The sequence below is a fragment of the Phoenix dactylifera genome, chromosome 18, assembly GCF_051530095.1.
Source record: "Phoenix dactylifera cultivar Ajwa chromosome 18, Ajwa_hap1_PhDact_Kaust_v1.1, whole genome shotgun sequence".
Lineage (NCBI taxonomy): Eukaryota > Viridiplantae > Streptophyta > Magnoliopsida > Arecales > Arecaceae > Phoenix > Phoenix dactylifera.
The window spans coordinates 14,119,480-14,190,827 of NC_143207.1; the positions used below are offsets into that span (position 1 = coordinate 14,119,480).

General features: G+C 39.2%; 5 protein-coding genes across 8 annotated transcripts; 2 read left to right on the plus strand and 3 right to left on the minus strand.

Moving 5' to 3' along the window:
• The first annotated feature begins 1,252 nt into the window (after positions 1-1,252).
• Positions 1,253-7,033, plus strand: LOC103717353 (protein TIFY 6b). Its single transcript, XM_008805693.6, has 7 exons — positions 1,253-1,612; positions 2,537-2,733; positions 2,832-3,115; positions 3,195-3,285; positions 3,387-3,744; positions 4,547-4,604; positions 6,663-7,033. Exons 1-7 carry the CDS (start codon positions 1,528-1,530, stop codon positions 6,751-6,753), a joined length of 1,164 nt encoding a protein of 387 aa, XP_008803915.4. The 5' UTR covers positions 1,253-1,527; the 3' UTR covers positions 6,754-7,033.
• Positions 7,034-9,658: 2,625 nt separating this feature from the next.
• Positions 9,659-25,653, plus strand: TDX (tetraticopeptide domain-containing thioredoxin). 3 transcript variants are annotated; one of them, XM_008805691.6, is made up of 10 exons: positions 9,659-9,968; positions 10,061-10,082; positions 18,662-18,784; positions 18,863-18,950; positions 19,036-19,116; positions 19,218-19,282; positions 19,366-19,506; positions 19,570-19,683; positions 20,876-20,915; positions 24,987-25,653. In XM_008805691.6, the coding sequence occupies exons 1-10, from the start codon at positions 9,859-9,861 to the stop codon at positions 25,319-25,321; spliced, it is 1,119 nt and encodes a 372-aa protein (XP_008803913.4). In that variant the 5' UTR covers positions 9,659-9,858; the 3' UTR covers positions 25,322-25,653. The 3 variants fall into 3 exon arrangements, with proteins under 3 accessions (XP_008803913.4, XP_088570519.2, XP_017700728.4); XM_017845239.5 differs by having other exon boundaries at positions 9,735-9,968; positions 20,873-20,915; XM_088714393.2 differs by lacking the exon at positions 18,662-18,784 and having other exon boundaries at positions 9,732-9,968; positions 20,873-20,915.
• A 652-nt stretch (positions 25,654-26,305) lies between these two features.
• LOC103717357 (ABC transporter G family member STR-like) lies at positions 26,306-30,629 on the minus strand. Its single transcript, XM_039117700.3, has 4 exons — positions 29,912-30,629; positions 29,635-29,814; positions 28,964-29,232; positions 26,306-28,040 (listed from the first exon to the last, which is right to left on the minus strand). The coding sequence occupies exons 1-4, from the start codon at positions 30,287-30,289 to the stop codon at positions 26,441-26,443; spliced, it is 2,427 nt and encodes an 808-aa protein (XP_038973628.3). The 5' UTR covers positions 30,290-30,629; the 3' UTR covers positions 26,306-26,440.
• Positions 30,630-31,314: 685 nt separating this feature from the next.
• ARLA1A (ADP-ribosylation factor-like A1A) lies at positions 31,315-38,606 on the minus strand. 2 transcript variants are annotated; one of them, XM_039117699.3, is made up of 6 exons: positions 38,423-38,606; positions 34,863-34,944; positions 34,742-34,774; positions 34,521-34,642; positions 31,834-31,995; positions 31,315-31,705 (listed from the first exon to the last, which is right to left on the minus strand). In XM_039117699.3, the coding sequence occupies exons 1-6, from the start codon at positions 38,458-38,460 to the stop codon at positions 31,588-31,590; spliced, it is 555 nt and encodes a 184-aa protein (XP_038973627.1). In that variant the 5' UTR covers positions 38,461-38,606; the 3' UTR covers positions 31,315-31,587. The 2 variants fall into 2 exon arrangements, with proteins under 2 accessions (XP_038973627.1, XP_088570378.1); XM_088714252.2 differs by having other exon boundaries at positions 34,863-35,957; positions 38,423-38,581.
• A 30,538-nt stretch (positions 38,607-69,144) lies between these two features.
• Positions 69,145-71,290, minus strand: LOC103717349 (transcription factor MYB20-like). Its single transcript, XM_008805688.5, has 3 exons — positions 70,743-71,290; positions 70,175-70,304; positions 69,145-70,025 (listed from the first exon to the last, which is right to left on the minus strand). The coding sequence occupies exons 1-3, from the start codon at positions 70,873-70,875 to the stop codon at positions 69,413-69,415; spliced, it is 876 nt and encodes a 291-aa protein (XP_008803910.2). The 5' UTR covers positions 70,876-71,290; the 3' UTR covers positions 69,145-69,412.
• Positions 71,291-71,348: the final 58 nt, after the last annotated feature.

Here is a 71,348-nt window from a genome sequence, read left to right on the forward strand (position 1 = left end):
CTGCAAAAACATGCATCAAGTTGCTCCCACCCCCGAGCTTCCTCAAGATCAACTTCGACGGGTCGGTGCTGGATGGCGGTACGCGGGACGATGCAGGCTTTGTCATACGGGGCATGTACTCCCGGATAGTAGCAGCAGGTTGCTGCCAGTTGTTTGACATATCGGTTCTGGGAGCAAAGCTGCGAACTGCCTGAGTGGATCTTCGACATGCGTGGATGGTGTTGCAGGCCAGCTCGATTATTCTGGAGGGTGACTCGGCCACGGTCATCGGGTGGATTCAGAGGGGGTCGAGGGGTGAGAGCATATACCAACCCTTGATCCGCGACTTAGAGATGATGATGAGAGATGGAGGGCCATTCAGGCCAAGCATGTATTTAGGGAGGCCAATGGGGCGGCCGATTGGGTAGCTGCCTATGCGGCCCACCACTCAGGGTACGCCCTTTGGTCGGAGGAAGGAAGCTGCCATTGGTACTTCGCGAGTTGTTGTATTTTGACTTTATTGGATGTATTCGTACCGGTACTATATGAAGCATCCGTCTTAAGCAAAATAAAAATAAAAATAATAATAATAATAATAATAATAATAAAAAAGCGCAACAAGTTTGCAGGAAAGAATTGCATTTCTTTAAAGAAGAGTGACCTTCAAGCAAGCTACGGTGATGATGACATATCATGGAAAAGAGACTACGAGAATTTTCTGTGGTGAAAAATGCAACCAGCCGAAAGTCTCCTCCCATAAAAAATCAAGACCAAGTGGAGGAGAGCCTCGACAGCGACTAAAAAGTTTAGCACCTCACCACGTTTTTTAATGGCAGACATTGCAGAAGGTCGGCATCAACCAATTTCGTACCATAAAAGGCATCAACTCGTGATCCATTTAATCAAACTCACCATAATAGACTGATAAAAATCACTGCTCCGTAGTCGAACACGCGAACCCCATCGGACGGCTGTCAGGTTATCTCGATGGCGTAGCACTATAACATCCTTCCTCCGCGGGATACCACACGGGGCGGTCCTTTTACTTGCCAGATAATCGCCGAGGGGAACGCTTGATCGTAGCCGATCAGGACCCGCCCGGAGTCCTCGCCGTCGGCTTCAGGCCCCACGGCGAGGACGCGTGTCGCGCGGAGCTCCACTGATCGGGCGGGTTGGGGAATCTCGCGGGCCGAGCACGTGGATGGTGACCGGACCAGACGGTCTTCATGACCGGACGGCCCCGTTAATAGGCAGGTGGCGTCTCAGATCTCGTGCTCGTGGGACTTATAAATTTAGCGGCCAAGTAAGTGGCGTATTTTGGGAAAGCCGAAAAGCAAAAGAAAAAAAAATTAGTGGCTTTAGTTTCTGTCCAGCCGGGAGGAAGAAAAGAAAGCGTAGGGCAGAGCAGAACACAGAAGAGAGAGAGAGAGAGAGAGAGAGGGCTGGGATTGGACGCTCGTGAGGTATAGGTGTATTCTGGGAAGAGCTTCATCCAGGGCTAGGGGTTTTTCGGGAAGAGAATTAGGCCTTGTGCCAATTAGATCTGCGATGGAGAGGGACTTTCTGGGAATAAATGCCAAAGATTCCGGGCCGCCGCCGAAGGAGGACGGCAGGGGGAGCCGCCAGGACCCAGGTCCGATTTATTTATGTCTTCAACTTTGGATTTTTCCTGTAAATATATGAAAAATTGTCGTCTTGATTTAATTGTCTGGGGGATTCTTCGTGTCCAAGCTCCTGTTTGTTCCCCTCCAAGAAAGATGGGTCTTTGTGAAGTTTTTGGTGCAAGTTTCCGGTAGGTTTTGATTAAAGATTTGTGTTTTAATTATTTTCTGGTCACTTTTTCGTTATTGGAGTTGTGTAGCCTTTTGCTTTGGATTTGGTTTTTGGAATGCTTCTTTAGAAGTTATTATTGGAATCACAGAATTAGGATTTATTGTCTTGATTGCACTAATGTTTTTGTGAGTCTGCACGTATTTGGAGAGCTGGATTTTTGCGAGTGTTGCCAAAATACCCCAGATTAATTATTCTTGATTAGTAAGGAACAGTAAGAAAAGTGGTATTGATGGGTATGTAAAATTTCTTTCCATAAATAGCTATGCTTTGAAGTGGGCTTGCTATTCCTCTGCAATATTTAACGTGGATTTGGATTGTGTTCATTTTGCGAGCGAAGAAACATGGTTAGCTGACTAATATTTGCTGCAACTTTTGAGAACCTTCTTTTGATCATAAAGTAATTTTTATTTCTACCTTTTCTAGAGTTGGATTAGCATCATTTCTTGCGATTGAACGCAATCATGCCATACTTGGTCCATTGGGATCTATTTGATGTCTTTTGGTGCATTTAATTCGATAGATTTTAGTTAGCAGTGGAAACCTGAGACTCAGATTGTGAAGATTATATAGACTAGCCTTGGTAGAAGCTTTACATCAAATAATTGCGGATACAGTTGTTTACAACTTGAGTGTATAAATTTTCTCATTTTTCTAGATTAAAATTGATGGATGCATTAAATCTCATTTCCATGCTCCTTACATACCTACTATGTGGAATTTGCAGTCTACGTTGGAGGTTCTGCCCTGCAGTGGCCTTTCTTGAACGCGACCACTGCTACGCAGCAGTTTGTATCCTTCAAACAACATGAAGAGAGGCCAAGGAAGATTGCATTTGATCAGTTCTCTTCAGGATTTCAGCCAATATCTACTGTCGATGCCTTCAAGGCCAATCACAGATCCTTCCCTGCATTAGCACTACAGGTCTGCTTAATTGTCAAACTGATCATGGAACCATCGTATCACACTATTTGTTTTGATCAAGATATCCAACTAAAAACTTTTGTGATTTGGGCTGACAGAAACCCTTCGGTCTTGATGGACAAGGCGTCCACCAATACAGCATGCAAGTGTCCCAACCTCAACATTCGGGTTCCTTTGGTGCTTGTGCTCACCAATTGAACGAGCCTAGAATGTTGCCACATGTCTCTCATCACTCCTTACCAGTTACCAGGAGCAGTCCTTTCTTGAAGGTCCAAGGTGCATCAACTCTTGCTGTCACCTCTTTAAAGCAGCAGCCATTTGGAGGAGGGCTTGCAGCCAGTGCCCCTGGTGGGGATTCTGTGGTCGGAGCACTTGCTCCAAGGTAACATTTTGGTAAATTCTGTGCTTATTATTAGAAAGTTCTTCAATTGTTGACAAAAATCCGAAATGGAATTTTGTAGGAGTGTGACCAAGACAGCTTCCAAATTTGCACAGTTAACAATATTTTATGCAGGTGCTGTGAATGTATTTGATGATGTCCCATTGGACAAGGTAATGCATTACATTGTGAAATTGATGATTTTTATAAAAAAGTAAAATTGAAGATTTAATGTCTGTGAGGCTAGTTGTTTACAAAGTACTACGTTTTGTAGGCTCAAGCAGTTATGTTACTAGCAAGTAAGGGATCTAATGCGACTTCAAATGCTGTGAAGCCACGATGTGAACCACTTGCTCCAGCCCCAACAAAACTGGCAGGATCTGATGTTCTAAGCACAAATCAGAACCTGACCCCTACCTCGAGCCACGTGGCTTCACCTTGCTCAGGCCTTTCCAGCCCATTATCAGTTACTTCTCAAACAGTACCTAACTGTGGTGGTGGTTCTACCATCAATGATGATACTGCTGTGGTTAAGACTGTTGGTTCCTTGGCTCCCACAAGCCAGAATGAGCCTTCAAAAACTCTAACTGCTGCACTAGGCTCTAGTTCTGTTGCAACTGTCGCGCCAAGAGGTATTTATTGCTTAGAGCTGCATTAGTTGCAATTTTGATTCCTTCATAGTGATTTGGGGCGTGCACAATCATCAGAGTGAATTTTATCTATTTTTAAGCACGGATAATTGACTAGAGTAGTCATGCCTGTAGATTTTATGTATTGAAAACCGGTATACCTCTGATAAAACCCGATACATGCTAAATTCCTTCTATAAACATCAATTTATTTTTTTACCAAAAATGATAATGGATACAAGGATATGGGTCCGGATACTTGTCAAATATATCTGACATGCTATGGGGGATTGGAATGTTATGGGAAGGGCCAATTAGATTTGGTTTGACTAGATACCTGGATCAATAGTGTCAATGTAAATAAAACCCCCTCTGCCATTCATTACTGTATGTGCTTGAAGAAAGAGAGAGAGCCTATAAAAGTGAATGAGGAAAAGTTAGAACTGTAGAATTTCTAATGAACTTAAAAGTTACAATTGTTTGTCTTATGATGGTCGTATATGGTTTCTTGCTGCATGCGCACTGCATCTATATCCTATTTTTCTCTGAATTTGTTGCATTGGTGTATCCATATTGTGTCTTATCCATGACCATGCTTCAGAGTATGCAAGATCAAAGATTCGATAGGATATGCAGAAGCAGATCCTTGTATTCCATTTTTGCACCAAATTCACCATATTCAAACTTCTTGCTCTCCTGGGCATAGATTCTCATTGCTCTTTATTAATCATATTGGCTAATCAAAAGTAGTGTTTTCCTAGTACCAGGAGCTGCTTCTCAATAAATGGGTGATTTGTGTTTGCAGCTGTACCTCAGGCTCGGAGAGCATCATTGGCCCGGTTCTTGGAGAAGCGAAAGGAAAGGTAAAACTTTCATGCAAATTTCAAGTACGGTTTTTTGTGTATATATCCTCCTAAATATTAAAAATTGCATAAATATCCTTCCAAAATTGATATTTGCTTGTACACCCTTTATGGAGCACTTGTTTTGCATGTATACCTTTTTTTTTCTTTTTTCTTTTGTATGTGCCCACACCATCTAACGTCATTAAGAAATTAGCGGTTTAAAATTGAAAATAACTAAAATACTCTTAATAGGTAGACATGTAAAAAGAAATATTTATAAGAGTGTACATACAAATAGCAACTTTGGAAGAATATTTATGCAATTTCACATATTGAGGAGGATTTACATGCAAAAAAAAATTAATTTTATTTTTTGTCTATTTCAACTTGTTTTAACACCAGGATTTTAGTCTACTGCTTGCTCCTCAATATTTTTTGTAAAAATATTTCTCAAGAAAAAGATTGATTCGATAATTTGATAACAAAAAGATCTATGAAAGTTCTTTCACTATACATGGAATTATTCTACTTTATTCTTCTTCATTTATAACAACTACTATATCTTATTTTAGCGAAATATAGCTTGTAATATATATTGTTATAGATGCATATATGAGGCATATATTAGAATATAAAAAGGATTAGAATCTCTTAAAGGCACACGATAGATTGCAATGATCAAGCTTCTTTGCTACCGCTGTGCTCATGGATGGAAGAACAACATCAATCATTCCCATGCAAAATCATTGAAGGACTTTAGAACCCTTCAGACTTATTAAAACCTCTGCGGCCATGTGGTAGAAGGCCACCCCTTATGCTGTGTACCTTAAGCTACTTTTTTTGGAGCTTCAATTTTCTGGAAGAAAAAAGATATAGTGTATGGGACCTCCATCTTATCACAGTAATTTTAAACCAGCCACCTGCCTACACACGAGAAATCTTTCAGCTCTAAAAGATAAACATTACAAATATCATACACTAAAAGATAAATATTGCAAATCTCTTGCAATATTTTTCTTTAAATAATTCATAAGGCTAAAGGTAGGACTAACCATCTTCATGTAAAAAAGGATACAATAAAAGGAGAACTTCGGTGGCAATGAGAGGGACTCAGATTCTGGTGGCGAGAACTCCGACGAATGGATGAGGAAGAAGAATTGCCAATGGTGGAGAAGGGAGTTGATGGAATGGTTTTGATTTCGGACAGAGGAGTGAAAGAGAAAAATCGAGAGAGATCAAAAAATTTCTCGATGGAATGGTTTTGATTTCAGCAAGACCCATTAATCTGTTATCAACTTTAGGAGTAAAAAGATAATATCATAATTTGAATTAATTTTTAATTTAAATAAATATGATTTTGGCAAATCACGTTAGCTGAATCACTATGTCCAAAGTATTTATACAAAAATTTTGTTTGGTGAGGGCATGCATGTAAATATCAGTTTGGTAGGGTATTTATACAAATTCCAATATTTAGGAGGGTATTTATATAAAAAATTTAAGATTTTTTTTGCGTGTATACCCTCCTAAGTATGTGAAATTGCACGAATACCCTCCAAAATTGCTATTTGCATGTATACCCTTATAAATATTTCTTTTGCATGTTTAATCGTTAAGGGTATTTTCATTTTTTCAATTTTAAAGCGCTAATTTTTTAACGACGTTAGATGGTATGAGAATATATGTAAAACATAAGAAAAAAGAAGGGTATACATACAAAACAAGTGTTTTGGAGGGTATTTACTTGCTTTTGGTACTTGATTATATTTGAGGAGTTATATCAAACATCTCCAATAAGCTACTATAATTTTACGGCTTGTTTCAAGACATTTGAGAGCTTGCATTAGTTTGTGTTTGTGGTTTGTGCCTTTTCCTGTCTGAATATACATTGACTAGGAAATGTCCAGTTTCAGAAATGCAATGGATTTATTTGATGGCATTGTATATTTATTTAAACCTAATTTTCCTTTCATTTATTTGGTCAGGGAAGCTCATTCACATTTCCCATTTTCAATTTCAATTTTGTGTAAGTTCTTGAGCCATTCTTGTTGAACTCCTCCTTCCTTTTCCTTACAGGGTGACAAATGCTATACCTTACTCTTGCATCAAGAAATCCCAAGAAAATGCTTCTGGGTTGGAGTATGCTAATGTGTCCAGCAAATCCTGATCAGCCGATATTGCCTTTTCGAGCAACAGGGAGGACTCATGGTGTTTGGGCCAACAGAAGAACATCGCGGGTAATGGGGAGTCACCAAATACAAAATTAGTGATATGAGCTTATTTATATATTTCAACAAACCCTTCTTTCTGCAACTGTAGTATTTGCCATTCATTTGGGGTCCTGAGAACCAGGTAGGAGGTGGTGTTGTAATATATTTGGTTAGGTAAAGGTCTCTTCTATGTGAATATAATTGGAGTAGTTCAACGAGTAACGATATTTATTTTAATTTTTGCTCTCATATTGCAGCAACATTAGTGGTTATGGTTATAGCTCTTAAAATTATTTTCTATTTTTGTTCTTTTTTCTATTGTTAATGCTGCCAGTGGTATGATGAAATGCGAACAATGTCTGATTTACTTCTAACTTTGGTCAGAAAATCTCTTTGGGCTCTAGCTTTGCACCAATGGCACAAAGTAACATATTTTGAGCTACAAATGGATACTGTCCAAGTTTTTTCTCTGACCAAGAAGAAGAGGACACAGATAGATCATAGTTTTGAGTCATGTTCAAATCAAAGACCTCTCTTCAAATACGAAAAAAGAGGCTAACCTGGGGGATGCTACCGATAAAGTGTTAGGTTTCTTTCCTAGATTTTCATGTCCCTTGCTTTCATGATATCCATAGAGTAGCAGGGGAAACTAACAGATTTCTCTTGGTATTTCTGTTTTTCATAAAACAATTCCTGATTCCTGTGATATATGAGTTACTTCCCAGTAGTCTCATTTTCTTCTGGAAATTTTGAATCCATTGATTACTTCTCAACTCTACAGCAGGATGAATTTGTTTTAACTTCTCACTTCTGTTGAAACTACTAGCAAGTTGAGTTTCCATGTCCATGTGATGGTCCACAAACAAGAATGCAACATGATGCTTCTCATAATTGTCCAATCTTAGGCAAGCACCAATTTTAGGTAAAGAGTCATGAGGCTCAATCATTGGGGGAAAAGGAGGTATCAACAAGCAAAAGACATCCTAATGATTTATCATTCTTGTTTTAAATAAGCCATAGGAACAAAGCCTGTCATACATATGGTCCTGAAGAGACATACTTGAAGAAATTATTATTTTTGCCAGTTTAGAAGCAAACAAAATCTCTTAGTTTTCAGATTCTGCAACCTTGATGCTCATGGTTAAATTCCATCATCAGAACTGTGATTGGTAGTTCCCTTCCACACGGCCATAGCATATTGCAAGTTCCAAAGTTCTTTCTAATAAGAAACCTGTCTTCACTTTTAGACATTTCTTGTGAATGTGAATGTTAAATTTCTGAGCAGAAGTTTATGGTTTGAATCCGTGCATTTAGCCAAAAACCTTTCCTGTTTCTCCTTAAACATGAGCTGTACCTCATTATGTGCATCATTCCACCTCGATAATTAGTAGATTGGCTTTTGGAGAGCGGTGTTACAGCAAGCCTAGCTCATGCAGACTAAAAAATGCTGCGGCATGGGCTCTTTAGGGATAATCATGAGTAGATGGTGGTGTTTGTGATTTTAGTTAGATGTTTAGCCTGACAAAAATGCTAGAACTTAAAACAAAGTAGTTCATGAGGATCTATATAGACGTGTATTTAGTCCCATGTTGATTATGAATCAAAAAAATCTTGGGTATTTATGTAAGGCCAAGAAATCCTGGTGTCTTCTTCTAGGTCCACATCAAGAGGGAAATCTTAATGTTCTCCGTAGCTTTAGAGGATAGGAATTATTCCTCTAGGAGCTATTTGGATGCACCAATGGGTTAGGCATTCATAACCATTGCATAATGATGGAGATTGAGGGAAGCTTTACTCACCCTCACAAGCACAGAGCTCTTGCACAAGAATATCTTTGGGTGCCTAGGAAAATAGAGTGAAAAAAAAATGATGGGAATATAGTCTCTCTATGGCTCTCGGCCTCTCTTACAAAGAGACGCACGTAGCCGACTTGAAACAATTCCAACGAGCAATACCATTAAACCCAGAGTTATTGGATTCATTAAGGTTCAATAACGACTAATGAAATAAAACTGTAATTATTGGATTAATTAATAAATATTATTATTATTTTTTCTGTTACATTTCATGATACTGAAACACTTCGACACCCAATGGACTCTTAGAGCAGACAAATACTTGGAACTCAAAAATCATAAGAAAGCATTCAATCTGAGGAAATACTTTAGGATAATTTATTTTTAGTAAATAAGACCACTAAACTTAATATAATGATGCAACTCCTTTCCTAGTTCCTTTCTTTTGAATTTTTTCACAAGAAAATTTCAATTCTTATTACTATGTTTCAAACGTATTGCTTTAGTGCATTTAGCATTTATAAACAATCTTAAACCATATGCAGCAAAAATCTAACCAAGATTTGATCGCAGATTTAGATTAAGTCAGATTCTAACTTACCTAGGTTTATTTCATTTATCTTATTTTTCTAATCAAAATAATTATTAGTATTAAAAAATCTATTATAAATATAAATAAAAATATGCATTCTATAATAAAAATAACATATTTTTATAAGATTAATCATTTATAGGGTTAATATTAATATTTTTATAGAATACATTAATAATTAATATATTGGTAAATATATTAATATTTTATTATAATATATTTTATATGATTAATAAATATATGATAAGGGCTACTAAAAGTAGAATATGTGATAAAATTATGAAGCTATTATGGGAATTAGTATATTGACTTACAGATTCATGAGAATTAAAAACACATAAAAATTCCATATAAAATATATCAGGAGTATTTATGATATTATATAGTCGTTGATCTTAGATCTTTGCATTATACTAAATAAGTTATTTATAAATATCTAGAGATTTTTAATCACGGAATCATGGCCTATCAAACACATTGATCTTAGATAATTAGGATCAAACCATTCCAAGCATCCGGATCACCGTGCTGATCTTGTTGGGGTTACCAAACGCCGCCACAGGAGTACTGAACACGAAACAAAGCATATATTCCAGCCGACTTTATTATTTCTTTTAGAGGTCGGTCGCGGTGGAGGCCGGTGGTCGGCGTGGAGGGAGTGAGAGGAGGGCGCCATGGACGCAGAAAAGGTAACGCAGCTGAAGGCCGTCGTCAATTACTGCAAGTCTAACCCTTCCTCCCTCCACGATCCCTCCCTGTCCTTCTTCAAGGACTATCTTCAAAGGTAATCCCTCTCCCCTCATTCTCTTGATCTTCTTTCTTCTCCTCTAAAGTGTTTGATGAGTTTGATCTGATGTTTAGTTTTATTTCTTTCAGCCTTGGCGCGGGAATTCCTCCGGTCGGTGATTCTTTTCTCTTATCTTTGTTTCCTCTTTGTACCTCCTTGTTTTGCGATATTTGTTTCTTTCGTCCCTCTCTCTTTGTTTGATGTTAGTTATGGAAGAGAATAAAGCAGTGACAGGATATTTGAATTGTTTCTTGGGAGTAAGTTTTTGGGCACCATATCTTCTTCCCTTTTCTGTGTGGTTGTTATAGTCAAGGAGTACCTTTTTTTTCCACTCCTTCTATCTCTTTGATCAATTATACGTTCATGTATATTATGTATAAAAATAAATAAATAAAATAAAAAGAATCAAGAGAAGTAAAAGGTAAGAAAGTTTTGTAATGTAATTTTGAAATATTATAACAAAATAAAAGGAAGGTCCAATCAAAGTATATAAGTACAAAAGATGTATGATACAATTTCTGTCTTCTCGTACTTAGTATTATGCATTTAAGAAATGTAATAGTAAAATTAATTAGGTAATTGCGCTGTTACTTTGTTTCCTGATGAGTTTTTGTAATTGATAAAGGATAGTCTTATAAGGACAGAGATGGAGAGAATATATGACAATTTATTAAATAAATTGTGAAGAGAAATAATTTAAGAAACAAATTGTTGATGGGTGAAGATGAATATGCACAGGGATTGGAGTTCATATAGAGCGAAAGGGGTGGGTGTATATGATTGGAAAGTTTGTAAGATAGGATAGGTGAGGAGAAGGGGAGAGGATGAGCACAGGAGGGAAATTGCAAACTGAGCAGGAGGGAGATAGTAGTAGTAGAGAAAGACGGATAAAGAGATGTAGGAGAGTTATATATGTGTGTGTGTGTGTCTATATATATATATATATATATTGGTGGGGGGTGGGGGGGTAGGGGCTGGTTGAGGAGAGAGGTCTACAGACAGAGGGGGAGAGGAGAGAGAGAGAGAGAGAGAGAGAGAGAGAGAGAGAGAGATAGGTAGATTGGAGGTTTACCATGGAAATGGATGTAATGGGGAGATCATATATTGGTTTTGTTTTTTATCATATTCACACTGACATGTTATTGTTAGATAATATCTTTATATATTTTTTTTGACAAAATGCATTCTAGGAAATAAAATTGACAGTCTGAAAACTTAAGTCATACTATTGGATATAGTATAGATATAGAAAGGTATTGCATTTAGTTCGAAGATAAGTGCTCCTAATAGAAAGGAACTGGAATATATGACCTAAAGAAATTGGTCATGAAATACATAATTGAAAAGTACATATGTGAAAAACTTTTGCTAGATGTATGTTGATGTGGATTGTCAATATGGTGTAGTGACTGTAGTCTACCTTATGCAACATGAAAATCAATATGTAGCAGTTAAAACCATAGATTCCAAAATTTTAATTAGCATATGCATCAGATATTTAAAAGACATATAACATTAAAAATGTATAATTACCACCTAGCATAATTTATAGGCCAAATGTACAAGTTGATAATGATAAAGATTAAAAGAATCCCCATTAGGTGTGCACATATAACTGGATATTTGGCACATGTGTTGCATGTGTTGAAGGTCCATTATATTTAAAAATATTATTAAGAAGTAATCTCTTGAAAGATTTTTCTTTTAACTTTAAAATAAGATAAAAGTTGAAATGCCATGCATTCTAATAGAATATTTAAGTGACAACTCCAGGAAATATTTTAAAACCACATTTCCTAGGTAGAACTTAGATTCCCAAGGATGCATCAGAGGATCCATGTAGGCTTATTTAGTCTCACAATAATTGTACATTTGGGAGATCTTGGATACTCATATAAGGCCAAGGAACACAAATAATAACTTGTTGGCTAGCCTTTTTTTTGGTGAGGTCTTAGGTCATTAGAAATGGTATTAGAGCAAACCTAGCTCATGGCCCATGTGGACTAGGGAATACTATGGCATGGGCCCCTTTGGGCTATTCATGAATAGATTGCGGTGCTTGTGATTCTAGTTGGATGCTTAGCCTGGCGAGGATGCCAGAGCTTGGAACAGGGAAGTTTGTGAGGATCCTTATGGGTGTGTGGTTAGTCCCAAATTGATTATGCACTGAAAAAATTTTGGGTACTTATGCAGGGCCAAGAAATCCAAATGATACCTTTTAGCTAGTATTTTTGGAAGAGATCTTGGGTCATTATAACCCAACCCCAAAATACTAAGTGATAAACAATAAACATGTTTTAGTGATCTAGATTACAAAATAATTATTTTGACTGAGGCTCGTCGAACCGGTACCGAAGGGAGATAGCGGTCGCTGATCGGTTCGGCATGGTATGGGTTTGTATGATCCAGGAGGATTATTAGACTTGATGTGGACCAGTTTGGTCACTATGAATATTCAGGAGGATCACCAAACGTAATGTGGACCACTTCGGCCACTGCGAGTATCCAAAACAATCACAAACTTGATGTGGAACACTTTGGCTACTACGAGTATTCAGAAAGATTACCAGACTCGATGTGGAACATTTTGGCTACTATGAGTATTTAGAAGGATCACAAGACTCGATGTGGACCATTTTGGCCACTACGTATATTCAGAAAGATCACCAGACTTGATGTGGATCATTTTGTCTACTACGAGTATTCAGAAGGATCACTAGACTCGATGTGAAATACTTTGGCTATTATGAGCAGGGCTAGACAGGGTTCAGGAGCGAGATCCGCCACATCAGAAAGCCAAATCGCAGCCAAACTTTCGGATGACATAATTTGGTCATACAATGCCCGATAGAGATGATCTTTTTTTTTTTAAAATTGAGTATCTTTGGGCTGAAATTCTGTCGTTTAGGCCTCGAAACGGCCTAGTCAAATCGTTTTTTTTTTGGATAAGACTTTGACTGGGTGTAGTTCTCTATCTGATTAGAATTAGGTGGAGCGACAGAAAGCTAAGTTAATGTAGAAGTTGAGATCTATGCTCTCGAAATTTTTAGTTTTTTTACTAGAGATGTCTATTTAAGAAAAAAGGATCATACTAGGATTAGAAAGAGAAATCCGACCCAAATTGTCTTAGGAAGGACCTCACATTATAAATAAAGGTTATGTACCTTATTTTTTTAAGGATCAATCAAAAAAGGGGACTTAAAGTTCTTTCGAGATTCCTCCATCTTCTAGTTGTTTTTTAGGGATTCGAGTTGAGTGGGTTGAAAAAAATCTTTCTTCTTTCTGATTGAATCAAGTTGGTATCAGAGCCATGCTCTTACCTGGTGAAATTCCAACTTAATCTGTTTAGATCAAGTTGGTATCAGAGCTTCGGTCCTCTACATTTATAGGAGCTTTACTGCATGGTCCAGATGCGCGAGCGGTACAAGCAATTAGGAGAAGGGCTATCTATGCTTCAAGTACATCGAAGGACAAAGGCGAGTATGGCTGTTAGTTCTTCCTTAATGGGTGATGATGACACGAAGAGACGTCTCATACAACTAGAGGAGAAGATTGCCCAACTCACCGAGATCGTCTGGAGATTGGCAATACTTTCAGCATGAGCACTGGCAACTCTTGTTGCAAAGCTGTCTCTTAAGGCTTGAGATGAAGAACCACCATCCAACGAGGAGGATGAGAATGAGGATGAGCGACCTACGGGTATGAAAAAGCTCTCTCTTCAACCGTTTAAAGTTGAGGCTCAAATTAAGATCCCTGTATATGATGGAGTTGTTGATGTGAAAAAGTTAAATAACTGGCTAGACTAGTTCGAGACATATTTTACTATCTGTGGATACTCTAGAATCCATAAGGTAGCTTTCACCGTCTTAAGTTTTCTAGCCATGCTCTTATCTGATAAAATTCATACATGAGAAACAACGATATTTTAAATTTAACATGGAACAAATTCAAGAGCCTAATCGAGAAGCAATTCTACCCATTCGACCACAAAGAGGATCAGTGGATCAAGTGGGCAGTACCTATGGTAGAAGTATGATCAGTCTGTTTAGGACTACACCATCGAGTTCCACAAGCAAGCAGTCTTCCTCCGAATCTCCATCGACGATCATGCAGTTTTCATGAAATACATTGGAGGTTTCCACGAGAGTATCTGAAAGGAGCTGAAAATCTTCAAAGTTGAAAGTATTAGCGAAGCCAGCATGAAGGTAATAGGGATTGAGAAGAAGAATTGGCTTAAGGAAGGCAAAAAGGGCTGCAAATTTAAGAAAGACAGCGAAAAATCAAGCCAAAAAGGGGTGTAGGGCAAAAAGTAAGGCAACACGACTTAAAAAAATTACTGCGATCATGGTGACCTTTGTGGACACACCAAGAAGAAGTGTTGAAAACTTCACCTCGAGTTGCGGTCGAAGAGGAAGACGTAGAAAGAAGAGGATTCCAAAAGAAGGGGAAGGCAATTCTCAATACTGTACAAGTTGAGGAGTTACCTGAGCTTGAGCAAGCAGACTCCAAATTGAGCCTGATGACGAGAAAAATTGAGACAATTATTGAAGCAGATTTAGAGGTGCGAGAGAAACTCTTCCGCCTGAAGATCCAGTTGAAGCAGAACATCATTGAGTGAGGCTATTGTAGATCCTGAAAGTCAGAAGAACCTTATCTCCGAAATTCTGGTTCAGAAGCTGGGGTTTTATACCAAGCCTCATCCACATCCTTATTCCCTTGGTTGGATCCAGAAGAACCTCGAATAAAAAATCACGAAGCAATGTACCTTCAAATTCGCCATAATTGAGAGGTATATTGACGAGGTAACTAGTAAAGTAGTTTCTTTGGATGTTTGTCGGGTTATCCTTAGGATCCATACCTTTGTGATCGAGATGCAATCTTCTACCAGTGTCTGAAGAAGTTTCGGTTCATGAAGGATGAAAAGATGTTTATAATCTTGCAATTGTTGCCCAAGCGAAGTGACTTGTTAATGCTTGCAACAAGTTTGTGATAATAATATGAAAATCTGATACTACTTATGAGAGGCCAAGCTCTCGTTTTTTGGTTCCATTGATTGATCTACCGAGATCAAGATTGAGTCATCGTAGTTGTCATCGATGAGGAAGGAATGCAAGGAGCGTCCCTTTCATGAAGTCCAGATGCAGGAGCAGAGCAAGTGGTTCGCTGAGATAAGAGAGTGAAGAAGAGCTAGGCCAGAAACCATCTCCAAGCAAAGCTAGATGGTTCAATCGTGAGACGGGGAAGTAGGCGTTTCTCCACCTTCAATTCTGATTTAGCAGGAGCTAAATCTTCTAAACGAGAACTCTGATCCGGAAGAATTATTAGACTCGATGTGGACCAGTTTGGCCACTACGAGTATTCAGAAGGATCCATCAAACTCGATATGGATCACTTTGACCACTACAAGTATCCAAGGCGATCACCAAACTCGATGTGGAACACTTTGGCTACTACGATTATTCAGGAGGATCACAAGACTCAATATAGACTATTTTGGCCACTACGTGTATTCAGAAAGATCACTAGATTTAATGTGGATCACTTTGGCCACTACGAGTATTCAGGAGGATCACTAGACTCGATGTGGAACACTTTGGCCACTACAAGCAGGGCTGGACAGGGTTCAGGAGCGAGATCAGCCACATCGAGAAGCCGAGTCGCAGCCAAACTTTCGGAGGCCGTAACTTGGTCATACGATGCTCAATTGAAATGATCTTTTTATTTGAAATTAGATATCTTTTCGCTATATACAATTTTAGGACAACCTCTAGGAGGTTGAATTGGGCCGAAATTCCATCGTTTAGTCCCTGAAACTGTCTAGTCAAATTGAAAGTTTTTTTTCGGATAAGACTTTGACCGGGCGTAGCTCTCTATCCGATTAGAATTAGGCGAGATCTACCTCCTCGAGTTTTTTTAGCTTTTTTTACTAGACATATCTATTTAGAAAAAAAGAGCCCTACTAGGATTAGGAAGAGGAATTAGACTCAAATTGTGCGGATCTCACGTTATAAATAGAGGCTATGTACCTCATTTTTTTTAGGATCAATAAAAGAGAAGGGGATTTAAAGCCCTACTTTCGAGATTTTTTCATCTTCTTCTAGTTTTCTTTTGAGAGATTCGAGTTGAGCGGATTGAAAAAAAATCTTTCTTCTGCCCAATCGGATTACTGTACCATGCTATTCTGGGGTGTACCGACATAAGGAGAGCCGGAGAGGGAGAAAAAGAGAGAACGAGAGAGAGAGGGAGGGAGGAAGGGGGGATGTTTAGAGCGAAACCTTAACCCTAACCTTCGAAGCGAGCGAGCATGTACACATGAGAGAGAGAGAGAGGGGGCTTACCGAGGGGAAGTGACGCTCTCCGACCATCATGAGTGGCTGGGGGGGGGGGCTCGAACATCTTGAGCATGGGGTAGGGTGGGAATCGAACGAGCGGGGGAAATTTAAGTGAACCATGATTTAATCGGACCAAGATTTAAGCGAGCCAAGATGGTTTTAAGTGAACCAAGGGTGGTTTAAACAAACCGAGGTCCCGTCTCATGTTAAAAGCCTGAATGTGCCGATCTCCAACTAGTTTGGTTCGGTATGCCTTGAATGGGTCAGTTTAGTACGCCCCGAACTGGTCGGTTCAGCACAGTTCAACAAACTGTGATTTTGACACATAGAAACGAAGAGAGATTATATTGTAGTCTCCAAAGTTCCCCAAAATACCAAAAAGTCCCCAAATTTTTCTTTTTCTTTTTTTATTCATTTTTCTAGTTTATCTTGTGAGTCATGCAACACCCTTTACCTGATTAACCTGTCTCGGTAGACTTTGTTAGTCACATGTATTGTACATGCCAAAAGTTCAGAACCATTTACCAACCACTCTTTCCACTTGAATCAGCCACATGTATTAAATATGATGGATTTTTCTTCAAAAATTCCCTCTTGAATTAGTCTAGAGTATCAAAAAGAAATAAATCTCCTAAAATAATAGGAATGATGTGCAATCCAACATTTAATTGGTTCATTGGATCACTGCCATCCATGAAATGATACAACAATATGCTTGCAACTGTCACATGCATAGCAGTAACCTGCAACCTTGAAGGAGTCACATGCATAGCATTGGATAAGACCATTGATGTCCATCAATATTCTTCCTTTTCAATCACCCACTTGTGGCATCTTGTGCTAAATAGTTTATTTATAATTTTATATACAAAAGACATTTCATATCTCATGAAAAAAAACACCTAGTATCAAATCACTATCTTCCATTGAAATAATATTTCTTGAGTCAATCATGTGTATTTCACATGCCAAATGCCAGTAGTTTAAAGGGTGAGAAGGATAAATTGTGAGTAGAAGATACATTTAAATGAATACAGCAAAAGAGGCAAGGCCTTTGGATAAGTATTCGTCGAATTAGGGGTATTCAGTAGTGGCAAGGAGACAAAGTAGCATATTTTAGGAAAAGTGGAAAAGACGTAAAGTTTATTTTCAGTTTTGGGATTCAAATCATCACATGTGGTTCTTGATCTTCCCTTGTAGGTCTTGTCTGACACTTGGGGGATATATGTAAGACATAGCCCTGTCTAGTAAATGGGAAAGCAGCTACAACGTAAAGACCAAGAAGGATGGGTACATAATTCTACTTGCATTAAGTTGGAGTAGCACTGGTCTCTTAGGGATAACTGAATAATGGTGTCAGATATGTTGGCATACTATTGCCCTTCTCCCTTGCCCAACTCCAGTAACTGCTGCCACTTTGAACTGTGAGCTAACTTGAAAACATAGAAGTTGTTCAGTCTACACATCTCTAGCTTCTGTTTTTACCTTCTTTTTAAGAGAAAAGATGGGATGATCCCCACAGTTCATTACATGAGAAATGAAGTGAATACAGCTACAGTTACAAACTACACCTAGCTTCTTAAGTTGGGTCTGTGAAAGGCTGGCCAGCTTTATCCAAATTGAAGTCAGACCAAGGGTTTTATGCCCAGCTTTATCATACAGTAATCTGGCTCATTTAACCTGCAGGTTGGTTCCATTGGCCCATTGGCTGGTTTAGCCTTGTGCTCCATGATTTGCATGCATGTCCTTGCACAGAACTATGCTAAAGTGCATACATATCCACAAAGCCCCCATATCCATTGGCTGTATGATTACCAGTAGATGCCCATGCTTTTATCATATTGTACCGCAGCAATGATTGTCAAGTATTTCCCTTATAACTATCTATGTGTGCATCAACTATGAGAACTAACTAAAATAGATATTTATGCTACTTACACAGCGCATTCTGATAGTGTATATCAGAATGTAACTCTTAGTTTTTTCTTTTGTTTCATTTTTCTCTGTAACAGAGATTGCGGGGCCATAGCATTTATTGCTCAGCATGATGTGTTATAGAAGATGAAACTGACCTAATTCTTTTTCATTGTGACATCTAAAATTTTAAATATTGTGTAATATGTAGTTTGATTACCAAGTTGTTTTGACTTTTAGAGTTGTTTTTTGTTAGAAAAAGAAAGCAACTACGTTTTTATTTGATCATATACTTCCTTCTGGTTTAAATTTTGAATAGTAGCATATATCAAAAAGCATTTTATTTCCATATATAAGTGTATATTATTGCAAGCCCTTCAAATTTTAGTATATCATATACAAAGAGGTCAAATGAAAAATGAAGGGGATGATTTTGTGGCAAAGGATGTGAAAGACAAAAAATTCAATCAAAGAGCTGAAGATGCTGTTGATGAGGATGAAATTGTTGAATCACATATTGAGTTGGATGGTGATGTGGTAGAACCTGATAATGATCCTCCACAGAAGGTCTGTTAATAGATGGCTACTTTGACATCATGAAGCCTTCTCTAAATTTTTGCTGACTTCTAAATTTTTTTTTACAAGATGGGAGATCCCTCTGTTGAAGTGTCTGAGGAGACTCGTGATGCTGCTCAGATGTGCAAAGCAAAAGCAGTAGATGAAATATCAGAAGGCAGGCTATAACTTTTTTGCAGTAGACATTTCTCTGTTTCTCTGTGTTATAGTGCTGACTAAAATTAAATAATAATTTGCGCTAGGTAAACTGGATGAAGCCATCGAACATCTAACAGAAGCTATCTTGTTAAATCCAAGTTCGTCTATTCTATATGCAACTAGAGGTAAGCCGAGCTGCACAAATAGTTCCATATTAGTTATTTTTTCTAAACTGTTTTCTGACCATTGTGTTACATCTGATGCTGCTGGAATTCTTATGTTTTAGCTAGTGTTTTTGTGAAGCTGAAAAAACCAAATGCTGCTATTCGAGATGCAGATGCAGCCTTGCAGGTTTATAACCCACTTTCTAGAAGTACTAAATGGATTACTTCCTAAGTTCAGTTCTTATTATTCTCATGACTTCATCTTCCTAGATTAATCCTGAATCTGCCAAAGGATACAAATCTCGAGGAATGGCAAAAGCTATGTTGGGCCAATGGGAAGAGGCTGCTAGGGACCTGCACTTGGCATCAAAATTGGATTATGATGAGGAGATCAACTTAGTGCTCAAAAAGGTAATTCAGCATCTTACATGAAAGTGCAAAAAACTTGTTGCATGACATACATCTCATATGCAGGTTAAGCCTAATGTGCATAAGATTGAGCATCGTAGAAAATGTGAGCGCTTGAGGAAAGAGAGCGAAATGAAGAAAATTCAACGTGAAAGGCAAAAACAACATGCAGAAGCTGAGGTAATTATTCAAATGGATTGCAGAAGGTTCACTTATGATATATTTGTTGTTTCCACTTTTACCTGGTGCCAAGTGTCCCCTAGTATTGGACATAGTAGCTTCCACATATATAAGCCATTGTTGTGATGCTTATCCAAATGAGGAATTAAGAGGGGGAAGGAAGGATATATAATTATATATACATAGATACATGCATACATATATATAATGTGTATACGTAGGTATGTATATATGTAAATGTACATATGTATGTATTATTATATAGTAAAAATATATGTGCATTTGCACGTAAAGCATGTAAAGCTATGTCTTAAATAAAGAAAAAAATAAAAAAGAGAAATAAAAAAATTGAACTTTTTTGTTATAAAACAATACAAATATTACTTTGTTTTGCATTACATGTCATACCATTGCTAGGTTAGGTAGTCTTCTGCCAAAATCAGCTATAGTTATGTTGCGGGTAATGAACATTTAGATATTTAGATAATGAAGATTAACACCATTTGAATAACCGGAGAAGTCATAAACTATACTCCAAAAAACCACAAAAAAAGAGAATTTTATATAATCTAATCTTGCAGAGGGCAAAACCGGAGAGCCAATGAGACCAAGTCACAAATAGATGGGATCTTTTCTTAGAATTGTTTCCTATTCATCAAGGATTGTATTCTTGATTGCTAATGAATTTACCTTGGGAATCCCATTTATGCGTCCACCGTCAGCAAGTGTTTTTTTTTCCTTTTGGAGTACACAAGTGGCTTGTGTTTGACATGTAAAAAATTCGATAGTGGTTGGATAGAATGTTAAATAGCATGGTGCAGATGGACCTGCGTTCAATACAGGATAGAATTTTGTTTCTGTACATCCTTAGGACGTGTGATGTACAAGGTATGATGCAATTAATTTGAACAGTGGAAAGACTGGCATTTACTTTAGTGTATGATTTAGGTCTGTTCAAAATGTAAACATAGTTTGTCCAGGAGGTTCTTACATCATGTCTACTTATTTGACACCGATTATATATATAAGGGAGAAAAAGAAAGAGCAATCTTGAAAAGACAACTTTTGGAAGTTTCTTAGCTATATGTTAACACATTTACTCATGACTAACCTACTATGTGGATTATCTCAAATATTTATATATTGGCAAATGATTTCTTACATAAATGATTTTTTTTTATTTTTAAAGCAGGAGCGTGAGTTGAAAGATTCCTTGGCTTCTTTACAAGATGGTATGCCAATCTTCCACTTTTTTTAAAAAATTCTTATTCTTATTAAGAGCCTGCTACATAAACATTTTGTCTATCTTTCTTTTTATTTACCTATATATACACCCACCCTCATACAAGAGACACATTTTTTTTGTTTGCTATGTTCTGAATGCATGCTTATGTGCATGATTTCATTGGTCCTAACCACGGGTAGTCACTGTTCCTCTTTCATTAACTTGTTGATGTAGCATGTATCATTTCCTTGGCTTGATATACCAAATATGGGGCTTTATGCAAATTATTTTTGTTTAATATATGACTAACCTTACAATATGTATATGGATATATTTGTCTTATCTATTTATATGTTTTTGTGTATCCTTAATCTAGGTATAAGTGCCAATATTTCTCCTATGTGGAAACTTTCACACTTCCCACTTAAATTAATTATATGCCATATCTTTAGGGATCTTCTCAAATTTAGCATCTCATACCCATCCTAACTCTTTATGATTTATAGGTCCTCACCTTCCTTGTGATTCAGTCTTATTCAGCTCATGGATTGGACCTTTTTTGCTATATGATGCTCCACGTTGCCCATGTGTCCTAACGGCAGAATCACCATGCATTTTTATCTTCCTAGAAACTTCGTATCGATGGGCTGGCTCTTTAATTCCTATTTCCCTTTGTCCATCCATCTTAATCCAATTCTCTCCCAATTCAACTCGACTCTCTCCTATAGCTCCTTGTCGATGCCTACTTCCCTCCGTTGATGTCCTCCACAACCCATCCACTTCTCGTTCCCATGGATACAACCCACAATTTTTTGTTCTTGAAAAAAAGGCTTGATTACCATATCTTCCTAGACCTAAAGGTGCAAAGCCTTTTAGACTACCTTGTCCCTTCATGTTCTAGATCTAGATGCCCAATCCTACCTACTACTTTTAGCTTCCTCTATCCAACCACTCGTCAAATTTATGACCCAACTCTATGCCATCAGGCTTCCAAATATCCAACTTGGCTGATCAAGCTCATTTTGGGCCCACAAATGGATATCAACAAGTATTAGACACATAATCTAATAATGAGAAATCTGATCCCACAGATAGATTTCACGTATCCCGAGTTCTCATATAATAACTTATTTTAGTTGAAAAATCTAAAACCTAGCCAAAAGAGAGAAAATGTCACCAGCAGTTTGTATTTGACCTACTAAGGCACATAGTATTGGGACTGGGGAGAGAGAAAGAGATAGATCCCCTTTTTATAGGCATACTGTATGCATCATCAACTATTTTGGCCGTCCAATCTTCATGCTTGTCATGGGCAAATGGATTGGAGCCCTTTTTATCATATGTTTGACTACAATTCTCTCCTCAAACCCATGATCCTCACCATCCATGATCATTGATTTGATCTACTTCTATGATAGTCATGCACGTAGGGATGGAAAATGGAGGGATATGATACTATATCATAAAAACTGATATTCTAAAAGAACAGTATACAGGGTTGGAAATAAAGGAGAGAGGATATTGCATCATAAATCCAAAATTTTAAAAGAGCACCTATTCTCTCAAATGTTTGTCATCTATTTAAGGTGAAGCTCCATCAATATGTCATATCCTATTGCATCATGTTCTATGGCCATAATTATGTTTAGATGGGCCTCAGTGTTTAGGGCTTTGCTCTTAGAGTATACTGTTGCCATGCCAACATGTCAACAACTTTATCTCATGCACTATTCATGCGCTATCAAAGCATTTTTTTAATTTATTTGGGATGGATTCATCTTAATAAATCAGCTAGATTTGAATGGCAACCTCCCTTATGTAGTTTAAGAAAATATTTGTTTTATGTATTTTGTGCTGTTGTGCTTTGTTGTCCACCTACAGGCTTTATTGCTAGATAATTACTTGCATGCCTTAAATGAAACTTATATATCTATATAATTTAGTAAGCTTATACTTTTATACTTAGGTCAGATCAAGGTCGGTAGAATCGTCTCGACGGTTCGGGGCGTCCCGAGCCGTACCGGCCGCGGATTAGGACGGTTCTGGCGACGAAAACGAGATCAGCACCGGAGGGGGAGAAGATGATGAAAAAAGAGGAAGAGAGAGAGCAGGGGAGATAGGGAGAGGGAGAGGAAGGAAGAGAGAGGAAGGTCGAGGCCGGCTGACGGAAGCCGGGGAGCCGCCGCACGGAGGAGGAAGCCATGAAAGAGGGGCTCGCTTCGGTCCCTTGTTTCGTTCAAAACAGGGGCCGAAGGGACTCCTTTTATTTTTGGAGTTTTTAAATGAAAGTTGGTAAACCCATTGCTGACTTCACTTAACTTTTTTTAAATTCAAAATTTCAAAAATAAAAGGGCCCCCTCCGGCCTTTGTTTCGAACGAAACAGGGGACTAGAGTGGAGCCTTCCTCCGCGCGGCAGCTTTCCGGCCTCCGCCTCCTCCTCCGCGTGGCAGCTCTCCGGCCTCCGCCTCCTCCTCCGCGCGGCAGCTCTCCGGAGCTCTCCGGCCTCCGCCTCCTCTGCGCGGTGGCTCCTCGGTCCTCTGTTGGCTCTTTATTGGCCTCCCCCTTCTCTCTCTCTTTTTCTCTCTCGTTCTCCTTCTCCCCCACCTCTTCTACTGTGTCAGTACAGGCCCGGTCCGGCACAACGCAGGCTCGTACCAACTCGTGACGTCGGGCAACCGGTACAGTGCTAAGTACCTATTCTGCCGACCCTGGGTCAAATAATATAATTATAGTAATATAATTATAACTATGTATATGGAAAAGGCATTCCTTGAGAGCATTTTGGATCAGAACCATCGCTATTATTAATACCATGGTTGATACCATTCCTAATAGTTTCCCTGATAGTCCAATATGGGCTTGGCCATTCTAACTCGAGGAGATAGGTGACAATGCTACATTGACTCTAGAACATACACCCATAAGTAGGATAGGGTTGTGGAGAAACATGCTCCTCGGAATATAATGATCGGGAGTATATGTGGGGGCCATATGTCAGTGGCGTTGTAATGCAAAGTTTGTATACAAGGTTTGTGAATACCGGTGAGATGCTAAAACATTCAGGACTCAGGAGGTACACTCATTGTTTGACATCATTGATATCGGATGCATGCATGCTTGGACAATCCTGGTTGCCTTGTAATCCTTTGGGTTGCATGCTTGAACAGTCTTGGATCCACTTTGATCCACATACAGCAGTAGTACTCGATCAGTTGCATGCTTGAACAATGGTCCCCTCCTTTTCCTCAACTCACCTGAAGAACTGTCTTGCTCCATGATCTTGATCACAGGTGGCACAGTAAAAGTCTACCTGGCTGGTGAATATGCTGAGCCTCTATGACTCCATGTCACCTATCCCCCCACTGCCATTGTCATCCCCATCGTTAGTCATCATTGTTGCTGGTATCTTGAGGTTATCGGGGCATATCACTATTGAAGAGTTGAGGAATCACTGTTGTTGTCTTGGACATATCCTATGTTAACTACGTCTAAAGGACTTGTTGCCTACCTGCTATTCTTTTTTCTAGTATTGTTGCCTCTCTGTCTGGACTTTTGAGACTTCCTGGTTGAATCCACCCCTCTGGTTCCTGGTAGTGGTTTGGTTGCCCCCACTGCTCTGAGCCTTTGACTACCCCTTATCCCTTTCTTGAGCCTAGTGCTCTAGATTAAGGCTTGCGCTTCACAGCAGTAACCTCCACCCAACATTAGATGATCAACCTGGTCGTCAATCATTTGTCTGGTGATCATATCCCTGCTTGATCCTTGCTCTTGGACAGCTTGCAAGGATTGCATGTTCTTCATTGCCCACAGAGATGATAAGTTCTAAATCCACATCCTTGTATTACTAGGTTTATTATGGTTTGTTAAATTTTTACACTATTATATTTTTTATTGTACTATAGTGTTATATTATTAGAGATACTGGCTTTATTTGATGTAATGTATATGAAATTCTAGGTCAAGATACAGATCCTACTTTTGATTACAAACTGATATTTTGCATAATTTCTTCAACCTTATCTCCAGTAAAACCTATTCACAGCAAAAGACAACCTAAATGAGTGCTTTGATCAACAGGGAGCGTTGCTAGCATCCATTCTTCGAGTGAACTGGAAACCAAATTCAGGGCTGCGTCAAGCTTGTCTAGATTGGTCATTCTTTATTTCACTGCAACATGGTGCGGGCCCTGCCGCTTCATGGCACCTCTTTACAAAAGCTTGGCAGAAAAGCACCGCAAAGTTGTGTTCCTGAAAGCGGATATAGATGAGCTTGGGGTTGTAGCTCAGAGCTGGAATGTCAGCAGTGTACCAACCTTTTTCTTCGTGAAAAATGGCAAAGAAATTGACAAGGTCGTGGGGGCTGATAAGAGTGGGCTGGAGGGGAAGATTTTGCTGCATGCAGGAAGGTCATAAGTTGCAATTATGGTTGACTTGGAATTTTGGTTTCAACTGTTGCATTATATGCTCTGAAAGGAAAACAAAAAACAAACAGAACAAATAAAAAGCTGAAAGGAGACTATCCATCGAGATCTTTTGAGATTTGGGCGCTTATTACTAATCAAGAAGGTGAGATGGACGTCCTGACTTATTCAGCCAAGCTTATTTGTATATTAATTTACATCTTACTGCCAACAACGTAAGTTTGGATATGTTTATGTAGTTGTATAAAACTTAAGAATTCAAGGGTTCCTGTCTTACAATTCAATACTGTTGGAATGAACTACATATGAAGTTGGTGAGTTAAAGAGTGAACAGTATTATTAGCTTGATAAAGCAGTGAGGAAATTATTGTTTACATTGGAACACCTCAGAAAGACCCTAACAAATGAGGGCATCTCCTACTTGAATGCGAAGACAAAGCTTTCAAATTTAGTGAGAGAACTTTCAGATAAAACCATCAGAGGCAACAAGATAGAGCACTTGCACCTCTCACTATCATGGTTTGCATCTCATCTTCTTGTTGGAAATTTTGGCTCGATCGCTGCTATGAGTTTGATCAGTTTAGATAATGCTGATATTAGCTCTAGGATTTCTCAACTTTTGATGACTGTTATCTTCCAGTTTTAATAACGTGAAAGTGGAAATTAAGCTATCATATGCTGCAAATGTGCTGCAAATATGTTGGATGCTCATGAGCACAGTGAAAATGGACAACATAGCATGATCCTTCTGTGGTAGTTGACATTATCAGGGCTCATCTTTCATGGCTTTTTCCATCAAAAGAGTATATTGATTAAAGCATAGTCTACGTTGTCCGATAATAATAATAATAAAACCTCCAGAGAAGAAGAACAAAAAAAAAAAACGAAACAGCTAAAACCAATTAAATAATCAATCAAAAATAGAGTCTCCCATTCATAAAGAAAGCATCTGATAGAAAAACTACTAAAAGTTCTTCCCATTTTTTTGAGAAAAACAAAATCTTCGACGCTAATAAGCATCGGTACGTTCAGCGTGGGTATATACTTTAAAAAGCGCCGGTAATGCTTAATTTTTTTTTTGAAGTGTTCCGGAGAGGCAGAGAGGTTGGTCTCACTTCCTCTCATTCTTGGAATAGAACCTGAGGACGAGGTAGAAGAGGAGCCTATAGAGCACGCCCCATGCAAGCAGTATCATGACGTCCGCCCAGACGCTCTCGAGGCGTATGTCCATGGTGGCGAGGACGTCCTCCCCGATCAACGGGCATGTCAGATTCCGCTCGAAGTGAAGATTGCTGATCCTGACGTCGCCCAATGGCCCCGGCGTGAGCTGGTTGGGCGTCCCAAAGTAGCACCTATCCCCTTTGAACTCATTGACGAGCAGCGCCTCGAACGGGTACTTGATTGCCGATATGTAATGGAGCCACCGCCAGTAGATGGGAATCTGCAGCCGCTTCATGAAGAAGCCGCACGTCAGGAAGAAGAGCGCGGTCGTCGCGATCACCACGGCGTAGCCCGTGATGTAGCTCGGCACGAGAGCGCTCACCAGCATCACGTATGCGTTGGTGGTGATCAGCGAGGCGAACAGGATGACCCAGAAGTGGATCAGGCTGCTTTTGAGCTTCAGCAAGATCTTGGTTATGGCTGCAAAGGTGAAGCCTTGGATGGCGAAGAAGGGAAGGTAGACGAGGAGGGCGGAGATGACGTACGAAGACGCTCGGTAGGCATTGTGCGAGGTCTCCCGGATGAAGATGAAGCGCTCCAGGATGAACGTCGGGACGGCGTCATTGGAGGAGAAGAAGACGAGGCACACCGCGAAGATGTAGAAGTTGAGGAGGCGGTTGATGGTCGTGAAGCTGTCGTCGCTGAGGCGGTGGAAGAGAGTCGAGAGGATCACGGCCATGACGGTTAGAACCACTTCGCGCGAAAGGAAGAGCTCGGGAGTGCGGAAGACGTTCAGTGCAGTGCGCCATGAGAGGACCATCACCTCGCGGAGCCACGGGTTGGCGAACTTGGGGCCGTCGTCGGGGTCGTCGAGGGGCTCGGTCTCGAGGGCGTAGGCTGCTGCCGGTGGCTTGATGAACACTACTGGGGTAGGGAGGTGCTGGGCGGCGGATTGGCTGGAATAGTAGGATGACATGGGGGTCATGGCCGGGGTGCGGCCAGGTGTTCGAGCTGGCGTCCAGGTGGGCTGCCGGCGAGGAGTAGTGCCGGTGACGCCATGGTAGATCCACACCGAGAAGTCTTTGTAGAACTGGGAGGCTAGTCTTGGCTGGTAGATTCCACTGTGTAGGGGGGTCCCGGTCCCGGTCCTGGTCCTGCTCCTCCTCCTCCTCCTCTCGAGGGAGTTGTCGAAGTCTTCGTCATCATCGCCGTCGCCGTAGTAATCGAAGTACTGGCTGGAGTTGGGCCCCGGCGTAAGGTTGCCGGCGGAGAATTGCCGGCTGTTGAGCGGAATTTGCCGGGCAGCGTGGGTGGACTTGAGGTATGGGGTCCTGGGGGTCCTGGGGATCGGGGTTCTTGCAGCCTCGCTGGGCTTGAGGCCGTCGCGCTGGTATTGAACTAGAGGGCCGAGGCCGAGGGTCGACTCGTCGTACTCCTTGATGACATCCAGAAGGTACTCGATGTTGTTCTCGCCGTCGGGGACCGGCCGGCCAAATCTTGAGAGGTGGTCTGCGAGGGCTGCCGGGCTCCCCAAGTATATCAACCTCCCCCTGAACAAAGGCAGCAACACCATAGGTCCAGATCAGTTGTTATACATCAGCCAATATTACTGCACATATACTTGCATTATTCCCAAGTGTTTTTAAGAGGATCGACTGTAAATTCTCGAGTAGTTTTGCTCTAGTTTGATTAGTTATCTAAGTTTTGATCTAATTACAGTTCAGAAAACCACTTTTGGGAACCTTTGTGGGAACAATGTTTCTGTCTTCCTTTACATGAGATTTTGGTAAACTTGACTTTGTAATTGAGGAAATGTTATTTCTACTCAAAAGTTGTTCAGAAGCGTAGAAAGATTCTCATATCTAAACTTTAGCTTGATATATAGCTAGTTGTGATTTTTTTTTTTTGGGGGTAAGCTCTATTTAAATCTTATAACAGCCAAGAGAGAGCAGCAGAAGCAGCTATAATATTTGCATCAATTATTGAACTGCCAGTAAGAAATTGAACTATGTAAATGTCTGTTTCTTTTGTAAATTATTTGTATGTCTCCTTTTATTCTGTTCCTCATTAATTTTTTGAGCAAAAGAGATGACATGGCCACCTTGTTTCACTCATCTGACGATCTTTCAGGACAACAACTTGAAGTTCTAAATTCTAAAAATCATTGGAGTTTAAAACAAAAAGAAAACAAAACAAAAAGAAAGTCTCCGTGGAGAATGTTCTTGTCGATCAAATATACTGGAAGCCACTAAAGAGAACAACAACAATATTCTTATTAAAGGATTTGTGTGAAATATAATAAACTCTTTCCACTGCGCACGTATTAATTTTTCCTGAAGGTCTGCTTCAACGAAAAAATTCAGGCGAACCAACTTTTTCACTGTGACATCATTCAAATTATTTGAACTATGTCTCAAATGATGTGCATGCGGTGCTGTGCATATGCATTTATGTAGTTTTTTGCTATGCTCACCTTGCAAGGATGATCACCCGGTCCAGAAGCATCTGTATCCTAAAAGATGGCTGGTGAATGGTCATGAGTACAATGCTTCCTTCCTTGGCAATGTCCTTTACCTTCTCCACTACACTGTAAGCACTAGTGGAGTCGAGACCTGATGTGGGCTCATCAAGAAACAACAGGGATGGCTTGTGTATGATGTCCATCCCAATCGACACCCTGCGACGCTCGCCCCCCGACACACCACGCCTGCCTTCATCGCCTATGGATGTGTGAGCAGCTGTCTGTTCAGCACTCAAATATCTTTAGTTACAAGAGATCTAGAACTTCAGAAAGTTTGCAACATATGCATCGTAAAACAAAAAGGATAGATATCAAGTATGTTGAAGGATGCACAAAGAGTTCTTCGGTACGATTGAGATGATATAGGCATGTGTAACAAAGATTGTCCAGATGGAAGAAAGTTGGTTGGATTTAGGCTGAAAAACTGAAGAAAGAGCAGGGAGACAGGTAACAAAACGTATGGCATAACAGAAAGCATGTAATGAAGCTATAAATTTGGAAACAGATCATGCAGCCATTCTGGAAATAATGTAGGTAAGGAAGGAACTCTTGAAACTCCAAGACGGTTGAGATCAGAATTGTTGGTCATGACTGAAGTAGTAACTGATAGTGAGCTAATCAACCTGCAGACCAAGCTGGTCGATGAGCTCCCACACTCGCCGCTTCTTCTCCGACTTAGAAATGGAAGGGGAGAGCCTAACTTCAGCAGCAAACATGAAGGTTTCAAATACTGTCAGCGCGGGGAAGAGCTGGTCATCTTGCATGACGTATGATGACACCTTCTTCATGTAGCTGGTGGTCACCTGCTCAAACCAAATCCATGATGCATGTTATCATTCTTATTCGTACAACTTTTTTTTTATTTTTGATCATTTAAAAGAGCCATGCAGCGGGACTAACCGGCCTTCCATCTATTCTGACAGATCCTTGGAGGCTCCCCTGAGCAATCCTGCCGGCCAGCGCGTCAAGGAGCGTCGACTTTCCGGCACCACTTGGGCCAAGTACGGCAGTAACTTGGCATCGGAGGGCCTGGCCGGATATGTCGTCGAGGAGATAGGCCTCCTTTTTGATCCTGACACCTTCTTTCTTCTGGTTCTTTATTACGCTGTAGGAGAGGTTCTGGAATTCTAGGCCCTGGCCTGGGTACAGCTTCTCGGCTGGTGCCGGCGCACGGCTCACGGCAGGCTTGTCCCGGCCAAGAAGGCTCTCTAAGCTTCTGTTGGTGCCCGTCCGGCGGTATCCCATCTCGAAGGTGTTCTTTTGGTACCTATCTCCCATGTCTTTCAGAGACTTGCTCTGGGTGCCGGTTGAGCTCCCTAGCCTCTCTCAGGAGTCTTTGGGTTGTTGGATTTAAAGAGCAGGCCCTGGTGTCTCAGGAGAGGATTGAAGGCGATGTCTTTGATGGGTGGTGGAAACTGACAATGGAAGACATATGAAAGGGCCGAAATAAGGTTGGAGCTGTCTCTCAAAGTTCTTTGGAGTTGATGTTGCTTTAGCTTCGGTATTTCAGATGGGATTTGGTGTTTGTTCTGACGTTGAAATAGAGAAGGATGTAGGACAGCCGTTTCAGTTTTCATATTAGAAGGCTCCAACTTGCCAACTCAAGAAACTTCCATCCATCTAGCCATTTGATACAGCTTTCTTGAGAGATGGGAAATTTAGTCACTGGCTTTGTCACTTCATGGGGATGCTACGGTGTATCACTCTCCTAAATTTGCAAAAACTTTTACAGTTCACAAGCTCCGGCATCTTCTCAAAGCCTCCTAAAGTCTCCTTTGCCATTTTATTCTCCACCAGTCCGCTTTTATAATCAAGTACTTGCAAAGACTCTCTCATACCACGAGAAAACGTTTGTATAGGGGAAGGAGGATCTGACTCCAAAGGCAGGCCATGAAATAACAGGTAGAAGCAAACATTGTCTCAGCAGCTAGGGTACGAAGAAGTTTGGCTCAATCAGATCGGCCTATGCTATTTCCAGTCTGAAACACTGTTCTGGCAGCTTTGGTAAGCCATAGTTCATCTCGCAATCACTTCGACACCATGCTATTTCCAACCTGGAACACCCACAATTTAAGCCCCCATGGATAGATCCCATGGATTGTTAGCACTACTGCTAGATTAAGATCGACATCCTCACGGCGGGCAGGCTGCTCTTGTAAGCAGCTTTCAGTTTCCAAGCAACTATAAGAAGTATGGGCCATCCATGTACAATGTGTTCTTCATGCTCCATTTACATTGCGTACGTAGCAAAATTTTTCATCAAAACAGGGGTAACATAATTAATTTATTTAACACAGTACCAATTTCAGGTAGAAACTGCAAAGAAGTCATTTAATTTATCCAAATCTGAACAAACAGGACTGTACAGAGTTACAGACACACCATATAAGACATTCTTCTCGATGATGATGATTCCTTGCCACTAAGGGTGTCAAATTATTGCTTCCTACCAAACTTGAGATTCAGGAATTCTCCAGATAAGATTTTATCTTCAAATCAAGCAGTGGTAAATCAAACTGTAGCAAAGTTCATCAGGCAGTTGGCTGCGAGCAGCAGAATCACTGAGTGCTCGTTGGTTATTTTGCCGTTCTCGAGTGCTTGATAAGCCAGTCTATCACAATGTCTATGTTGATGGAATCCTTGCATGAGATCATGTAGCAGCAAACCTCCCGGTCCTTGATATACTCCAGACCTCTGGAATTCATATTAACATCAACATGAGTTCAGATTGAAAAAATAATTAAAATATGGTCATATTTAAAACAATGTCTTTCTATTAGTTAGAAAGTTGGTGATTGACAGATATTGCACACTAAACTCACAGTTGATCGACCAAAGCCTGCTTGGAAAGAGCTTCTGATTTGTCAATCTTATTGCCAAGAACTAGCAGAGGAATCCCATTTAACGATGGTTTCGTCAGCAATTCATGCAGTTCGCTTTTGGATATGGGAATGCTATCTCTATCAGCAGCATCTACTACGTACCTGCGATGATCAATGAACGTCAAAAAGCATGTAATCGAAATGTGATGCAGACTCTGATATTAAAATATTATACGCAGTCCCCAAAAAAACAAAAGAAAACAAGCAAAATGGTTATAAAACCAAAAAGGGTGAAGATGATATAACAAGATTCACAAGTCAACTTCAAGATAGCAAGAAGTTTCATGCGTGTGCTTCTTCGCCTTCCCAGATTTCCATTCCCAATCTCCCACCTCTCACATTTAATATTGCAACAACACCCGCCCCAACCCCCAGCAATATCTTAAGGATTATTTTGAACCTGCAACTAAATCAACCCTACTTCAGTCCCATTCCTGATTTTCGATAGCAGCTCAGCATATGCATCAATGCACATCTCAAATGGACAAACAAGTACTAAAGCAGATAATATAACAGTACCAAAAATAAAGCAGATAACATAAGACCTCATCCTAGCAACAAGTGTCCGAAGAGAATACTGATGCATCTAGAAAGGCCGCATATTTAAGTTGCATAATTACAATATTGGCATGACATGAGCTAACATTGGAGACAGACTGCATGGAAACTGGTTTAATATCATAACAGAAATAAAATTATGAATAAATGCTGCTTTCTACATTCAATGTACAAAATCTATAAGGCACTTTATGACAACATGCTAATAGATTAGTATCAAGCATGAACATTCTAAAAAGTGGCTGCCACTTGCGTGCAACACCTCACATGCCCAAAGAAGGGAAAGAGCTACAAAATAACCTCAGCAAGCCATCAAAAGGCGCAAACATGACTTCTAAAAACATGACTTCCATATTTTCCATCTCAGACGTAAGAGGTAGATCTTCCATCCATCTAACAATATCTACTAGTGCAATCTGATGAAATTCAAACTCTTCTAAAGGCGCAACAAATGGTCAAATATAACCACTTCAATCAGTTCCAAATCAGCCTACAAGTCGTCGGATCAAAGATATCTATCTCCTCTTTGCCCCAAGAAAAATTAGCACATTTGTACCATCTATCCAATTCCCATTTCCAACTTTGTTTCTTTGTAGCTTCGTTCCTATCATCGGTTTCCAGTTCTCTAATTTTGGATTCCTGTTCCTAAAACTCTAGATGAAGCTTTTTAAATGGTGCGTGGCAATTATATGTAGGAGGAATAAATTTTGACAAGAAAGCACGCTGTAGAGTGTAAATGGAAAAGCACAATCAAGAGATCAGGTGCTTAGGTGGTTGCAGAAAGGTACATTGAATCAGTTGGACCAGACCCTTAAGACATTCCCACATACTACAAACACAAAATTAGTGAGTTGCGCTTTCAGTTCAATGCAACACAGAGTTCTAGACCAAGTGGATTAGCATAAGAACTGTTGCTTAACAGAGGAAACTCTGCGAATCAAATATAAGCCATGGATTTAGACAATTACTAATGAGCACTACAAGTTTATTCAAGTTTGTTTCCATTATGATATATAAATAATCTTTGACTCGGTATGGTAATGGGAATATCATAGCCCTTATATAAGGGTTATTCATATGTTGAATTCTTCAGATAGGCTAGGCATGAATTTGATTATAATAATTAAATATTCACTTTTCACTGGAGGCATATAGGCAGTCTATTCGATATCTCACGGAAAGCTTTTTGCATGCTAACAGTTTGTTTATTGTATTGCTTACCTACCAATACTTGGATTATTCTTCAATGTTACAGTAGATTCCAGAACAAGAGCCTTAATATCTAATGCTGATAACTACAAAGATCAATCTACTGAATTTGTTTACAATGAAAAAAACAGCTTCATGTTTGTCATACCATGACAGAGCATGTCGAACTTTACTTTTTATCAATTTTTTTTAATCTCTCTTGTAATTTTGCGATCCTTTCTCCTATACTCACCTTGCTTCATCACCTGTTATTGTTTTATACAGTGAGATGCAATGAACAAGAATATTGACAGCTACAGTAAAGACTCCACATAAGAATCTTACAAAATTTTCTGATGTCTCAATGATGTCAGATGTGGCTTCATGTTTCTTCCAGTATGACATGTAACATGCGTAACTTTGTTATTTCTATATCTTAACCATGTCTGCCCCCAATCCCAACCCTCCACTTGCATGCTACGCACACAACTGTCTAGTTTGATCCTCACTATTGAGATTCAAATATAACGCCCTTAACTACAGGAATCAAGCAGTTGCACTACTATTTGTAAGACAAGTTCTGGGTTATAGTGTAATTATTCCAGTTACCAGGTCATGTCCTAGGGTTTAGCCAACCATTTTTATTTCTTCATTTACTCATTGATTCATATTGAAACTTGGATCAACTCTAAAACTCCAAAGTGCATTTATCATTTGAGTAACTGTGCAATGAAAAGAAAACGAAAGCCAAGGTAGATCTCCCAATTGACTCATCAAGTCCTGTTATCTGCTTGTTATATGTTCAACAGGTTTTTCATATTTTCTAGAAAGAAAACCAGTCATTTTTCTGTAATAATCAAACGATATGTGGGAGAAATTACAGGATTGCAGAGACTCCACGACAGTAGCGCTCCCACATGGTGCGAAATCTTCGTTGTCCTCCAAGGTCCCAAAGTTTTATCGTCACGTTTCCTTTTGTAACTTTACGCATATTGAAACCCACCTGGTTTCCAGACACAAAACCATGTCAATTTTGGGGCATACAATACATCAAATCATAGGATAATAAGATTATGATGTATGACAAGGTAGTGATACATACAGTTGGAATCATGTCCTCGCTGTAGCCACCTGTCTGATGATTGTAGAATAGAAGAGTCATGTAAGAAGCAGGAAACGCAGAGAACTTGGGGAAAAGAAAAGGAGGCATGAGATCTACTCACTGCAATTGCATTGACAAGAGATGTCTTTCCTGCATTTTGAAGACCAATCAGGGAAAGCTCCATTTCCTGCTTGAAGAACAAACTGAAGTGCATACCGTTAGAAGTAGGAACAAGTTTTGAACCATGAGACTGGCAACTACAACATTTTTTGACGAAGTAAGATTGAACTCAACAAAAGAATTTCAAATATAAAGCATAATTGAGAAACAGAATTCAAGACTAAAGAACATAGAAATCAGGCAATATTTTCCCTATGCATTATGAATTTAAGATGAAATAAATCCAAGTTGGAAGCCATGTTGATATACCCGAAAAAAAGGAAACACTGAAGATATCTATATGTCCATGAATAATGAATACTTATAACAATAGTAATCCTTCCAAAAATTCCGGTGAATATTTGACTACCTATAAACTTGAGAGTACATATAATTTTACTGAAGATGCATTTGCTACAAACATTTGTTAACCATTTTTAAGCATCCATAATTCTTACAATTGTCAGCACTAAATGCCATATCTGCAGATGAAAAGACATGGAGTTATGAGCTAGGCTGATAATTCATGCCACATCATTCCACTTCAAGGGAAAATTTATTAAGTTGGCCTTCTCAAAAGAATAATTACAGTTTTATCAACATTGTTAAATAAATTATTTCTATCAGCATGAAAAGCTTTCCATTAGCTACTCGTATTAGGTCTAAACATCATATTTGAGGAGATAGCATGTAATCTTTCTAATATACATGGTTTACATTTACATATGTACGACATATATGTTTATCATTTACAAAACACACATTTAACAGAACTGATGTTAATCCAGAAACCAGATGAAGATAAAAGGGGGAAAAGGATCAAAATACCATGTGATAACCAAAAATTATGCAATCATGTCATCAGAGAAGTTACTCAAGACGAACTCGTTTATCAACAAAATTTTAAGATAAAAGCCTGAACATGAATACTTTCACTCTGATGGATAATCAACTTATTTTTCGCCATGAAGAGCTTCAAGTCCAAGAATTGATGCTTCTTTAGTTCTTTTATCCATGAATTGCACACTTGGATATGCATCCCAGGGGATGTCAGACACTGTACAAGATATCAGATATTCTGAACCTAAATAATAAAAATTCAATCTATAAATGTCTAACAAAAAGCAATAAATGACATGATGTTCATGTAATAATGAGTATGTAAACTGAGAAACGAATAACTACAGTAAGAGGAGCCCTCGGATTCTACAAGTTGTGAGGTTGCAATTTGAATCTTCTTTTAAAACATTCAAGAAATAGATAGGTTTGACTTTTAATACATTGAGGTCAGAGAGGTCAACTTGTTTTTTAGGCTTCTAAACCTTTCAACTTTGGTTTTAAAATAAAAGCAGGTACACTAACTTAACTTGAGTAGTTAGGTTGAAGAGTTCTGGCTAGCAACTAAAGATTCTCAAACAACCATTTGAACAGGTTTAACTTCAATAGATTGTTGGATCTTCACAGACAAAAAGCAATCACTTGCATATATGCATGGATAATGCATCTTCCAATCAACTGGGATTGATATCCACCCACTGCTTGACTTCACACTTTACAATTCGAGTCCATCAGTCTTATTTTACTAAGATAATTTGCTATATCTAAAATCCATAAGTACTGATTGTATGTAGGAGCTTTCTGTAACTTTAGGAATATATCTCAAAATGCGGGTGCCTTGATAAAGTTTTATTTTGCAGCTTAAACAATAACTAAAATGATCATGGAAATATATAAACAACCATACCTCCAATTTAAAAACAAATAGAAGCACCAATAATTCAAAAGATGCTAGGAATTAAACTATTAAGACCATATGAAATACCAATTCATGGATGGAATTTCATGAGATAAAATGGGCTATTATTGTCAGGAAGCATATGCTAACCGTTGCACATTTGAAAAAAGCACCAGATGATTGAAGAACCACTGGGGTGCCCTGATATAAGAATGAAGTGATATACATATTGCAGCAACAACAATGGACTTGCACTCGAGGCATGCTATGATTATGAAGGTGAGAGAATGAACCAGAAAACAAGAAAAATAGAAAACATTAAAGGAACTAATCTAGCTTTATGTGGAGAAGATAAACCATTTATTTTAATTCTATATTTTAGCAAAAGATGAAAAGATTTAGAGAGCACATAATTATTTTAATTCAATATTTTAGCCATAGACCTAGCTTAACAATTTTATCCATGAGCACTGTTATAGTTTCGTTTCACAATAACATTTAAGAAATTGTACAACATAACCCCTGTATACACTAGTATCTAAAAATACCCACTTTCTCCTTTCTCTATTATGGTGACTCAAGCATTGTTGTTAAAATCTTATGTTTCACAATCCAAATCTTGCAATATGGATCAAATGGCTCCAAGATATCTGGATCTCATCCTTGGATTGGAATTGGGATCATAGGATCTAAATTTATATTGAGGATCATATAGTCCCTTGGATCATGGGATCTGACTGGATCATGCTATTTACATATTAAATAATCTAGAAGTCTATTTTCTATAATTTATTTGACTGTATGGTTTTTAAGATTATGTATCACTAACAAGTCTCAAGTACTAAAATTATCAAGCTTGCTACTGGAGTTCATAGAGTTACAAATAAGAGGCAAATTTTGAAATGCCTTACACCTGTATGTTGAACTCTTATTCTTGTTTTTTCCTAAATTCTACCTGAAAGAATAACTATATTGATAGGCATACTATAAATATCATGAATAACCAAACACAATTTTGTTTCATTAGGCATGATATTTATGGTGGAAAGTAAACTTACAACACTAATTGGAAACACCAAATAAGCAACATCTATTTATATAATGGCTCAATTATCTAAATTGCAACATACTCATGGGGGCCACAATAAGACTATTATAACAATATGCGACATCATTTTGAACAACTTAATAAGGACCAACCTTAACTATTGTTACAGCAGCTTGCATAAAGCAAGGATGGAGTTGGGCTATTTCCTACATACATGTCAGGCCTAATTCCATCATGTAATCCGCTCTATCATGCAATCATTGCCCCAAAATTTAAGCCACTAATCAAAATGATTATATGAAAAACCTTCAAGAATTTCCATTCTCCAGCTATCGAAAGTAGATCTCAAACCACTAATTTTCCATTCCCACCCAATTGCGCAACAAAAGTGTACTTTCATATTAAAGCGCAAAACTCTCGTTATATAAGCAACAAAAGAGCAACAATTTATCAAGAAACATAACACCATTAAAAATAACAAACCAAATATAGGGGGAAAAGGAGTCATAAGCTATCTAAGCAAACCACCTATCCATTTGCATATCTTTCGGTAGGACATTTCACAGCCATATATCATCCATCTTTTCTCATAATCATGCTCAAACCAATCGCAGTTCCAAAAAAATTCTTCTCGAGGAGTTCCTCAGTAACAAAAGCTCAATTACATACCAGAAATATTCCAATTCTTCCTATCACCAATCAGAAACAAATTCATATCAGAGAGAGAGAGAGAGAGTACCTTCGGAGCCAGTTGAGTAAAGACTCCCAGAGACCCATCCCGAATTGGCGGAGAAGCGATTGCTCTGCGTTGCAGAAACCCTAGTTCTTGGATCCGCAGAGAGAGAGAGAGAGAGAGAGAGAGAGAGAGAGGCAAAAGACGACAGATCGAGGAACAGATGAAGGCGGAGTCACAGGGTGGCCGCTGGTATTATACTTTCGGCTGGTTTCACTCCTTTTGGGCCGTAGCCATTGTGATTTCTTGGAATGGGTGCGTTCGTGGAAGGAATGGGCCCGTCGTTCCACGAACGCACCCTATAACGGTACAATTCGAAAACAATACGACTGCCTAACGCCTATTCATTGGACCTATTGATCGGATAAAACTTAAAAACATAATTATATATATATATACCTCAACGAGAAAATTTGTGAAAAATTATATACATATTTAGATCGAATCCGAAATAGATTTTATCATTATTCGTATACTCTCTAGATCCGCTACGGGCCGAAAAAAACCCCACCCTATTAAGATAGGGTTTGGTTTGATAGCCGATGAAGTAGAGTAAATTGTCGCCCTTTCTTTCTTTCTTGTTTATGAGTCAAGCCCACAACACTCGCTGTCGAGCTCCTGAGTCGAGCCCCTCGGTTTAGCTTAAAAATTCATCTAAGAAGCACACAGATGCTGAAAACTAAGCTCATGGCCTTCGTGCTTTTTATAGCTCAACAAAAAGAGAAGAGGATCCACTCCACCATGGCCTGGTGAGCTGATGGTCCTTGCATGACCAGCCCATGCATGGAAAGTTCTTTGATCCTTTTTGTGGTTGAAATGGGTGGTAGTGTTCTCTCTTACAGTTGAATGAGAGAGCCTTCCTCATTGTGCTTGGCAGCCCACATCTCAAGTTGTCAGCCAGCCGCAGATCTTCTCTAACTGGGCTTCATTCAAGGACTGGTCACAAAGGTCCGGTTGTGGCCCAAGTCACTCATATTTTGGGTTTGATTACCATAAAAGTGGCTCAGTGATGGGCGAGCCAGATAGTAGCAGCTCAATGTTGAAATAATGATGGATTTTGCATCTTTTGCATCGAAAAGAAAAGAAAATTAAAAAAAATAGAAAAAATAATCAACATCAGCATTTTTGCAGATTGAATGGTAATATTTGGCACGCATAATATTGCTTCTTTTTTTTTCAAGAAGAGAGTATTTGATGGATGGAAAGTTGTACGAAGTGAAATTGAGAAATACATTTTTTGTTTTTCTCTTATGTATTTCTTACCTTTATCTTCCTCATCCATTTTATGACAATAAACATAGAGAGATATTAGGAAAGAAAAAGATGAACATCCAAGAAGTCCACGCATGATGTCCCACATGGAGATGAAATATATATGTGTTACATTAACATATCCTTATGTTAACATGGCAAGAGGAGATGGATACAATTAATAGGAGTTGGTACGACTCACAAGCCATTAGCTTTGGTTGAATCACATATCGTATCAATACTATATCATTATAATAAATTTATAATTTGATAGGCTAGTCTTGCAGCGTTTGATGATATTAGAATGTCACATGAGATAGATGATCCCTAAGCGGAGCCGGATGTAAAAACGACTTGCTTATAATTTTCTAATCCAATAAATTATCCATTTACCTTACCAAAAGAGAAACACACACACACACACACATCATTTTCACATTATATTTTTTCTCTTATATTTGGTTACAAGGTGGCCCAAACGACCCAATATTACATTGTAATGGGCCATGGGCCATGGACCACCGAACTGGGCATATTTGAGAAGATCCAGGATCCAGGATCCACTCTCACTCATCCTTCTTGTGCTTTTCTTACATCATCATCACCTGCTCATTTCAATGGAGATTCCACGAAACAAGTCTCATGAGAAAAATTACAAGCAAGACGAGGTAGCAAAAGGCTATCGGAATGACATCGCCTAGGTGTCATCATGCAATACAAGGATCATAGTTTTACATGAAAATTGAAAAACTTAGACTTCAACGTTGGATGAAGGTTAGTTTTCATACTTATATGCCACATATGAGCAACATGGCCTCCCTTAAAGACATTGCCTACAAACTCAGCAATGGTGACTTAGTGGCAAAGGGAAAAGAGCACTTGATCAATGACCCCATCAATGAAAAGGAGAACCATATATTCAAATAGCCATTCATGGCACCAGGCTTTTTTAACATATTGGCAGAAGAATGTAGAAAGAATAATGGGAAGTAAGAGGATAAGGTACTTGAAATGGAGTGACGCATCCACTGATAACACTGCATTGGCTATCATGGTGGTGGTGGCCTTAAGAAAATGGAAGATACTCTTAAGGGCAGGATCCTGTTTCACTCAACCATGGGGCAGCCCTTGCTCTCTCTCTCTCTCCACCACACTGTGGCCCTTCAAAGGTTCCTAGGTTTCAAATTAGTCCAGTTAGGCCAAGACGCGGAGACTGGGACCCAAGCTAGCTGAATGGAAGACAGCTGAAATGCTGCATTCGTTGGCCAGGTTGAAAGCTATAGCTGTGGAGAGCTATACGCTTCAATCAAACTTTCTAATGGCGGAAATGGTCCCAAGGATGCAGGCCATGGGAAAACGGGGCCATCGGTGGCTTGACAAATGGTGTGCTCTACCAACTTGATTTGGACCATCCATCCTTTCAACCCGCACCACCTTGGTTGGTGTTCACTTTCTTTGTTTTTGGGCATATCTTCTTACTTTTGGAAGGAGCCATTGATTGGCTTCCAATACGGGATTCATGATTTGTTTATTTGTTTGGATTATGTTCAACAAATAGAAAAATAAAAGTTCCTTTAATTCTAGCTAGATAGGATTAAACCATGGTCACACGAGGTCAGTGAAACTAAAAAATTGAAATTTTTTCAGCATTTGTAGCCCCACTATTGCTCAATCCAAGCACAAAATTGCTTTGCTCAAATTAGCCCTGAAAAGATTCAAATTAATGTTGCTGCGGATAATGATTTCTTTTCTTTGCTTTTATCAAAGATCGTATGTAAGATGCAGCAGGACTGGGTGGCTTCGTATGTGGCCAGTTACTCTAGAAGCATCTTGTGGATTGGAAAAAAGGAGTTGCCTAAAGTGCTCCGAGATTTACTGTTTTTCTGATCTTATTAAATGTATTCGTACTAGATTATATGAATCATTCGTTTTAGTAAAAAAAAAAAAAAGAAATGTGGTAAGCCAAGCGAGCAGTTGTTGATATTTGGTTTGGTTGGTGGACTAGAATTGTTTCAAAAGTCCAAAAAAGAAGATATGCGGTGGAGAGTAGTCATGCAGTCCTATGAGAAAGAGGGGCAGAAAAGGCTTGAATCCTCAACAACCTTAGCTATGTGAAGTTTTTATGAATGTATGAGGTAATTTTTTTTTTTTTTTAATTGCCTAAGCAACTTTGTGCCTTAAGTCCAAGTGGAGTGATTGGTTTTATATCAAAAGAGACTTTCCCTTAAAAACTTTTTTAGCCTTGCAGCTTGTGGTGCAGGAGGTTATGCTGCTCGGATAAAGTAGGAAGCCGACAAGATCTGCAATTTTCAAGCTTCATTGGCATCCACTGGCACAAACTTTAAAAAGTTTCTCTATGTTAAGTTTCATTGCTTTGAAAATGACAGAAGAGATAAAGGAGTACAAGGGGGGATGCTATGGAATGTAGTGATGCCGACATATGTCCATGCCCCTTTAGCAGCTGCAGATAAAACTAAACATTGCCTCTCTTTAAACCTCCATGTAAATATGGTTAGCCGCCTCTGTATTAGGAATAAGCCCAAATATATATGTACTTGGAAATATATTCTTGTTGAAAGAAGAAGAATAAGAGAAAAGAATTGTATTTCTGTCTGTTACAATATACAAGAGCAGCCTTTATATAGATTAGAAGGCTGACGAAATTTGATAAGGGCAACTAAGTTTGGCACAATCAATCACAAATCAATCAAAGTGAAGTTTAGTAAGACCGACTAAGTTTAGCACAATCAATCAATGAATTCTAACAATTCTGATGTTCTATTACGATGTCCATTAACTAATTTTGTTGAGAATTAATGACTTGCATGGCATTTCTTGAAACATTTGGCATCATATTGTTTCTCAATTATCATGTATAATATTTATAATTGTCGAGCTCTAAACATATAAATTCTATTAGCCGAGCTTTGCCTTGAGCACAGACCACATAGAGTGGAGGCTCGGGAACTCTTAGAGCTTCTAGTTTTCTTGAAAAAGGATACCATCCTTGTAGTGTTTAGATGTTGGAGTTCCCACCTCATTGTGTCCATCTTTTTAAGATTTCCAATATCCACAGCACTGTTCTATGGCAGCAGTCCTCAATGGCTCATCATTTTTTATGCCTAGGAAATTTCGATTATTTCATCGCACCATGGTCCAAATTACATACACTCTCTTTGAGAACCAACACTCTCAGGTGACTCTGGGCCACAGCTTCAGGCCAACTCTTAATTAACACCCTTGGTTGAGTACTGTTATATATGGAAAACTATCCATGGCACCCAAAAGAGTAGTAAGTGATATGGCACAACTACATGGTCGATTACAACATCTTAACTTGTCAAGAAGGAAACCTCTTAGCATTGTTCATATTAAACTTATACTTGTATGTTAAAATATTTGTGAAAAAAGAGAAAAACAAAAGAAAAAGAGAGAGAGAGATTATATATATTAGTGTACAAATTCCATACAGTACAAATAATATAGGCTGATATAGGATCATGCCAATAAAGAAAAAATTACGGGATGATACAGATTATTATATGATTTCTAAAATCACGAAAAAAGAAAAATAATATAGAGATTATGCTAATATAGAAAAATATTATAGACTGATACAGATTGTTACGTAATTTCTAAAATCACGCTAACAATATATGATGCGCCTCCTCACACAATTGCAGTGTCATTCATATTGCTCGGGCTTCTTTCATGACTTTCTGGAATATTCCACTATCTATAATCCATCCAAATGCATGCTTCTCTTCCTAGCCAAAACTACTACTGACCACAATCTTTTTCATCATCCTGACATAAGCATAACCTACAAATAGAGAGCATAAGATTTTAATTTAATACTTGGTGCAATGACTCGAGTGTCAAAAGCTAATCCCCCAAGCTTCTCCCCTCCCTTTTTTTTTCGCCTTTTCCAGTTCCATGGACCATCAAACTAAAATTCAATCCCAAGTCCACATTCCAAAGACCAATGAAACATCTAGTATCTCCTACTTGGTTCGATCTTCCAATATGTCATTTGATAAAGGTTGCACCTCGCTCGGCTCGCCACGAGGGGACCGAGCCCGGCCCACAGCCCACCGCCCCAGTATCGCCGGCAGTGCCACTCAATGAACAACTTACAGCTCCATCCATCCCATCATCATCTCACCATTCCCACTACTAAGAAAAAGCTTGCTTTCTTCATCCACAGGAGGGTCCCCCATATCATTCTCTTTAGTTACCAGCCTGAGTAGGTAGGCAATCATCACAACCTTTGACACGTTCCCCTTTTACACCAAACTTTCATCTTGTTTAAGTGGTTCGGTACACCCTTTCCTATATATGCTTCAGTTCAAAAGATAAAGAGCAAAAGGTTACACCCCTGCCACCAAGATGGTAGCCTAGTGGCAGCGTGGCCTCACTTCCATCTCTGTAGTTCCGAGTTCGAAACGCACGAGCGTCGATCAAATTGTGGAGATCGAACGTTCCCTGCTTGGACACGTGGACTGGAAGGGCGTATCGCTCTACTAGTAACCTGGGTGGTGCCAGGTGTGACGTGCTCACACGTGGTATTCGAGCCGGAGCCCAGAGGGATAGCCGAGCCGGGCCCACGGGTGGGAAAGGTATGAGTAAAACCTGCCGGGATATTCAACACCAGTCATTTCTGCCCGCATCGAACATTCTCCTGGCGGGGCGAGGGCCCAGTGGGGGCTGCTATGCGGAGGTGGGCTTGTCTCTTCCTTCCTCCTTCCCCTTTTTTAGGAAAAAAAAAAGAAAAAGAAAACAAAGGTTACACCCCTAGCTACCACCTCGTATGCATGTATATATCTATTATATATTGGGATGTATTGTATTAATTCTATGACGGTGGTTGGTGGGCTTCTTTTGTGCCTTATCCTTTGCTTTGGTGTGGGCTTTTGGAGCCGTTGGGGTACTGCACTCGTGGGCGGTGAAGGGCTCTTCTTCGGTTCGTCCTGTAGCTTTTCTTTCTGTGCATGCTCGTGCCCGCGTGCGGCCGGCAAAAAGGTGACAGGAGGGACCTACCGGCGATCCGCTCCGGTGGTACCACTAATTACAAGAGGGCTTTATCTCGTCAGCAGGTTGGTTATTGCATGTGTGAGAATGAAATCCAACCACGTGTAAGATGCCGGTGGCTACGGTTGTTGTGCACTCCAAAACGAGAAATTAGATCTTAATCCAGCAGTCGTGCATGCCGATAATCACAACCGCCAATTTCTATAGGAGTGCATCAAGATAAGTGTTTGATGAATGAGATTCAAAAGAGGCTATAATTGGCAGCATTGACACAGTGTAGGATATAATTTCTTCTTGAGTACGAGAATTCTCTTGAAAAGGTGGTTGATACCGGACTAACATGTACAGCTTGAAGAGATTCAAAAGCTTAGATTGGGGTGTGATAGGATCTGGGTTGTATGTTGATGCGAAAGAATAATTTGTCTTCTTTTGCAATGCCGGCCGTTGGGTTGCATCATGTATAATCTCAAAACACTCCAAATTTTCTATTCATTCATTTGCATAGATCTTGATGCGATCATTGTGCGATCCAATGGTGGATGCTTGCGTAGGAATAACATGTACAGCTTGAAGAGATTCAAAAGCTTTAGATTACGGTGTGACAGGATTCAGGTTGTATGTTTGGTGCGAAAGAATAATTTGTCTTCTTTTGCGATGTCGGTCGTTGGGTTGCATTATGCATAATCTCAAAGCACTCTGAAATTTCTATTCATTCGTTTGCATAGATCTTGATGCAATCATTGTGCGATCCAATGGTGGACCCGTGCGTAGGAATAACATGTACAACTTGAAGAGATTCAAAAGCTTTAGATTATGATGTGATAGGATTCGGGTTGTATGTTTAGCGCAAAAGAATAATTTGTCTTCTTTTGTAATGCCGGCGGTTGGGCTGCATCATATATAATCTCAAAACACTCCAAATTTTCTATTCATTCATTTGCATAGATCTTGATGCGATCATTGTGCGATCCAATGGTGGATGCTTGCGTAGGAATAACATGTACAGCTTGAAGAGATTCAAAAGCTTTAGATTACGGTGTGACAGGATTCAGGTCGTATGTTTGGTGCGAAAGAATAATTTGTCTTCTTTTGCGATGTCGGTCGTTGGGTTGCATTATGCATAATCTCAAAGCACTCTGAAATTTCTATTCATTCGTTTGCATAGATCTTGATGCAATCATTGTGCGATCCAATGGTGGACCCGTGCGTAGGAATAACATGTACAACTTGAAGAGATTCAAAAGCTTTAGATTATGATGTGATAGGATTCGGGTTGTATGTTTAGCGCAAAAGAATAATTTGTCTTCTTTTGTAATGCCGGCGGTTGGGCTGCATCATATATAATCTCAAAACACTCCAAATTTTCTATTCATTCATTTGCATAGATCTTGATGCGATCATTGTGCGATCCAATGGTGGATGCTTGCGTAGGAATAACATGTACAGCTTGAAGAGATTCAAAAGCTTTAGATTACGGTGTGACAGGATTCAGGTCGTATGTTTGGTGCGAAAGAATAATTTGTCTTCTTTTGCGATGTCGGTCGTTGGGTTGCATTATGCATAATCTCAAAGCACTCTGAAATTTCTATTCATTCGTTTGCATAGATCTTGATGCAATCATTGTGCGATCCAATGGTGGACCCGTGCGTAGGAATAACATGTACAACTTGAAGAGATTCAAAAGCTTTAGATTATGATGTGATAGGATTCGGGTTGTATGTTTAGCGCAAAAGAATAATTTGTCTTCTTTTGTAATGCCGGCGGTTGGGCTGCATCATATATAATCTCAAAACACTCCAAATTTTCTATTCATTCATTTGCATAGATCTTGATGCGATCATTGTGCGATCGAATGGTGGACGCTTGCATAGGAATAACATGTACAATTTGAAGAGATTCAAAAGCTTTAGATTACGGTGTGACAGGATTCAGGTGGTATGTTTGGTGCGAAAGAATAATTTGTCTTCTTTTGCAATGCCGGCCATTGGGTTGCATCATGTATAATCTCAAAACACTCTAAATTTTCTATTCATTCGTTTGAATAGATCTCGATGCGATCATTGTGCAATCCAATGATGGACGCTTGCGTAAGAATAACATATACAGCTTGAAGAGATTCAAAAGCTTTAGATTACGGGGGTATAGGATTCAGATTGTATATTTAGCACGAAAGGATAATTAATCTTCTTTTGCAATATCAACCGTTAGATTGCATCATGCATAATTTCAAAGCACTCCAAAATTTCTATTCATTCATTTACATAGATCTTGATGCGAGCGATCCAATGGTGGATGCATGCCGATGAAGGTGAACCCTACTTTAAGGATACAACCCCTTTCCGGTCCGAGAAAGAATAATGAAATGAGGCTCAACCCCGTTACCAAATGGTTTTGGTTTACTGTCATCACCGTCACTTGGCATGCACGTGGTGATTGGTTCACCTTTCCCGCTATACGGTGCCGACTTTGTTAATCTCACCCAATCCGAGTGCCAAATACCTAATAGTGGTGTTAAAAAAAAAAAAAAGTGGATTATACTATATAGTGTTATTATCCAATCCTACCTAAATCTGAGCCGGCACTTGTAACAACCCAGGATCTCACCCAAAATGGCTAATCGAAAGTTATTGTTTGGGTTCCTTGATCCTGTATAAGTACCCAAGATCTACCCAGCGAATAACCGATGTAGGACTAAACACACGCCCGCACGGGTCCTCATATACTCCCCCTGTTCAAGCCCTGACGTTCTTGTCAGGCTAAAGGTTCAAATTCATTCAAATCTAATCACAAATACTACGATCGGTCCGTGGTCAACCTCAATGGATCCGTGCTGCAGTGTCCCCTAGTCCATATAAGTTATGGGCCGGGTCCGCTCTGATACCATTTGTAACAATCCAGGATCTCACCCAAAATTGCTAACCGGAAGTTATTGTTTGAGTTCCTTGATCATGTATAAGTACCAAAGATCTACCCAGCGAATAACCGATGTGGGACTAAACACATACCCGCACGGGTCCTCACAGCACCAATAATTTTGGTAACCTCCATGACGATATTGAGCCTTTAAATATTATGGCGAGATTTTTGGGTTTTTCAAAAAATTGAACGCTGTTTGGATAATTTTGTAGAAATATTCTCTGAGAATTGAATCTATTAGCCCGCCTAACTTTACCTTCAATGACCCACCAAAATCTCAGCCTAAATCTTAGATGGTGGGCCTATAATGAAAAAAAATCATGGATATCTTTTTTCTTCCCATATGATTTGGATTGAAAGTATTGGGTTGACATGAGCTATGCTTAAATGGACTTTCTAATCTATAGTAGAAAATGCAGTCCAAATTCTAGATGATTATCATTCTTAGTGTGAAAAAAAATTAACCAACTCATCCATGCAGAAACTGGATTCTCAACATTCAATTTTGTTCCTTTTATATTATGAACATTGTTAGGACAACCAACTCATCTTTCATCACTAAATGCCAATGTAGTCACTGATATGATATTGTGGTTTCTCAGCAGGACTGAGATCTAGCCTGGTCGGCGCTGAGGTCTGCTTGGTCGGAACAGGGTGGTCTTCTGTCCTGAGCAGGACGATCCATTTTGCCCCTTATCAAATATGTATAAGGAGAAGAGGAAAAATAAAAATTATTAAAATTTTGAAAACTACCAAATTTATTATTAAATAAATTTTTAAAAAATACATAATATTTTATAATAAATTGGAAGTTTGTCGCTGGATATTAGTGGAAACATTTCTATATATTTTTAAGATCGATACGAGTAAATAGTCAAAGAAGCAACAAATTTTGAAGAGTGTAAGATTTTTGTTTTATTATGCAAAATGTAAGAAATGCAAAAAGGAAATTGGATTAGGATGTCGAAGTGTTCCAACATTTATTAGTTATGTGAACAATGCTACATTTGTAAAGTATATTTTATGAATAGTAGAGTTTGTCCTATAATAAGTGGTACCCTTTACATTTTGCAAATGTATAAAAGCTCTTCTAAAACGTATCTACATGTAAAGGAAAAAGCTAACCACATATTTTTCGCCGACAAACCTACTAAAATTCCATAACCACCAGTATATCAAGAACTAAAATAGAGTAGTAGACAAGTGGGAATAGAGAAAAAGTAGCAGCAATTCTAGAGAATTGGCCTTCTAATCAATTCAACAACCCTTTTTCTGGAAGGGGTCTTATTCAAACCAGTGGCAAAACCAGCACCTATTCACACAATAGAGACAACATTAGATGTAACAAACCTATGGAAAGATGTTACCAAGTATTACCAGTCATATTGATGTTTTTCAGAGAGAAATTAGTTATACCGACATAAAAGAAGCATTCAATTGTTTTTTCTTTAGTGAGACCATTAGATTACAAAGAAGTAGGTGGAATCAAGGTGTAGTTTTGTCCAACGACGGTAGAAAAATTGGTGCCCAAGCTTTCATAATGAAAGGGAGACGTATCTTAATCATGTCTCTATCCAATATTTCTGCTTCTAGATATACCAGGAAAACTCTCTTTTCTCTGCTATTGTAACACAAATCGTATTGGCCTTTTCTTCATGGTAGGTCAGTTCTCTCTCACATAATTTCAGTGGTATTCATGATTTCTTTTTAATGCATCATATGTGATTAGCACTAATTATTTTTAATGGATGGGAGAGGTGATATAAAAATTGGGGATATCCCTCCAAATTAATAAGGAATATCGTGCCAAACACTTCAAGAGTACAAGTTAGACATAAAAATGATAACCTATTCCGCAATTTTGGTAGAACAGATCCAGTTAACCCATGTAACAGGATAACTTATTCCTCCGAATACTATTCCTCCAAAAGGTGAGGGCAATGTTGCCATTGTGATAAAATTCAAATCATTGTTAATGCTGATGCACTAATATATTCCTTGGATTTATCCCTCCAACCAAAGATTAAAAGAAGACTTTTCCTGCGGAATAGCCTATCCTTTCTGCAATGCAGGAAAAGTTATCCCCCTACCAAACCCCAAAGTAAATTTGTCAAAGTAAAAGACATAAAAGTGGTTATATATCTTGCAGCTACAATGTATGAGTAATCTCTTTTTTTTCTTTTGGAGGGAGTTGGATCCTGTTTATAAACATTAGTGGACTATCATGGATGACCCAGAGTCCCTTGTTTTAGGTATCAGTCTCAATAGGCCAAGGAAAAATTTTGCAGAAACTCATTAAAGAAAGTGAAAGACCTTTGAAATGAATAATTATATGATGATTCTTCATTGAACAAGTACAACCGACCTGCATCCGCCTCTCATATAGGAGAAAATAAGAAGATTTCACAAAGTGGAGCCCATATGTGGAAAAGAAAAAATCGTTATCACTTAAAATCGTGAATAAATGAATGATGACCTAGCACTCGCGTGCCGATGACCTTACAAAGATGGCAACATCTTAGTATAGTTGAAGTCACTATTTCTAGATGATGACTGTATGATATCATTAAGTATCAATTTAACATCATAAATTCAAGTGGTGCAATATGGAGTCAAAGTCTTGAAGCAAAACTCCACGAGAGTAGTTAGTCATTCATTGTATGTTTAATTGAATACGATCGTTTTTCCACCATAAACTTATTAGAAAATATTCACAAGCACATGAATTGCATTTATTCTTCAAAATCAAGAACTCTACCATCCTAAATTCTCGAGCACATAGTTATATGTTTTTTTGATCTATTTAATATAGAATTTTTAAACATCTTATTTTTCTGAATTTTTATGTACAATAAGGTTTTTTTTAAAATTAACTATAACTTTTAGCCATATTGTATTTCCAATACTAAACTTCTGGTTAATACGGGCAATAGATTGTGCCTCTCTCTCTCTCTCTCTCTCTCTCTCTCTCTCTCTCTATTCATGCACATAATATGCTTGACATGCTAAACATCCCATCAAAGGCCATAGTTTTTTTTGGTACATAATATGTGCTTGACATACTAAACATTCCACTAAGGCCCATGGTTTTTTGTTTGGTACATAATATGCTTGACATATTAAATATTTCATCAAGGTCCTATAGCCGGAAGGTATTTTTTCGGTTCTTTAGTCTTGTATAAGTACCCAAAATCTCCTCGGCGAATAACCAATGTGGAGCTAAACACGCCCACATGAATCCTCATATACTCCTCCATTTAAGCTATGACATTCTCGTCAAAATAAGGATTTATATATATTTAAATGTAATCACAAGCACTACAATTGGCCCGTGGTCAGCCCCAGTGGATCTATGCTGCAGTATTTCCTAGTTCATACAGGTTATGGGTCGAGTTCACTTTGATACCATTTGTAACAACTTCGGGCCTCACTTAAAATGGTTAGCCGAAAGATATTTTTTCGATTTCTTAGTTCTGTATATATATCTGAATTTTTTCAGTAAATAATCAATGTAGGACTAAACATTTACCCAGACGAGTCCTCACAAAACCTCTCTATATCTTGGGTGATGGCCCAAATTTTGTTCTCTCTCCGATCAATGCCAAATTTTGAATTGAAAGGTGGCAACCTCTAGAATGGTCCAAAATCAAAAGGAGAGCGACTTGGGGAAGTCGTCTAACGCTGCCAAATCAAAACAAAAGGAGAGCAACCACTGGTAATCTAATAAAACGAAAGGGGAAAAGAAGAGACGTGAAAGGACACGGGCTGCCCCAATTTGTTGTCGTGCAGTCCGCTGTTTCTTCGCAAGAAGTCAAGTCAATGGGTTCCAGATCTCCGTTTTGTCGCAAGGCTGCTCGTTTTGGTTGCCAGCCATCACAGGGCATAGATAGCCTCATTGAGTCTTGCTGACGGAAGCATTGCGTACGATATCCCCACAGTAGAATTTAAGCTAGAGTGAAGCCTAAATCAGGGGAGAGTCGACATAACTATATCTTTCTTGTCCACGGATCACTATGCTGCAGGTAAAATATATTAGTATTTATGAAGGAGTATTTAATAGATGATTGCAATATTATTATACCCAATTTAGCAAATATATATTTTATTATATTTTTTTTTTCTTTTTGCTGAAATGGATGTATCATACATAGCAGGTATAAATATATCCAAAGAAATTAAAAGATAACAAGTTCCGGAGGGCACCGGGTAGTCCCCTCTTCCCTATCACGTGAGACACTCAGTGCCCACGTGGGAGCCACATGAGGGGAGAAACACGGGGCTCTCCTACCAGATATTGTCCAGTTCCGGAGCTTCACGCACGCGTCCTTCACCCCTTCCCGATTTTGTTTTCCACTCAAAACGCGTCTGCAGGATTTGGAGACATCCGCCTCATATGCTCAGGCTTTGGAACGAGTCTTTCCGATGTGGGATTATTGGGCCTCATAGTTCCACATCGGAAAGACTCGTTCCAGAGCCTAGGTGTCACGACCCCCGCCCCGTTCCCGGCGGGCCGTCGCGACGGTCCTAGGGTGCGGGTAGGCATAAGGCCACCAGCCACCACGTAGAACCCTACTACCTATCAATCATCCATAAATTCTGAAAAATTTTGGCATGATGCATGCACAAAATGATCACCTTTCCTATGGTGACCTGTCAGGATTATCTCAATACATATAACACACTACCTGTCAGAGCAGCAATCACATAATCTGTCACATATAAACCTGGACAATATATAGCAATACATTATCACAGGCACACAACTGATCTGCACACATATATATACCTGCTTCCCAATCCATCCATGGTCAAACCCATATCCACAACAGGATCTATGACTGTAACTATACACTATATACAATAGAAGGTTTATAATACACCAAAAGGGGATAAACCTCTATCTACATTATACTATACTATACTATGGAGCGGCACAGCTAGCAGGCAATCTCTAACCCTGCTCTTCTCTATACAATACCTGCCCTGCAATCAAAAACACCAAACTGGGGAGTGAGTATATAAATACTCAGTGAGTGGAGTAGAGAGTACTATGCACATGAGACAGAATATAATCATGGCTCGAGATGAAATCTCAAGATCAATAACAAGATGAACATGAACTCAACATAAAGAATATGGAGTAAATCATCAATATTACCACAATCAATATCAACTCATCTGAAGCATATATGGAATAATCAAGTCAACATATATGCTACTCATGAATATGTTCAACAGGTCATAGTACTGAATCATATAAATCAGGTGTCAATAGGCTGAATCATCAACAAGACAGCTATCGGGAGGTGGGTTTTACGCCCCAGGCGAACCAGCAACAACTCCCTACTGCCATATGCATACATCGAATATGACACCACACCAATATGTAAATCATCACTAGACAGCTGTCGGAAGGTGGGTTTTACGCCCCAGGCGAACCAGCAACAACTCCCTACTGTCACATGCATATGCAGGATAAGACACCATACTGATAACATAAATGCTAGACAGCTATCGGGAGGTGGGTTTTACGCCCCAGGCGAACCAGCAACAACTCCCTACTGTCACATGCATATGCAGGATAAGACACCACACTGATCATATAAATGCTGGCCAGTATCCAGAACAGAAATCCATCTCACATCTACATACTAAACGGCACCTCGCGGGAATTCTACATCCGCGGAAAGCCATACTGCACCTCGCGGGGTCTTACTATGCCCGGCGGCAAGCAGAATATAAGTCGTAGGACCGGCCGATCCTACGCCTAGGGCCGTGTCCCCCCCTAGGAAGGGACTGGGCTCCGCCCACCCAGAAGGCTACTATGTGCACAAAGGCCGATGTTCAACCCCCATCGACTATAGGTGTCCTGCAGATACTGCCAAGCCATGCATAAATGCCATAATGCACCCTCCCAATACTCTACTAAAAAGGAGTATAATCAAGATTACCACTCACTCGATCATGACCCAATCATAAACTAACATCAGGGTTAGGAGTGAGGGTCAAGGAAGTGCAATGCAACTCAATATACCACTGAAATGGGCTCTACAAATCTTTGAAATAGAGGAAATGAAATCAATTTACAAAAGAAATCATTTCACAATTCGGAATCAATTTGATTACTCATCAACCCCTCGTAATTCCTCTCAATGTTCCCTCAAATGCATGTACAGAATAATCAAGCATGGAGAATCAAGATTATAGAGGAATCTACTACAATATCAGTCAATATGCACAAGTGGAATCAATTCACACTTGGCGACATTCATGAAAATGAATTAAGAATGCTCATGGTGCAAAGTACATGACTCCCACTCACCTGTCAATCCGGCACAGCCCTGATACGCCTCCAAAAATCTACAGCAGGCAGTGGGGAACTTCTTCCTCTTGTTCCCTAGCTTCTTGCCCAACTGTGACATGCATTTACAATACATTTAGTCTTGTATCAAGGGCTATAATCTACGTGCCAATTATAATATAGGGAACTTTAATTGATTCAACTCCCCCGTTCCCTAAATCTTTTCTTTTCTTTCTCTTTTTCTTTTTCTATTAATTAACTCATCATTTATGTGTATTAGGGACTCCCTTGCACGAGTACAAGGTCTCCCTTAGCCTAATCTAGGCTTAATACCCTATTATGGCATGAAATCCCTTATTTTCCACCCGGATGAACAGTAACCCGAACTGACAGTGGGTTACTTCATCCCGGTTTTGATCCACTTTCAGGACTCCAAATTTGATGAAATTTTTACCTAACATTCTACACTCACAGAGGATTCCAAAGAGATAACATGCATCATCATCGGAGGCCGTTTGACCCCCTAAATAATTTGCCGAAGTTGGGACTTCGACACAGTTTTTCCGTAGTGCCGGAAAAATTTGTCAAAATCCGATTCTTCTTCTTTTAACCACCTCTACAACCCTTATCCGACCCCTCTAGACTATATCCACCCTTTGTATAGCCTAATGTCATCAAAAGACTAGATAGGGATGGATATTTACCTTTTTCTTTTTGGAAATCGAGGTCCTTGCGTAGAGGGGAAGGAGATCTACGTTTTTTCCTTCAGCTGGAAGTGCAACCGGGATCCCTTTCCTCCTTGAATCCCCTTCCTCTTCTTCTTTCTTCTTCTTCTTCTTCTCTTTTTCTTTCTTTCTTTCCTCTGTTTCACGCCTGAGAACCCCCTCCCTCTTTCTCTCGGTTTCACCAGCTCAAACCCTCCAATTAAATCACATCAAAACACTATTCACCCTTTGTTTAATATTATTAAATTCCCATTTTGCCCCTAACACTTCAACATATCTACCGTTATGCCATTAACTTTTGATTCCTTCCAATTTTACCCTTACCACTTCAATGCATCTACAACTATGCCATTATCTTTTGATTCCTTCCAATTTTACCCCTTATATCAATTTTAAAGGACTATTCTATCCCTTTTTATATATATAAAAAAAAAATTGGGGGTTATTACATCCTCCCCCCCTTATATAAAATTCGTCCTCGAATTTAAAAGAGTAAATTACCTGTCATAGCTGCATTCGATGTCTGTGCCTCCTGTGGATTTACCGTGAACACCCTTTCTTGCCCTCTGCCTACTGGAGCTGACAGTTGAGATGGTCCAGCACTCTGCTGTGATGTTTGTGCTTGACCTCTACCTCTGCCTACAGGCTCCCTACTACTAGGCCTGTCCATCTGCACAGAAGGATAGGATGCCAAAGGCACAAACTGCTGGGTGGCACCCTGCGGGCATTCTCTGACAAAATGACCCGGCTGTCCACATCTGTAGCACACTCCCTGACCCATTCTACATCTGCCAGGGTGCTGCTTCCCACATATGCCACATACTGGCCATGATTGGAACCTAGATTCAGTTCTGGCCATAGTGACTGGAGGACGAGGTACTGATGGTAGAAAAGTATCTTGTGATTGACCTCTTTCCCTCCATTTCCTCTTACGTGGGGCAGGTGGAGCTGAGCGTACAGACTGCTCCGTCGGGCCCTCCGAGAGATCTACTCCCTCAGATCTACCTCTGCTGCTTTGTCCTTTCTCCACACTCATTTTCCTCTGTTCTCTTTCAGCTCTTTCCTCTTTGTTTCTGGTCTCCCACTGTTTTGCTTTATCTATCAGCCTAGACAAGGTGGGGACCTCTACTGCCAGTACTGCATTATAAAGCGGGGAAATCAGACCCCGCCTGAATCTTTCTATCCTGGCAGCTTCAGTGGGGATGATGTAAGGAGCATACTTCCCCAATCTAGTGAACTCACGAGCGTACTCAGATACGCTCATTCCGGGCATCTGCTTCAGCCTCTCAAACTGAAGAGCCCGATTCTGCCTCTCAACCGGAGACAAAAACTCATCCATCACTGCTTGCCTGAACTCTTCCCAGGTTGGAGGATTCCTACTGTACAATTTGTCCTCCACTTGTCTCTGGTACCAGTCCCAAGCATCTTCCTTCATTGTAAGCCCTACAAGTTCTATAGCTCTTGCATCAGAACAGGGCAGTCTCCGTATCATCTTTTCAGTCTCCTCCAGAAATCTCTGAGGATCTTCACCTTCTTCCCCCTTAAACTCCGGGGTTCTGAGCCTAAGAAATTCCTGTACAGTAATCCCCTCATCATCTAGAGCCCGCCTGGCCAAACTTCTTGGCACAGGTACAGGAGGTGGGATGGATACTACTGACGGGGCAGGAGATTTCCCCCGAGCAATCTGCTCCCTCAGAGCCTGATTCTCCGCCAGTAACTGTTCCATCAATGCATCTCTACTTCCTACATCTCCTTGATCATCAACCCTCCGTCTATCAGCAGGAGGAGGTTTTTCTCTTTAGGGCTCGACATGTGCGGAACCCGCATCCAATGCTATATCTGGCTCCATCCTCTTTCCAGGACGAGCAGGTCCTCTCCTTGGAGGTATTCTTTATATCTCTCTAAAAAAGTCAAAAAGAGAGGATGGTCGTTACACACTGAGTCATGATATATTTTACTGAGTTGTAAATGACTCATAAAATAACATACAGAAAAATCCTATGCTCCATAGTATAATCCTATACTTAATCCTGACTCATCCTATTGCTCTGACAGGACTCTTCTTAACCTTTGCTCTGATACCAAGCTTTGTCACGACCCCCGCCCCGTTCCCGGCGGGCCGTCGCGACGGTCCTAGGGTGCGGGTAGGCATAAGGCCACCAGCCACCACGTAGAACCCTACTACCTATCAATCATCCATAAATTCTGAAAAATTTTGGCATGATGCATGCACAAAATGATCACCTTTCCTATGGTGACCTGTCAGGATTATCTCAATACATATAACACACTACCTGTCAGAGCAGCAATCACATAATCTGTCACATATAAACCTGGACAATATATAGCAATACATTATCACAGGCACACAACTGATCTGCACACATATATATACCTGCTTCCCAATCCATCCATGGTCAAACCCATATCCACAACAGGATCTATGACTGTAACTATACACTATATACAATAGAAGGTTTATAATACACCAAAAGGGGATAAACCTCTATCTACATTATACTATACTATACTATGGAGCGGCACAGCTAGCAGGCAATCTCTAACCCTGCTCTTCTCTATACAATACCTGCCCTGCAATCAAAAACACCAAACTGGGGAGTGAGTATATAAATACTCAGTGAGTGGAGTAGAGAGTACTATGCACATGAGACAGAATATAATCATGGCTCGAGATGAAATCTCAAGATCAATAACAAGATGAACATGAACTCAACATAAAGAATATGGAGTAAATCATCAATATTACCACAATCAATATCAACTCATCTGAAGCATATATGGAATAATCAAGTCAACATATATGCTACTCATGAATATGTTCAACAGGTCATAGTACTGAATCATATAAATCAGGTGTCAATAGGCTGAATCATCAACAAGACAGCTATCGGGAGGTGGGTTTTACGCCCCAGGCGAACCAGCAACAACTCCCTACTGCCATATGCATACATCGAATATGACACCACACCAATATGTAAATCATCACTAGACAGCTGTCGGAAGGTGGGTTTTACGCCCCAGGCGAACCAGCAACAACTCCCTACTGTCACATGCATATGCAGGATAAGACACCATACTGATAACATAAATGCTAGACAGCTATCGGGAGGTGGGTTTTACGCCCCAGGCGAACCAGCAACAACTCCCTACTGTCACATGCATATGCAGGATAAGACACCACACTGATCATATAAATGCTGGCCAGTATCCAGAACAGAAATCCATCTCACATCTACATACTAAACGGCACCTCGCGGGAATTCTACATCCGCGGAAAGCCATACTGCACCTCGCGGGGTCTTACTATGCCCGGCGGCAAGCAGAATATAAGTCGTAGGACCGGCCGATCCTACGCCTAGGGCCGTGTCCCCCCCTAGGAAGGGACTGGGCTCCGCCCACCCAGAAGGCTACTATGTGCACAAAGGCCGATGTTCAACCCCCATCGACTATAGGTGTCCTGCAGATACTGCCAAGCCATGCATAAATGCCATAATGCACCCTCCCAATACTCTACTAAAAAGGAGTATAATCAAGATTACCACTCACTCGATCATGACCCAATCATAAACTAACATCAGGGTTAGGAGTGAGGGTCAAGGAAGTGCAATGCAACTCAATATACCACTGAAATGGGCTCTACAAATCTTTGAAATAGAGGAAATGAAATCAATTTACAAAAGAAATCATTTCACAATTCGGAATCAATTTGATTACTCATCAACCCCTCGTAATTCCTCTCAATGTTCCCTCAAATGCATGTACAGAATAATCAAGCATGGAGAATCAAGATTATAGAGGAATCTACTACAATATCAGTCAATATGCACAAGTGGAATCAATTCACACTTGGCGACATTCATGAAAATGAATTAAGAATGCTCATGGTGCAAAGTACATGACTCCCACTCACCTGTCAATCCGGCACAGCCCTGATACGCCTCCAAAAATCTACAGCAGGCAGTGGGGAACTTCTTCCTCTTGTTCCCTAGCTTCTTGCCCAACTGTGACATGCATTTACAATACATTTAGTCTTGTATCAAGGGCTATAATCTACGTGCCAATTATAATATAGGGAACTTTAATTGATTCAACTCCCCCGTTCCCTAAATCTTTTCTTTTCTTTCTCTTTTTCTTTTTCTATTAATTAACTCATCATTTATGTGTATTAGGGACTCCCTTGCACGAGTACAAGGTCTCCCTTAGCCTAATCTAGGCTTAATACCCTATTATGGCATGAAATCCCTTATTTTCCACCCGGATGAACAGTAACCCGAACTGACAGTGGGTTACTTCATCCCGGTTTTGATCCACTTTCAGGACTCCAAATTTGATGAAATTTTTACCTAACATTCTACACTCACAGAGGATTCCAAAGAGATAACATGCATCATCATCGGAGGCCGTTTGACCCCCTAAATAATTTGCCGAAGTTGGGACTTCGACACAGTTTTTCCGTAGTGCCGGAAAAATTTGTCAAAATCCGATTCTTCTTCTTTTAACCACCTCTACAACCCTTATCCGACCCCTCTAGACTATATCCACCCTTTGTATAGCCTAATGTCATCAAAAGACTAGATAGGGATGGATATTTACCTTTTTCTTTTTGGAAATCGAGGTCCTTGCGTAGAGGGGAAGGAGATCTACGTTTTTTCCTTCAGCTGGAAGTGCAACCGGGATCCCTTTCCTCCTTGAATCCCCTTCCTCTTCTTCTTTCTTCTTCTTCTTCTTCTCTTTTTCTTTCTTTCTTTCCTCTGTTTCACGCCTGAGAACCCCCTCCCTCTTTCTCTCGGTTTCACCAGCTCAAACCCTCCAATTAAATCACATCAAAACACTATTCACCCTTTGTTTAATATTATTAAATTCCCATTTTGCCCCTAACACTTCAACATATCTACCGTTATGCCATTAACTTTTGATTCCTTCCAATTTTACCCTTACCACTTCAATGCATCTACAACTATGCCATTATCTTTTGATTCCTTCCAATTTTACCCCTTATATCAATTTTAAAGGACTATTCTATCCCTTTTTATATATATAAAAAAAAAATTGGGGGTTATTACACTAGGCATATGAGGCGGGTGTCTCCAAATCTTGCAGACGCGTTTTGGGTGGAAAACAAAAACTGGAGAGGCGTGAAGGACGCTTGCGTGAAGCCCCGAAATCGGACAGTATCTGACTGGAGAATCCCGTATTCCTCTCTCATGTGGCTCCCACGTGGGCACTGGATGCCTCACGTGCCCCGCGCAGACGGGGGCGTGATATTTGGTATCAGAGCCGAGGACGACTCTCGTCTGATGGTGGGAAGGGTGTGAGGCCCAATAGTCCTCTATCGGAAAGACTCGTTCCAGAGCTTGGGCATATGAGGCGGGTGTCTCCAAATCCTGCAGACGCGTTTTGGGTGGAAAACAATACCAGGGAGGGGTGAAGGACGCTTGCGTGAAGCCCCAGAATCGGACAATATCTAGTAGGGGAGCCCGTGTTTTTCCCCATGTGGCCCCCCTGTGGGCACTGAGTGTCTCACGTGCTCCGCGGAGGCTACCCAACCACAGAGTTTCTCTAAAATGGTTAGCCACATAAGAGGCTACCCAATCTGCTGTCCCACTAGCCTCTCGATACACACGCTTAGCTTGCAAGGTCATTCCATTCCTCACCATCGCCCGAATATTCCTGAGGAGTAGATGGTAATCACTCACTCCTCCCACACTCTACTGGATCCAGCCAATAATAGTAGCTGAGTTGCTCTCGAGCACTAAGGTATTACTTGCAACACGCGCTAAGCATATCTCAGGACGGTCCTCGCGCCAAGCACTAAAGTATTGTTGCTGTTTTTTTTGGTAAGTTGCTACATAGTGAAGAAAGGGTCTACGTCTGATGGGATCATTGCTGCGACGTTCCTAATCTCCAATTTAAAGGAGTCTATAATTTCTAAAATTCCATCAAGTGCCTTCCTTTCTTTTTCTTTTTAGAAAAAAATAAAAAAAATTAATGCAACCAGAAGACTTCTATTTTCAAGCTATCTATGGTCTCGTGATACAATCAAATTGCAAATTTTCCATGATCAATATGCAAGACAGTTCAGATTATATAAACAAATGATAAAAGATCTATCGTTGTATGGTGAATTAGGCACATGTAATACACGTAACAGTAAATATATATGGATATGCTGACTTGGAACTCATTAGTTTTCTCTTTTATTATGTAACTTGATGAAGTCCTGAGAGTGGGTATACGTGGAGGGGTTGTGATATGGAGTTGCCACCAAATTTATTTTTAAAAATTAAAAATTATAAAGAAAAAATTCTTTTAAAATAAAAAAGCGACCTTTTCATTAAGAAATGACAAAAGTCCTAGGCCAGATGGCTTTGTGATGTTTCCCTAACACTTCTCGAAATTATGTAAGAATGATACCATAACCTTCTCAAACTATTATATGAGGATAATCTAAATATTTCCAAACTTGATTATAATTGCAGCCTTGATGTCCAAGAAGGACTTGACCAACTGTCCCAATTCACAATGTGAATAAGATTGCTAAAGAGGTTGATCACTCCGCAGCCTAATTTGGTGGAGCATTTTTAAGTGGCATTCATGAAAAGTAGATTTATCCTTGATAGCTTCATCAATGATCATATCTCTACATCACTATCATGAAAGTGGAGATAAAGAGATCTTATTTAAAATTGGCTTTGAAAAGCATTTGATAATCTTAGTTAGGGTTTTCACATCTCTCTCTTGTACAATAGAGGTTTTCTTCTGCTATGAATAAATTGGATAAAAAATATGCTTTTATTATGGAAGATTAGAATAATGGTCCACTTGGTAATTGGTTTAGTTGCCGCCATAATCTCGGGCAGAACAACGGCCTCTCACTCTTTTTTTCATTTTGGTAGTTGATTGCTTATGTAGAATATTTACTTTAACATAGAAAGAAAATTTGATCAAGGAACTCTATAAATCTAAAACTTCTATAGGCACAATGATACTTCAATATGCTAATGATATAAGACCTAGGTGGTTAATATCAAACTAATACTATAAGGGGTGTTTGGTATTGGGGTGATCTACTTAGGATCTAGGATGATTTAAGTGAAAGTGATGAGATCACTTTGTTTGGTTGCACCCAAGTGACCCTATATGGCATTGATCCCAAATTAGACCCACTTCTCAAATCAGTATCCAACTTAGTGATGAAAAACCCATTCTTAAGGATGGGTATCCAAGATTACTCCAATGCAGTGGTATCGAAATAAAATTTTGGGACAATCTTGCTCCTCAATCCAACTTTTGAGTATTGGCCAAATTTCTACTCGCTAGAGTGAGCAACTTCAGAAAAGTACCACTTATGAAAGAGCGTCCATCCGTGAGCGATTGGATTCCTATCTTCTTTTCTTCCTTTTGCCCTTTTTTGGCCGTAGTGATTTCATGATTTTGTGGGGTAATGATTTTTTTTATTTCTTTATTTTTTGATATTTTAATATTTTGATTTTTTATGTTTGATTAAGCCCTTCTTGTTTTTTAAACAATGATACCCATGTAGAAAATCATATTGTTTTGGTCTTGTAGATCTATCTGCATATTTGAGATGCATAGATTTTTCTATATATCTGTTATGTAGATCTATCTATTTCCAAAAATATTTTATCAGAATTTCTTGAGTACATTTTTTTTTAGAGTTGTGTCCGCACATTGGATGTTGGCATGGAGCATAATATATAGAGAATAGCTTTAAGAAAAAAGGAAATGTAATGGTATCTTAGTTCAATCTATGCACATGTCATGTCTCCTTTTCTTTAGACAGTAGACAAATACATCCTTACTGTCTCATGTACATAATCACTTGATATAAGCTTCATTTAGTAATAATAGCTGGGCGGCATATTGTCCCCCTTATTATCATATTGTCATAACCATACAAATTGCTGAAAATCATGCATGCATTAAGAACGAAGAGTCATATTCATAGTGACCCCTCCTATGGGTTGAACAATTGGCAAAAGATAGAAAATTGCATCAGAGATTTTGAAGTTAGTTGCAATGGTAGCTCTAAATTTATATGCGGAAAGAAATAATAGAATAATAAGAATATATTGCAAATAGTTGATGTTGTGTGGATTTAACTATGATTCAATTTGTTCAAACTTGATGTCAAGGAAAATATTTTTGATCTATCCATTCCCGTCCCGTATGGGTTGAGTCTAGTTTTCTTTTTTGTCAATTGGTATAGTGCTAAAACACCTAATATTGGGTCAAGAGAGATATTGTCATTTACACTTCATCATATCCAAGATACATCATATCCAAAACCAGAATATAGTTCAATTTTCTAGAGCAATAGCTGCTAAAAGTAGAGTTTGTAACAACATAAAAAGGCCACTATTAGAATTGGTGTATTTGCTTACATTTTTAATTCATGATAATTGAGAATAATAAAAAAATCCTCTTAGCATATATCATAGGTATTTTTGGGATTATATCGTGAGTGATCTTGGATTTCCATAGTATACTAAATAGGTTACTTATGGATAAATAAAGTTCTTTAATCACTAGGCCATGATATTCCAAACATAGTGATCTTAGATCACTAGAGATTAGATTACCTGAAGATAAGGATCGCTAATGTTCTTAGATCATCATGGTGATCCCATTTAGATCAGTAAATACCTCCATACTGCTTTCAAATTATATTTCACTTCTCAACTAATTGCAGTCAAAATTTGCTAATTCCCTGAGGATCTCCAAACCTTGAAATAGACCTAGCAATCCATTCTCCAATGCATACTAGGATCTCTTCCCATTCATTACTTGATTTTATCTTGTCGAGCTTCGATGAAGAATGGCCGGATGGTCCTAGTTGAAAAAAAATGGAAATATATTAAACAACTTTGAAAGGAAAACTATTATCTTTGACATAGATTAACAATGTTAATTTGATTCTTTCCTCCCTCTCCTTATATTTCATGTTTATCTTTAAACTTGGATTCTGTAAACACCCCCGAGCATCCACTTTATGTGTACTATTATTTGTCGAAAATCTAATCATGAAACCAAATCTCCAAAATCACCCATTCTAACTAGATGAACTCTTTGTTTTCTCCATTTTCCCATCTTTTTGCACCTTTCTACCTCTCAATTATTGAATCAACTGTGCTTTCCAAGTGCATGTATACATTCATCACCTATCATGCCCATTCATTTCGACCAAATTAAGCACTAAGATTCCTTGATTGGTTTGATTGCTAGTCCAATTTACTTAGAATTGGTGAAAAATTGATCAACATATTCTTTTACATACCATCTTCATCTCTCTAAAATTTTTTTCTCAATTGGGCATGTCTAGCCTAGTCCTTTTAGTCTACAAATATTGGTTAGTCACCTCATTCACAACACTTAGCTAGTTTTCTATACTCCAAAACGTGCATAATTTAGCGACCTGTTTCCTCCAGCTAACCATCTCCTTTGAGTTTTTTTTTAAGATATTAGATTGTATTTGTATTTTCTCTACAAGATCTTAGCTATCCAAAATGGCGATCCTTGAAACCAAAAAAATCCAATCGTTGCATGAAACTTGACATCTAGAATTCTTGGATTATTGAAAAACTCCATAATCCTCTATAGCTAGCCCTTCATTCTACTCTCCAGCAGCTATAAATTTATCCACCATGAGAGGGTCCACTATTTTCTTTTTTCAGCTTCTTTTCTTGTTTTTTATTTTTTGCTAAGGAGCTACTTTTCTTCTTTGAGCTTTGGTTTTATAAAAAAAATTAGAGAAAAAAGGGGAAATTCTACCAAAAATAGAGTTTTTCAACTATTCTCCTTTTCTCTCTTAGGTTTAGCCTTCAAAACTTTAGATCCACTCCAATTCTTGTATATCTAGCTTCTTTTTTGAATCTTTGAGTTGAATCTATCTTAAATGTAGCAAGCCAAATATTACAAAGATGCTAGGAGCAAAAGAAGAGGTCCCACAAGGGGCCTTTTTTAGAGAAGAAGATCTTTGATTACAACTTCAATTTGATAAGCTTTGTGTTGAATTTTTTTGATTTTGCTTATGGTATTACAGAATCCATGTTTGAAATTTGCTTTAACAAATGATTTTTTAATAAATATTATGTTTTTGCACCTCTTTTAGCTACTATCCTTTGGCTTAGATTATTTTCCTTGATTTATTTCCTCTCTACTTTCATTGTGAATCCAAAATGACTCTCCAAGAAGGATGGATAGGGCCAAATCCCTTTGAATCCTATTCTTTTAGAAGCCTCAAAATATTATCGCCCAAACTTTAGATCCAAGACACTAATGTAAAGACGGTTGGTAGTTGAACTCTTCATCTCCATGAGTACACTAATGAATGCCACCTGAAATAGTGTTCATTAGTAGCACCTGATACCTACCCTTAAGAGAGTAAGTATGGTTGGGGACAACAAGTGTTAACCCTTCACCTTTTATACTTTTAGCTGTTCTTGTTCCTTGGTTTTGTCCAATCTTTTAGCATAATATTTTCTAATTTTTCTTTCTTTTTCCAAAAACATGGTGGCAACTCTAATGAGCCCCAATACTCAACCTTGTCAACCTGCCCACCCCTCCCCCCATGACATGACGACATGTTCATAAATGGATTAATAGATACATAAGACTTTTTATGGAAAGGGGCTAAAAATGCCTTTGGTCTAGCTTGTGTCGTTAATTAGACGTTAGTTTGTAAGTCAAATGAGGAAGGCAACCTTGGCAGCCTTAACTTGGGGTTAGAAAATATTGCTTTATTATCTAAGTAGAGATGGAGATATCCTAGCAAGGGAAGAGATTTTGTCAAAAAAAAAAAGATTAATTTGCCCATTAAGAAATTCAAACCAAGTATTTCCTAAGATACCAAAAAAAAAAAAAAAACTTCTTAGCCATATAGAAAGAAGTTGCTCCGTGAGCACTCTAGAACATAATTAAATTTGCTCTTGGAAAATGGAACTAAAATTCATTTTTGGGAAGAAGCTTGGATTGATGATCTCTCTCCAAATTGATTATATCCTTTGTATGTCTTAATAAGGAAGAAGAGGTCTCGGTTGCCTCATAGTTTAATAAAAGATCTCCAATTTGAATGTCTCTTCAGATCATTCACCTCAGAGATTAATAAAGGATTGGACTTTGCTCTTAAATAAAATAGTAGAAACCGGTTCTATAATTGTGCATCAAAATAGAAATGTGAGTTATTGGGGACTCAAATAAATAGATTGATTACTATCCTATCCCCATAATAACAATCCTACAACCAAATTGCACTTGATAGTTTTATTTTAAAACCGACAATTTTGTATGTGGATATAGGTTTGTGTTGTTATTAGGGGTGGACGATTTTATCTAGCTTGTGCAACCAATATCTTTCGATCAAAAATAGTGTTTGAACAATACAACTCTAGTCTAAAAATTGAATTAAGATAGATAACATGTCTAAGTTTAAAACTGGATAAGGTTTGGTTTATAAGTTCAAACTCATTTGTATGCTCTTAGTCGAAGGCTTTAAAATCAAATTAAATTTGGGCAGATCTAAGCTTATAAATTCAGACAATTTAGGTTCTAGTTGCAGGGTTTTAAAATCATATCAAAATTGAAGTTAGAACCACGTCAGGTTGTTTTGCTAGCCCTACTTGCTGTTATTAAATCAAGAAATAATTATCAACATAATAAGATATCGGTTTCTCAAAAAACATAATGAAAACATTAAATTCTTGATGATAAATGGAACAAAAAAAATAGATATGTTTCTTATCGGTTCCAAGATGAAAAAATTATTCTTATGTTTATTTCAAGCTTTTTTTCTAATAAAAAAGAATGGAGGTGTCGAAACGCATTAGGGTTAACCTATAGGAAAATTACAACTCATCTTGTCTACCCTAACAAGGATATTCGACTGTGAAGGAATTAATAGTCACAATCATTGTTTGCAACACAACCCGCCAAACAATCTGCCCCTTGGTTCCCTTATTTCAAGTTTATTAAACAAGATATTTTGGAATATCAAATTCTAAGCTTTTCCCTTGGCTAGCTGATTAGCAGCAATGAGATTATACTCTCATTCGAAGCATGCTTTCTTATAATCTGCAATGATATTATGATTAGAATACTGACTAAAATCTAAAGTTATTTCTTTCCATAATAATATGTAAAAGAAAATATTTCTTTTAAAATAATTTTAGTTAGCATTGCCTTATCAACTTCATTTTTCGGATATTGCTTCATCCCCTCTTGCAAAGGTTATCTAGGTACCTAACAACCATGATGGGAGAAGATTTTGTTCACCCGGTGCGCAAAGATCGAAGAGTTTGCAGAAAATCTCCTGCAACATTGGCTTGTAGCCATGAATTTCATGAACCAAGTATCGACTCTATTATTTTAATGCAAAATGGTTGGAAACATAGGAGATTTGGTCATAAACTGGACAAGAAGCAAAACTAGCCTGTTGGTGCAAGCAACGACTTCAATATTATTGGCAATATAGTTTTAGACTTCTTTGAGGGGTCAAATTCAATTACCAATAGTATAAGCTTAACCTATAAAATGGCCAATCAGCTAATATAAAGATGATAGCTAGCCTTTTCAATTTCCCCATCGTGCCATTAGGTAGTAGTCACCATCAAGATGCATGAAGATAAAACTTGATGACAGATCAAAGAGCTTTCTATTGAGGTTTCTTATCTTTTTTTGAAACCCAAGAACTGTCAAGTATGGTGTTCATTTCTTTCTTTCGGTACATTGGCTACTTACACATGTCGTGCATGAGCAAAACCAACAGAATCAGAGAAAAGCAAATGACACAAAGCGCGGGGCACCTCGTCGGTGCCAACCCAAATGAATCCTCCAGTGTGATAGGCTGCGAATGAGGCTATCCAATCTGCCGCACTGTTCGCCTCTCTATAGACGTGTTCATTTCTATTTACTAAAAAAATTAAAGCATTTCTAAAAATTTGATTGCGGAGAATTTTGTGTGGTCCTGTAGTAGCCCTAAGATGTAGTACCTCCGGTCCCAAACCAACTTGCTAGAGCTACCAAAATTGCACACATCATGGGTCAAAAGGATAACTTCAGCTGGTGCATTTGATACAGATCAAGAGTTGAATACTGAAAGGAAAAACAACAATGTAATCAATTCACTGCAACACCAAGTCTACCACGTGTTGAATTCAGCTAAAGACATCGCGAAATAAAGCATAAAAACCCAAGGATGTAGTCTCAAAATTCTGCCATCAGTCTCTTGTCTCTATGTTAATATTGGATGAATCTAGAGAGGTGCTGAGTTCACTAAGCTGCAAAAGTTCTGCTCTCAATCTATTGTCTCGATGTTTGTATGGATAAATCTAGAGAAAGTGTTGAGTTCTCCAAGCTGCAGCTATGTCATGTGTAGGACATACTCTGAACTTTGGAACGCAAGGAGGTTTGAACTTCCTGAGTCAACTGTGGTAGTTTGAAGAACTTTCTTATTCAAATTGGGAACGGCAATGTCGTACCGATAACTACAATGAAAATTTTTCATCAAATGCTACAAATAAGTTGTCATAAATGTTTTTTTTTTCTTCGAGAGGAAATGGAGGAAGTGAGACACTTTTCCCTGATTTACTGAAGCAATAGAAGTATATTTACATAATTACAGTTGGAACAGTGAAGTATGGTGATTAGAAAATTGGTCCTTGTGATGAGGTCAGCATGAGAAGAGATAAAGAGGCAAAAAGATTTGTGAGGTTGTCCAACTCTTTATCAGAACTTAGGTTTCACCATGATTTGAAGGTGTGGTGTGGAGGATTTTGCTCAGAACATTATTGATGCAAGATCTTTTTTCTTTCTTTGAAAATTTCTTGAGTTCTTCTCAGTCCAAATCTGCTAACAGCATGCGATGATGACTTAATCTCATGCTATTCTTGCTGAGGCTTGGATTTTCCTGCATCTCCAGTAGGTCTTGGAGGTTTGGAGGCCAGCCTCTCAGTAGTCAATGCCAAAGATGTGAAATTTTCTCTTTGAAATGAGGCTTTGTGAATCAATGAACTTGTATTCAAGACAATTCGGTGTCGAATATAAACATGTTGTTGGAGCTACATATTCCTGCAAATTGGATATCCCCGCATACTCGAAGAATTATATGTCTTGCCATATTCTTGATGAGAAATAAACATGCCAATCCTAACAAGAACTAGAATTTTTAAACCAGTGTTATGGACCCTTGGAAAACAATTAGCAGAAAAAAATTGAAAATCAGGAAAGATTGGCATGAGGTCATTCATTGAGTGATGAACAAAACAATAAGTGCCATAACCATCTAGTCCATTATTTATTCTTAATGTTCAGATGATTAGCCACAGCTTTCTTACAGGTGTAAAAGTATACTCATCAACTCTGGTCACCTTTGGGCATAGTCAAGCCATGCATATTATTGTCAATCCACTGGACAAAAGTGATAACAAGCAAAGCTCATGAGCAAGGGATATGCACTAGCATCAGACTGGATCATTGGAACACCTTGTACTTCCAGCATAGCATGTAAGAGAGTTGATAATGGTTGTTTATACACTTGGGAATAAATTAAGAAGATTACATCCTCTATTAAGAGATAGTTTCCATTTATTCCTTTCTTTTCACATGGAACAAAAAGTAACCAAAGGAAAGGAAGGAGAAAGAAAAAGAGAAATGAAGGAAAAAGGATGAGTCTTCACAAAGGCCTTCTTTTATTGCATCTGTAGCCATAAATTGCCAAAAGCATGGAGAATGGAATCAGAAAAGCTCAAATTTCCAAGACTCCTGATCAAAAGCAGTTCTTTGATATTGGCTAGGAGGATCGAGACCTAGTTTTCCATCTCCATCATCATTCAGAAAATCCAGCCCCATGAAGTCGTCGAGCCCCCAGAGGAACAATGATTCCGGCCAGTCCATGCATGGAAGTTGGATTTCATCAGCTTTAGCATCAGAGCTGGAAGAAGAGCATGATGATGATATAGAAACAGAGGAGATGGAGGGGGTTGAGGAGGCACAAGGGACTATGATCTCATGAGGCTCAATCATGGGTACTTCATCCGTGCAAAATCCCGGGGATTTGCTAAGAAATGCATCAGTCTCTACAGGATCGGATGAGCGTGTGATGCTCCTCTCCTCTGCTTCCTCTTGCGTCATCTTTGAAGGACACTGCACGCAGAGCTGCTCATTTTTATCATTTCCATGCACCGAAGCATCCCCTTCCTGCTGCTGCTGATCAACAGTTGAAGCGATGGGCTTGTGAGTGAGGGGGTCAATTCCCATTTTCCTTAGCTTCTTCTTGATGTGGGTGTTCCAATGGTTCTTTATCTCATTATCAGTTCTACCAGGGAGATGAGCAGCAATTTTGGACCATCTGCCAGAGAGGAACAAAAACAAAAAAAAAGTCTTGTTTAAAGGTCATAGCAAACCAAAACCAAATGCAGCATATGTGCCTAACAACTCAATTAAGTCAATATATAAAAAAAAATAAAAAATAAACGCAGAGAGAGAGAGAGAGAGGACCTGTTCCCAAGTTGAGAATGGAGTTCAATGACCAGCTTCTCCTCAGACTCTGACAGCAATCCTCTCTTCAAATCAGGCCTGAGATAGTTTGTCCATCTCAGCCTGCAACTCTTCCCACACCTAAGCAATCCTACACCGACAATAGAAACGTATCCATCAATAACAACTACAAAGCTTTTAAGGAACAAACAATTAATCAAAAAAGATAAAGACTTAGCAGTAAAGTTTTCATTCTGTTTCACCATAGTCTACTACTAGATGTCTTCTTTCTTTCTGAATATAATACTATTACATGTCACTGAAAGAGATGTTTATCACGATGCCAAAGCAACAGAGACAAATCATAGCAAAAGCCAAACGTAAATCAAACCGAAGCTCCAAAATCCAAAACCCAGTTAAATCGATCTCAATAACCAAGTCAACTCCCCAAAGACCCAAGTAATGCAACCAAGAGGAGGCCCAAAGACAACTTGACAGGAAGAATATGGAAGAAACTGTTTTTGTTTTATTATATCTTAAACCAGATAGAGAAGAGGAGCCCAATCAAGCAATATCTAATAAAGGGGACCTGCTAGCTTTGGCACAGCTCTCCAGCAGCATTGGCGATTGCTGAGGATAAAGTTGATGAGCTTCTTGTCCTCCTCTGCTGTCCATGCCCCCTTCTTCAGCCCCACCTTATCACAGCATGGCTGCCTCCCCATTCCTCCCTCCCCTTCCCTCTAAACTAGACCCAGTTCCTAACCACACCACCAAAATATGAGTACGAGCGTGAGAGAGAGAGAGAGAGAGAGAGACAAAGAGAATAGCAGAGGAAGGGGGGACTACAAACAATCAACGCCACCACCTGCCTTTATATAACTCGAACTCAAGGGTGGGGAGAGGGGCCCTCCATGCCCCTACAAAGTCCGAGGCCCGTGCACACGTGTCAGGGAGGGGGGGACGGCATGGTCGCACGTGGGAAGTGGGTCGCCGGAAAGCGCCACCTCATCCGCTGCCGGCCTTTGCTTGGCTCGCAAGGGCCGACGCGTCCGCTCCGAAGAACCCACTACGCTCCTCACCGCGTGAAGTTTTCTCAGAGTGGATGGGAGAAATCTTCCTCTTAAGAAAGTCGGGGACGCCATGACTTGTTTGGAAAATAATTATTATAGAATATGGAATTAAGCCTTCTCAAAAG

Bases quoted from the DNA above. Each gene is read 5' to 3' on its own strand.
- LOC103717353 (XM_008805693.6), top strand. From the start codon at position 1,528: ATGGAGAGGGACTTTCTGGGAATAAATGCCAAAGATTCCGGGCCGCCG. The intron at 3,116-3,194 runs GTAACATTTTGG...GGAATTTTGTAG, and splicing joins GTCGGAGCACTTGCTCCAAG to GAGTGTGACCAAGACAGCTT. The intron at 3,745-4,546 runs GTATTTATTGCT...TTGTGTTTGCAG, and splicing joins TGCAACTGTCGCGCCAAGAG to CTGTACCTCAGGCTCGGAGA.
- TDX (XM_017845239.5), top strand. From the start codon at position 9,859: ATGGACGCAGAAAAGGTAACGCAGCTGAAGGCCGTCGTCAATTACTGC. The intron at 18,951-19,035 runs GCAGGCTATAAC...AATTTGCGCTAG, and splicing joins AGTAGATGAAATATCAGAAG to GTAAACTGGATGAAGCCATC. The intron at 19,507-19,569 runs GTAATTCAGCAT...TCTCATATGCAG, and splicing joins TCAACTTAGTGCTCAAAAAG to GTTAAGCCTAATGTGCATAA.
- LOC103717357 (XM_039117700.3), bottom strand. From the start codon at position 30,289: ATGGGAGATAGGTACCAAAAGAACACCTTCGAGATGGGATACCGCCGG. The intron at 29,233-29,634 runs GTTGATTAGCTC...AGTGCTGAACAG, and splicing joins TCGACCAGCTTGGTCTGCAG to ACAGCTGCTCACACATCCAT. The intron at 28,041-28,963 runs GTGAGCATAGCA...GCCTTTGTTCAG, and splicing joins CGGGTGATCATCCTTGCAAG to GGGGAGGTTGATATACTTGG.
- ARLA1A (XM_039117699.3), bottom strand. From the start codon at position 38,460: ATGGGTCTCTGGGAGTCTTTACTCAACTGGCTCCGAAG. The intron at 34,945-38,422 runs GTACTCTCTCTC...TATGCACTTCAG, and splicing joins TTACTCAACTGGCTCCGAAG to TTTGTTCTTCAAGCAGGAAA. The intron at 34,643-34,741 runs GTATGTATCACT...TCTGGAAACCAG, and splicing joins GCGAGGACATGATTCCAACT to GTGGGTTTCAATATGCGTAA.
- LOC103717349 (XM_008805688.5), bottom strand. From the start codon at position 70,875: ATGGGGAGGCAGCCATGCTGTGATAAGGTGGGGCTGAAGAAGGGGGCA. The intron at 70,305-70,742 runs GTCCCCTTTATT...TTGTCGGTGTAG, and splicing joins AGCTGTGCCAAAGCTAGCAG to GATTGCTTAGGTGTGGGAAG. The intron at 70,026-70,174 runs GTCCTCTCTCTC...CCTCTCTGGCAG, and splicing joins CATTCTCAACTTGGGAACAG to ATGGTCCAAAATTGCTGCTC.